Source organism: Aedes albopictus, chromosome 3 (assembly GCF_035046485.1).
Source record: "Aedes albopictus strain Foshan chromosome 3, AalbF5, whole genome shotgun sequence".
Taxonomy (NCBI): Eukaryota; Metazoa; Arthropoda; class Insecta; order Diptera; family Culicidae; genus Aedes; species Aedes albopictus.
This window is the reverse complement of record NC_085138.1, coordinates 250826525-250898613: the sequence shown is the minus strand read 5'-3', so window position 1 is coordinate 250898613 and position 72089 is coordinate 250826525. Positions and strand designations below refer to the sequence as shown.

At 41.7% G+C, this 72089-nt stretch overlaps 1 protein-coding gene across 1 annotated transcript; it reads right to left on the bottom strand.

The window, feature by feature from the left end:
• Positions 1-48080: 48080 nt before the first annotated feature.
• Positions 48081-49729, bottom strand: LOC134290697 (uncharacterized protein K02A2.6-like). Its single transcript, XM_062857874.1, has 2 exons — positions 49628-49729; positions 48081-49571 (listed from the first exon to the last, which is right to left on the bottom strand). Exons 1-2 carry the CDS (start codon positions 49727-49729, stop codon positions 48081-48083), a joined length of 1593 nt encoding a protein of 530 aa, XP_062713858.1.
• Positions 49730-72089: the final 22360 nt, after the last annotated feature.

Here is a 72089-nt window from a genome sequence, read left to right as displayed (position 1 = left end):
CTACGAGATCTTGCTCTTCCTGCTAGCGCTTCTTCCTCCGAAAGACTAAGTTCTGCCTCTTCCACGCCTGTCTATAACGTGCCTCATTCGCCCTCGTACGGTGTTGCAACATTCTCGCTCATGCTGCATTCTTCTCGTTTTTTCAACTGTTCACATCCGCCAACGATATTCGCCGAGGTAGGTACTATCTATGGCGGGTCGGATGTCTTTCCAGCCATCTTCAAGTGTAGCTGTGCCAAGCTGCTCTTAGTAGGACCACTGCTAACTGCTGCGCGTATTCTTGAACCACTTCTACGTTACGCAGTCGCTCGACGTTGAGCCGCGGCGTTCGACTTCAATGCGTGGTATTGTGCATTTGGAAGAAAACCGAAGAATGAGCATTCACTGCTTTACTAGCGAACTTAAGGTGAGATGATGCGGACTCACTATGGTACACTGAAACCTCCATTTAAGTCGATGCATGGCTGATCGAAAATAATTTTTACCTTTCAAGCAATGACAAAACTAAAGACTTTTATATTTTTTAACACTTCGCATGACAAAGGAGATTTGCCAAAAAATATAAAACTGTATAGTTTAGTCATTGCTTGCACGGTAAAAATTATTTTCGATCAGCCATGCATCGACTTAAATGGAGGTTTCAGTGTACTCAGAAACATTTTTCCGTTGTGAAAACAAAAGTCATTTTCACATAAAATTCCGAATTTGCTATCTTATTGTAACCGTGCGCTTACTGTTTCTAGCACAAAAACACTTTCCAGTTTGCGTTTTCGCAAAAAAAAAACAATCGAAATTAGAGTGATTCCAAGCAACAGCATCAAAATTAAAGATTTTTTTTAATTCATGATTTTCTATTGAACTGAAACTATGCATAGTTTTTCAGTTCCATCAAAATCGCCATTTTTTCGATATCATATTTTTATTTTGAATCATGACTAACTTTTCAAAAGGGTGCACGTGAAAATGGTTCAAAAATATTCAAAAATCTGCACAGCAAAAATGGTTCGTTCGATTGCTATGATTTTTTCAGCAAAGTTAGATAGCTAAGTGGTGATTCCTAAGAAAATATATACTGCGAAAAAAAAATCTTTTTTAACATGAAAAAATATAACTTTTGTCACAAAAACTCAAATAACTCAAAACCCTATCTTTTTACCAACGTAATTTTTTTTAGAGAAGACGATCCATTGTATTAGCAATCTACCATAAAAATTTGGTGATGGTAAACTAATAAACAAAAAAGTTATAACATTTCAAACATTTCACAATTTTCACTAAATTTTTAATTTTTTTTAGTGTAAATTATTTTCACCGGAAATCGCAATTTGATGCTGATTTTATTGTTAATGGCCTTGCGTGAATTGAACAATTTGTTTTTATTTTGAATTATGTATTACAGGGGATACTCAAAATAACTGGGACAGGTAAGATTTTCACTTTTCAAAAAATTCTAGATTCTAGAAAAGGGTATAATTATTCGATAGCCAACTTTGAGCTGTTATATCTTCGGATTCAATGAATGTAATGTAATTAAATTTTGATCATTTATGATCAATATAATGAACTTTGGAAAACAGTTGACTTTATTTGAAATTATTGATAAGAAAAAAAAAGTTATGACGATTTCATTTATTCCATGTTTTTTCAGTGAATTTATCTATTTTTCATATGCATCCCATTACTTTTTCAATTTAATGAAGGCTATTTGGTTACTTTCCTTTGGAACATAAAAATATTCAATTCAATTAGAGGGAATTTAAATGAACTATGATTACTATCTCGGTGTTATATTAGAAAAATAATCTAATCGAAATACTTTTCTTTAGTGTGAAGAATTTTAAGTTTAGTCAAATGTTTTGAATAGCTCATTATATAAGTCATAAATGATCAAAATTTCATTGCATTCGGATCATTGAATCCGGAGATATAACAGCTCAAAATTGGCTATCGGATAATTATACATTTTTCTAGAACCTTTATAACTTTGGGTAGAATGGCCCGATCATTTCCAAATTTTGACCTTGGCATGACTCTCTGTACTTGGCACTTCTGGCAATTTCTCAGTTGTTGACGAACTTCCTGCGCCCTGCTTTACCGATGATATACAGATTGCTCGTTTGTCAAAGTTTAGACGGCAGGACGTGCAAATGCGTAATTTTGTATTCAATGTGGACATTTGGGCATAACCAGTCTCTTTCAGTTTATCTATGGTGCTTTCGGTGAGATTTCGTAACTCTTTTGAACATTTTTTTCCATCAAACGGCCTATAAGAGAGCGTTGAGTTGTAGACCGTTGAGAAAGCGTCTTCTCATGTTGCTCGTTAGATTATAATAAACAAAATCACTTATAAGTTTTAACTGACTAGTTTGGTGTCGTTTACTTGGCTGAAGAAAAAAATTAAAGCATTGTCCAGTTAGAATCCGGATGCAGATAATAACTTATATCTCAGAGGTGGAATAACAAACAGAAAAGGTGAAGCCCTCAAAACAAAGATAATTTACTGTAGTTTCATGGAAAAATATCATTAAAATTATTTAATTTTATTTTTAATACATTTTCTTATTTTTTCCGTGATTACTTCCTTAAAAATCTGCACAATGGTAGTAAATTTTAACATCAACCCCTTCGGCGGATTTGTTTAACAATCAGGTCATCTCTGTAGTGTCCTGAAACCCTCTACCAATCTGATTAGGATTCCAAAGAAACTTTGCCAAATATTTCTCTTCTTGCGAAATTAAGGGCTATTCAGTGAATTCCAAAGAAGCGAAATTTGAGTGTTTTTTCGTTAATAAACACTATCCAACAGTGATGACACCACTACACATCTCAGGCTGTCGTGATAGCTCACCAAATCAGCTCAAACCTCTACAGATCCCTTGTGTGCATTTTTGAAAAGCAGCACGCGATTCTTGAGGTTATCATCTTTGTACACATTTGGTGTCAAAATTGTGATGTGAGAAAACGATGTCCAGAGCTCGAACTTCCTGGCAAATCTTGGAATTCCAAGCAGATTTATCCATGAACATAAACTTCAATCTTCCTTGGGCACTTCCTCATGGCATGGTTAACAACATCTGTGCACATCACACATAATGGTTATGGAGACATTAACATTTTTCGCGACACTAGCACCTTCTGTTGATGATACTGCACAACGCAGTGTTTCGTGAAACATTTACACCAGGTGGTGGTAGTGTGAACTGGACGATGGATTTTCACGAAAACTGTTCTAGGTGTTTCGTCTGTTTGTGTGTGGTATGTACCTCTCATGCATTTGTTGTTGAAGTTACTCGCTTTCTTCTGATCATAAAGTCTGTTCTCTAAGAGGTAATTTTTGCAGTTAAACTAGACGTATACGCGCATTTAAAACTATCATTTTACAGCTTTTGTCTTAAAAATAAGGCTTCTTCCATGATTCTTATTACCAACAGGTTTTAATAGTGTTGCCGTTATGTGGCCGGCAAACTTTTTGCTTTTTTCTACACCGTGTATTTTAAATGGGTGCTGGGTACCCTGCTGGCCACATAAGGGTTAAGAGATTTTACACCAGCCACGTGCAATAAAAAGTATGACACCATCAATATTTTTGATCACAACACTGGATCGTGTCTAACTATAGTAATTATGAATAACACTAGTTTACAAAATAAAACGAAAGTCGTGAACTTCTGTCAACGACCAAAATTTTTGAAGCACAATTTAGTACTGATTTCGAAACCGTGCTTCAAAAATTTTTTAGTAGAGCACTTTTTGAGTTTTAGCTCAATATCGAGTTTTACAACTTTTAAAAATATGGAATTTAATAAAATTCAAATATCTTGCGTTTTGTTCAACCAATTTCAAATCTTTTTCCATAAATTAAAAGCTGAATACAATACCATTCGATCATCTGAATGCAGGTCAGATTGAAGAAATTCAAGATATTGGCGAGTTTTAGGGACGATCTCCTTAAATTTTAGCCAAATTTCCAAAAATATATGAAGAAATGTATTTTTTTTCAATAAGAAAAAAAAACAATCTAAAAATTCTTTCTCAACGTTTATTTGACATATCATATGTAGGCGAGTTACAGTAAAAAAATTCAGCTCTATCGTAGCATTGATTACGGAGAATGAGATGTGTGAAGTGAGCGACGTTGCTTAAAAATAGAACAAAAATCGATTTCAAATCGTCAACCTTGTATGGAAAGTCGAAAAAATTTCCGCTCTACTGTAATTTTTTTCCTTCATGTTTTCGAACTCAGGGCATGATTCTACACCAAAAATGATCATCAGCTTACCGAGTTCAAAAATGCTGTAAACTAGTGTAATCAAATAAAAATATCATGAAAACAACTTGGTAAATTCAGGCGGTAGCCTTTACAATAAAATCAGCATCAAACTATAAATCTCGAAATAATTTACACAGAAAATAATTCTTTTTGTTACTAAATGTAAAAATTGTGAAATGTTTGAAATGTCATAAATGTTTTGTTTATTAGTTTATTTATTTATTTATTTATTTTTAACAAAAAAATTGGAAGAGGGAAAAACCCCTTTGAGCGATTTCCATTTGACATACTTCTCAAAAAGGCACAAAACCTCTTCATCTTTTCAAAAACATTATAATAATAATATTAAAATCTAAAGGCTCGAACGGCAAAAAACCATAGCAGAGCCAGCGTCTTGATGCTTCATCGATTGGATCTAGGGTCCATTTGCTCAAGAGTCATCAAGGGTCATCAATGGATCATATCTGAAAAAAAAAACAAAAAAAAATACAGAAGAAACAAAAGATTTCAAACAGCATATAAAATTTCTTGTTTATTAGTTTACCATCACCAAATTTTTATGGTAGATAGCCAATATAATGGACTGTTTCTCCTAAAAAAATAGGTTGGTAAAAGATAGGGTTTTGAGATATTCTTGTTTTTGTGAATAAATAATATTTTTTTAAAGTAAAAAAAATATTTTTTTACAGTGTATATTTACTTGGGAACCACCATTTAGTTATCTAACTTTGCTGAAAAATTCATAACAATCGAACAATCTGTTTTTTCTGTCCAGCTTTTAGACTACTTTTGAACCATTTTCGCATACACCCTTTTGAAAAGTTAGTCGTGACTGAATATGAGGATTTGATATCGAAAAATGGCGATTTAGATAGTATTGAAAAATTGTGCAGTTTCAGATATTTTTGAAATGGTCGCTCAGGATCGACTAACATGACTCCATGGAATTCCTCATTACCGAAAAAAAATTGTCCTATTAACAGCGGCTACCGTACGGTTTCACCTTAACCACCAACACCACATGCTCACTCACACAAAATTTGGCGAGCTCGCACTGCCCCAGGTGGAATAAAGTCGTGATTGTCGACACGGCGTCGGGCTGAAAACGAAAACATCAGGGATGCATGTCGGGTCGGATGAGGAATGACAGAAAGTTCGCTGAAAACTTCGCTTCGCTAGTCCAACTGGCGAACTCCGATTTGGTGCTGCGAGGTCAATAATAACCGTTGAGAGTTTTGAGAACTATATAGTGATCCGAATGTATTCGCACTGTGGTAAGTGCGACATTAATTGTATCCGAGAAGAATTTATCGTCGATTAGAACGTGGTCGATTTGGGTTTTTGTTTGATAATCGGGTGATCTCCAGGTGGATTTATGGATTTCTTTGGGGGAGTATAAAGTGCTACGGACTTCCAAGCCAGGGAAGGCTACAAAGTTTACGCATAGCTGGCCGTTACCATTCACCCGATTAGCGGTCATTTCCTCGCTTTCTATACAAATACAAAATGCATAAATAATAGTAATTCCGTGTATACTTTTATTTCTGAGTGTACCTAAGCGTTTATGTCGCCGACAACGATTTTCACGTCACATGGCGAGCAACCATCGTATGTTTGCTCTAACTGCGCGTAGAACGCTTCTTTCTCGTCATCAGGTCTCCCTTCGTGTAGGCAGTGCTGTAGTTGAAGAAACGGCCCTTAACTCTCAACATGCACATCCTTGCGTTGATCGACTGCCACCCGATCACAGGTTTCCTCATCTTGCCCAACACTATAAATCTTGTTCCCAGTTCATTGGTGGTGCCACAGCTTTGGTAGAAGGTAGCCGCTCGATGCCCGCTTTTCCACACTTTCTGTCCAGTCCAACAAAATTCCTGCAACACCACGATGTCGAAGTTACGGGGATGTAGTTCGTCGTAGATTATCCTGTCACATCCTGCGAAACCTAGTGACTTGCAATTCCATCTTCCAAGTTTCCAATCGCAGTTCTTATTTCGTCGCGTGGGTCTTTGCCGATTGTATCGTGTCGTATTTTCTCCTATGTTATTCACAATGGGGATTTTACGGGTGACTTATTGGGCCTACGCCAACACTCCTGTCTCGCCGGAGGGCCATCGTGCCAGTTCTGTTTAACGTCCCAACCAACACTGGGACGACCACGCTGATGGGGCTACCACCTTGGATTTAGCTGGGCGTGGTGCAGCGTTTCATACTCAGCCGCTGGATGCCAGAACAGACGCTGTTTGAGCCGCACCTCCTTGGTGAACCAACGCTCGAATCGTACCTCCTCAATCAAGCTGAAGTCAGAAGGACAACAGTGCCCAGGCTGCACTACCAGCTAAGCACACAACTCTTAGCTGACGCTCTCCTTATCGACTCACCGTTTTGCAGCCCAACTCATGGAATATTTTACCTCCCTTAATCAACAATCCTAATACCAACAACTATTCTATACTGCGTAATTGGTGGGTTTGGTAATTATATATTCCTACACAAATCTTGAATCTGACAATGATTGGTTTTTGCTCCATGTGTGCAGAAAAAACTGGCATTATTTACGAATTCAGATCAATAGTTCATCTAAAAATATGAAAACAGCAAATTTTATATTTTTCCTACAAACTACTATAGATAAGCTTCAATTGCTTCTAACAACACTTTTTTCCAAGTGACACCGTTTTTTGAGCGGCAGCCGGTTGAAAGTGTACCGATTCTAAAGTGCGCAGGCTTTACCAACAGACTAAGTATCTTAGATATTTCTCTTAAAATTCAAGTAATTTCTTTGAAATTCTCCCATATTGTGTACAAATATAAAACCTGGCCTAGGTGTTTCCAGTTTGCGGTACACATATGGTAAGCTTCAGTCATGGCACGCGCAGCCCACTTTTCCCATATTTGTATGAGCGTCGACGACGAGTATGGTCCCGGGAGTGATCGCATCGAAAGAGACAAAAACTCCAAAACAAACTCAGTCCTCCTCTCGACGACGGGCGGAAGGGAAATCAACAACCAACCGGTAACAATCACATCATTTGTAGAGCAACGACAGGCGACATAGATGGAAAACAAGAGCAAACCTCGGCAAAACAGCACAAACGGAACGACAAGAATGACACAACAACAACAACGGCGACATCTTGCAGACCGCGATCCGTCCCCGTGATGCTCTTCTACAGGGCTATTATTGTACGGGGGGAATCGGTATCAAATGTACCGTTTGAAGTAAATCTTAACCGTAATTCCTGAAAGGGTTCCAATCCCTGAAAAGACTCCCTAGTGAGCCTCCAGGTGGAGTCTCTGAAGAAACTCCGGGAATAATGCTTGGAAGTACTGCAGGCAGAATCCCTAGAGAGTTCAGGAGAAACTCCTGTATAGACTACAGATGAATTCGCTTGTAGGGCTTCTGGAGGAGTTCCAGGAGAAGACTCCAGGAGGAGTCCCCGTAATGGAATCCCTGTAGGAGGAATCGCTTAAGGAATTCGTGGAGGAACTCCAGGTGGAGTCTATGGAGATTGGCTTCGATTGTTGCCATTAACAGTCCATGTGGCAAAGTTTGAAATTATGTACTTATATTTTTTGATGATCCCGAATTGATAATGAAAGGGATCTCTGATATTTAGTCATAATTCATTAGATACAATGTAACCCGGCTTAGTTGAACAACATGTAAACTATTTATTCGAGCCATTCCTTTCAAAGCGCATTTTATCCCTATCTCTGCTAGCTCTCCTTCCATACGACAATCAGTGATGCAGGGATGTGGTATAGATGAGGACCACCAACGAAGTTGCTTGAAATTGAAATTAAATTTGTCATGTTTGGAACGGTTAGATATTAATATTATTGCTTTAGCAGAGGCTTATAGGCTTTCGAGCGGAGAGCTTTACGAATACTTCTTCGAATAGAGACCGGCCGGCGGCCAGGAAGCGACACGGGATGCGGACTGGCTGCGATCGCGATCGATGGCGTAGTATGAGGGAAGCGATCGGCATGGGGTGGCAAGCCGGTTGAGGTGCGGTGTATAGTAAATCCAAGAACGACCTCCGCGAAGGAAATGATGAATGAAAAGAGAGACAAATCAGACGAAACGAAATCAGGCGTGTACACGGGAACCTTCGTTTGAGGCTGCGACGACGACGGCGGCGGTCACCGGTTCGCTGATGATGGGCGGAGGGAGTCACCACGAGTGGAACCCCGATACTGGGGTGGTGGGGGAATCAAAGTGGAGGGTCCCGCTTCGGAGATAAGCAAGAGTGTGCTGCGCTGCTACGAAGAGAAAGAAAACTATACACATAATAATAATTTCTTCTTTTATACCACAATAATGTGTTCAAGGAATGAATAAAAGTTGAAGCGTGGTTGGAATAAACAACGGTCTCCTTTTGAGAAGTTTGGGGGGGCTGGTGGAGCCTTTTCGAGTGAGAGGATCGGTGCATGTGCACTCAAACAAGAAGTGATCGCTTGGGACCCTTTTTTCCAAGGGGAAATAAGTCTATTGTTTAAGGTCAAATATAGCGTGAGCTTGATTGATCGCCAGTAGATGCTACTACAGTATCGCCAGACCAGCTACATTCCCACAAGGAACCAATAAGATATCTGCTGGGGACTATAAGCAGGCATCTTCAGTGTGTGAGTGTTGGTGATCTTCTATTATTAGGCAACAATGGCGCCTGCCACGTCAGGTTGCAGATCAATGCGGGGAAGGAAAAGGAAGTATCGTTTGCAATCGTTTGTATCCACAGCAGACCGAATATCCCTCTGCGTCTGCACAAATTAATACGGATGTCGGAGTGTTGGAGGGATATGGATGGCAATGGGTTCACACATTTGGTGCGTGGATGTCAGGTGCAAGGATAGATTAGGCCGGAACATATCTAATTTTCATCTTTTGTCACAGTGATCGTTGACTCGTCAAGGGCCGTTCGTAAACCACGTAGACTTTTTGAGGGGACGGGGGGGGGGGGGGGGGGGGGTTTGGCCAAAGTCTACGCTCCACACAAATTTCAAAATTTTTGTATGGACAAAAGTCTACGAGGGGGGAGGAGGTTTCTGAGATGACCAAATTTTGGTCTACGTGGTTTAGCCCCCAAGGTGGGGGGGATAATAAATAATAAACGTATTTGACGAAAAACTACCCCCCCCCATATCGTTAATCTCATTGGATTTGTTAAGAAATTTTCTGGGTGGCTCTAATTTCACCAACAGTTTTGACCAAACTTGGGACATTTTCCCATAGTTTTTATAGGGTGGCGCTAGAACAAATTGTTTTATCGCTCTATCTTTTTTGCTACAAATTTGTCATGAAAGTCGTCAAAGAACCACTTATAGAGCTTTTAAAAACGCACATTTTCGTTTGCGGAAAGTGTTGCTTGGTCATTCCGTTCAAAAGATATTGACGATTTCTTTAATAATAAGGCATTTTTTAACTATTTTTTTCTTGAATTACAGAAATAAAACCTCGCTAATTTTTTGATATGTTTCATAGCAGTATTTCTTCTTTCGAAAGCGGGAAAAAGATAGTTGTTATCTTTGCCCCAAACCGCAATATCGTCTGTTGTATAAAGTATGATTTTGGAAGAAAAACACTCATGACTTTTGATCCAAAAGAGATAACGATTGTCTCCGTGCACGAAACGACGCGTTTTCAAATGCTCTATAAATGATTCGACTTTGATGAGAAACTGAAACTGATAAAGTCACAGCCAATAAACCGTTTTTTCTTGAACCATCTTAAGCTAATTCAGAAAAATATGTCTACATCGGTCAATTTTAAAGCTACATAAAGTTTTTATGTCTTCACTAAACTTGCTCAAAATTGATTGATTTACAACTCTACCGAAGAACGTGTACAGAGTGTACACAGTGGTCCACGAACCAGATTTACGAGGAAAGATGCATTCAAAGCCTTCAAATGAGTTTTTAGGCAAATATGGTCTTCTACAAAGTTTTTCCTAAAAATAAGGCCCTCTTTCCAATATATACGAAAATTAGGGTGGTCCATATTTTCAAAGAAATTAGTAACCAAACTTTTTTATTTGCAAAAATAACTATATACATTCTTCGGGATAGTTGTAGATCTATCAATTTTGAGCAAGTTTGCTGAAGACACTTTTTATCTAGCTTTACAATTGACCGATCTAGAGGTATTTTTCTGAATAAGCTTAGGGTGGTTCAAGAAAAACCGGTTTTCTGGCGTTAACTTTTTCAGTTTCAATTTTTAATCAAAGTCGCCCAAGAAACACTTGTAGAGCAGCGTCGTTTCGTGTACTGAGATGGTCGTTATCTCTTTTGGTTCAAAAGTTACATGCATTTTTCTTCAAAAATCATAGTTTTTTAAAAAGGTATTATGACGGGTTGGGGCAAACATAAAAAATATCTTTCGCCCACATTCAAAACCAGAAATGCTGTTAAAAACATATAAAAAAATTAGAGGAGTGTTATTTTTGTAACTCAAGTGAAAAATACTTGAAAAGTGCATATTTTTTCTAGAAAATCATCAATATCTTTTGAACGAAATGACGTAGCAACATTCTCAGCGCACGAAAATGTGCGCTTTTTAAAGCTCTAAAAATGGTCCTTAGACAACTTTGATGAGAAATTTGAAACAAAAAAGATAAAGCGTTTAAACTGTTTTAACCAAATTTGGACCATTTTCCCATAGTTTTCATAGGGTTCCAGTTCCAGTCGAAAAATCCCACATCAATTTATTGCTTTATCTTTTTTGTTTCAAATTTCTCGTCAAAGTCGCCTAAGAACCACTTTTAGAGATTCCAAAAACGCACATTTTCGTGCGCTGAGAATGTTGCTACGTCATTCCGTTCAAAATATATTGATGATTTTCTAGAAAAAATAGGCACTTTTCAAGTATTTTTCACTTGAGTTGCAAAAACAACACCCCTCTAATTTTTTGATATGTTTTATAACAGCATTTCTTCTTTAGAATGCGGGCGAAAGATATTTTTTATGTTTGCCCCAACCCGTCATAACACCTTTTTAAAAAACTATAATTTTTGAAGAAAAATGCATGTAACTTTTGAACCAAAAGAGATAACGACCATCTCAGCGCACGAAACGACGCGTCTTCAAATGCTCTACAAGTGTTTCTTGGGCGACTTTGATGAAAAATTGAAACTGAAAAAGTTAACGCCAAAAAACCGGTTTTTCTTGAAACACCCTAAGCTTATTCATAAAAATACCTCTAGATCGGTCAATTTTAAAGCTACATAAAAAGTGTCTTCAGCAAACTTGCTCAAAATTGATAGATCTACAACTATCCCGAAGAATGTATATAGTTATTCTTGCAAATAAAAAAGTTTGGTTACCAATTTCTTTGAAAATATGGACCACCCTAATTTTCGTATATATTGGAAAGAGGGCCTTATTTTTAGGAACAACTTTGTAGAAGACCATATTAATCTAGAAAATCATTTGAAGGCGCTGAATGTATCTTTCCTCGTAAATCTGTTTCGTGGACCATTGCATTGTGCGGTAGCGTGGTTCAAAAAATCGTTTTTGCTCCACACCGCTTATTTGATTCGTGACCAGATTCTGTGCCTTCTCCTAAAATTTGAGCTCATTTGGTTGAAAATTGAGACTGCACAAACTCTTCAAAGTTTGTATGGGAATTGCTATGGGAAACGCATACGGCGGGAAAAATAGATGTTCACGTTTGTGGGCTTCGTGGCCGTGCGGTTAGCGGCGTCAGTCGTCTAGGCGTTTCGTAAGCCTCGGAGTGCGGGTTCGATTCCCGCTCCAGTCGGGGAAAACTTTTCGTTAAACGGAAAATTCTCCATTGGGCCACTGGATGTTATGTGTGTTGTCCGTTGTCTCGTGTATGTGTAATGTTCAGTCTGTGCAGCCTCTGGCTGAAGACGGTGTAGTGCACGGAAAAAAATCCATTCCCAAGACCATGAATATGACTCATAGTTTCCCGATATTTTTATGATTTTATGTTATAAATATACACCATGATTAAATTTTATGATCTTATGATTGATTTCACCATAACGCTATACACCCGTTATTGCTTTGGCTTTCGATGACCAAAAATGGAAAATATAATCATGAAGCTATGATTAAATAAGCTGGGATCATGAGTAGCATTCATGAAGCCAAGAATAATTTTCATAAACCTGGATGCAGATCCTGATGCTTTACCACCAGATTCATAAAATTATGGGTTGGTGAGGTAGAACCATGCATAGAATTCATGGAATCAAAAAATACTTTTATGATTCCGTCGTCGTCGGACCTCAATGTTTCTCAGTCAAATTCATAAAATCATGGTTAAGGGAGATGGAACCATGCATAGAATTCATGGAATTAAGAATTACTTTTATGATTCCGTCGTCGTCGGACCTCAATGTTTCTCAGTCAAATTCATAAAATCATGGTTGAGGGAAATGGAACCATGCATAGAATTCATGGAATTAAGAATTACTTTTATGATTCCGTCGTCGTCGGACCTATATGCTTCTCAGTCAAATTCATAAAATCATGGTTGAGGGAAACGGAACCATGCATAGAATTCATGGAATTAAGAATTACTTTTATGATTCCGTCGTCGTCGGACCTATATGCTTCTCAGTCAAATTCATAAAATCATGGTTGAGGGAAACGGAACCATGCATAGAATTCATGGAATTAAGAATTACTTTTATGATTCCGTCGTCGTCGGTCCCAAATGCTTTTAATTAGATTAATAAAACGATGCAAGCTAAAATCATAAGAAAATAAAATACGTGATATCAGAGCCCATTTCTATGATTTTGGGACCTATCCATCATCCTTTTTTCTATGAGCAAGCAGCACTTTTTAGTTGGCCTCTTGTTAGTGAAGATATGTAATGTTCAAATATAAAAGAGAACAACAATGATCGAACTCACCGGATAATCATATTTAGCTGGTTTATTATTTTTGTCTTTGGCACCTACATCCAACAGGCTAAGGATGCCCTCCAAACCACATCAATTGTTCACTAGTTCACATCACTTGCTGAGTCTCCGAACTCGTCGAACGATGGATAAACCGGAAAAATAGAGAGAATTACCAAAAATTAACGCGCGATTCTCACTTTGCTTCACCCTCCGTACATAAACTCGGAACTACGACGGATGGCACAACGAAAACGCGAACTGGGCACTGTATACTTTTTGCTTGTTTACTTTTTAGTCAATCAACTCCCAACAACCTGCCGAATCTTACGGGCACACTGTTTCGATGTTCCATTTCCTCATATATGCACATTTATTACTCTAACCAAATAAAAACTTTGCAAAAATAGCAGGTTCAACTTTTTCCACATGTCTGTGCTGGACGACCGCGCGATTTATATAATTGCATATGGCAGATAAGTGTAACGCTAGGAAGCGACCATGAATATAATTTATGAAAATGCTTGTTTCTATTCATATTTCTGGTCAACTCATTCATGATATTATGAATTTTAATTATGATATTATGAGTTGGCAGACATCATAAGAACATGATTTTTTATTCATGATTAGGGGAATGGATTTTTTTCCGTGTGTCTTTTAATGCTTCCAGTGCGCTATTTGCTCTATGAAGGCAGCACGACACTAGACATCGGACTAGCATGCAACGCCCAGTGGCACAGCCGAATACTTTTCCTGAAAGCTGCGGCGGGAATCGAACCCGCGCTCCACAGCACGATGCGGCTAAATGCTTGACGACACTAGCCGCACAACCACGAAGCCACTCCAACAACAACGTCAGTTGTTCCATAGAAAAACCTACGGTAAAAAAAGATTTACCCCCGCACCAAATGTACCAAATGGTGGTCCTTTATGGACACGAGACTTGGACTATGCTCAAGAGGAACCTGGAGTTTTCCATTGACGCATGCTGAGGACGAACTTCGTCTAGGAGAACAGTGTGTGGCAACAAGCTCGCAGCAATCTACCGCGAACCCAACATCCAGAGGGTAGTCAAAGCCGGAAAGTTACGCTGAGTAAGACATGTTGCAAGAATGCCGGAAAACAGCCCTGCAAAATTGGTGTTCACTACTGATCCGGTTGGGACGAGCAGGAGTGCGTGGAACATTGGGAGCACGATTGGTGGACCAGTGATCTGGCAAACATACACTGAACGGCGGCTTGCGGTGAAAATTATTATTCTGAGGGTCAATTTAAATAGGGGAACTGTTGGTAAGACGCCCACGTTAAGGAAGAGTCCAATTTTAACCACGAAACACTTCATAATACACACTTTTATGGCACTAACATGAAGCTCCAACATGTTTCCTTTCAAATAGAAGAAACCATAAACCAGTTTTATGTTTTACTACTGAAAAATTCGAATTTGAAAAAAAGTTTGATTTTCAGATTTTTAGTTTCAATGCGGGGTAAAACGCGCCACTAGCCACAGCTAACGCCAGGATGCCAAATTGTGTACATATACTTGCGCGCCTGGTTTATTGTCAACTGTTATTGTTCGTGAATGGTATACAGTCATTGCATAATTATGGATCACCTGTAATTATGGGTCAATTCCATTTAAACGTCATATTGAGCTGTTTTATCAATAATTACTACAAAATGACACCTGGATGTGTGATTAGTGAACGTATTCATAGTAAAAATGTGTTGTTGCTTGGTTCCAACTTGTGTTCTACATAATTTATGCCAGAATTTGGATTTAAATGGCTATTTTAATGTAAATAACTAATTCATTTTACCCCACACAAGCCACAGAAGTTTGGACCCTTGTAAAAAGTTATAAGGGCCAAATTCGATATTTTTTCCGCTTGGTACACAAACAATAGGAGTGTGCAAAACAGTTTATGGGGATAGCGAGAAAAAAATTCTTTTAAATGATGTAAAAAAGTGCAACACTTTGACAGGCTAAAATTACATCAAAAGTAACCAACATCTTTTTTTGAAGTTTTTGTACATTTTTTTTAGTAAAAATATGTAAACTCAAATGTAAAGAAGCATTTTTATTCTTATTATAACGATTGCAGTTGAAAAAAGTGTTGAAAATAACGTGGTTTGCCTAAAACAAGGGTGGCCCAACTTGTCCCCTATGGGCGTTATGGCCGCAGTTCCCCTACACAACGCCACTACTGCAGACTGAGTTTCGTTTCAATTCAACAGAATTATGTTTTCAATTTTACAATGGACTCAATTTTCAATTAAAAAAAGTTTCTGTTGGCAACCGGATTCGAACCAAGAACCATGGTATCACCAGGCTCGCACGCTACCACTCGGCTATCGAACCGGTTGATGTGAGAAGAAACAAAACGCACACAAGAAGCGTTGGTGGGTCGATGATCATGTTTTTTTACTTATTCGTTTATTTGGAAGGCTCGGGCGCCACATGGGCATAACGAAGCCGAAATCTTTTGTTTCTACAAGGGTTATACATTTTACAATTTATTACTGCCTTAAAACTATGTTAGTTGGGGAAGCAGAAGTACTCGCGGCTGTTTCGAGGTTAAGGATTGAAAAAAAAAATAAAATAAAATTGGGAAGGAGGGATTTATGGGCTTAAAACTAAATTATTTGCTAACTTATACTTAAACATTGATGGGACAATTGTACATATCTGTAATGGAAACAAAAAAAATGACTTTAGACAACGACAAGAAGAGGACAAACGGAAGGGGCGGCGACAGACAGCGGCGAACAACAAAACCAAAAGGCGGACAACGAAAACAAGGAACGTACTACATCAAACTCTGACATCAACGCGTTTCAAAAACTGGTAAATCAGGTTCATGTATTCCAAATCAAGTCCTGCCAACACTTCTCTAACGGGTTTCTGTTGTTTTCCTCGGACCAGGAGAATTTCATGCAGCTCAAATCTGACCTCACGATACTCATTGCATCCCCACTAGTATGGGACACGCTTGTATGGAAAAAATAAATCCTCGCTCCAGTCGACTTTTTAGATGCCATTTAGGTCCCATATGAACTGTGCAAAATTTCAGCTCAATCGGTGAAACTATAATTTAGCGCGAGCGGTTCAAAGTTTGCATAGGATTTACTATGGGAAAAGTTACACTTTCAAACAAAAATTCCCAGAGGTCGCCCTTTGTCTCCTTAATTCAAATCGACCAACGCATCTTGTAGGAACATCATTTATGAAACTTTCCTTCGAAGACCGCAACACGATTGGATGCTTGTGGAAAAAATTATTAAATTATTACCGATTAGTGATCCAACGAACGGCTTTTTGTTTTGTTTTATCAGCAGCACTGCTGCTGCCGTTGTTGCATGGGGTGGCGGGAGGCATCACCACCCCCAGAAACAGCAGCAGCCAACCCGAGCAGGAGAAAATAGCTGAGGAATACCAAACTCAGGTATGGAAAACCGAATACCTACAACCTGAATGAGGTATTAAGAAGCCCTGCATAAGAGGTAAAATACCTAAAATAATAACTGGTTTATATTCTGCGCATAACAAGTGAATAATAACATCAGGTATGGTAATACCTGAATAATAATCGTCGATTTTCCTATACAAATAGCAATTTTTCCATAATTGAATAATACCTCAAGCAGTCCTGAAAACCAAACCAATAACTCGTTGAGGTATTATATCAATACCTACAAGATACCAAAATAAGTTATTTTCAATACCTGGATAACCGACCAATACCTAGCCTTGGTATGATACCTAAATTTAGTATGCTTCAGTTATGTGTCAGTTATTCATTCCTGCTCGGGAAGGCAGCAGCTACAGTGCTGCTAATAAAACAAAACAAAAAGCCGTTCGTTGGAGCACTAATCGGTAATAAATCAATAACTTTTTCAACAAGCATCCAATTGTTTTGCGGTCTTCGAAGGAAAGTTTCATAAATGATTTTTCTACAAGAAATGCTGATCGATTTAAATTAAGGAGATTTCTTCTGGAGGCCGTAGTAGGCCCGACTTCCGCTAATGATGCGCCTCCGAATTTCACGGCTCACGTTGTTGTCAGCTGTCAGTAAGGATCCGAGGTAGACTAATTCCTCCACCACCTCGAAAGTATCCCCGTCTATCGTAACATTACTACCCAGACGGATCCGGTCGTGTTCGGTTCCGCCTACCAGCATGTACTTTGTTTTTGAGGCATTCACCACCAGTCCGACCTTTGCTGCTTCGCGTTTCAGGCGGGTGTACAGTTCTGCCACCGTTCCAAATGTTCTAGCGATAATGTCCATGTCGTCCGCAAAGCACACAAATTGATCGGATTTTGTGAAAATCGTTCCCCGGCTATTGAGCCCGGCTCGTTGCATCACACCTTCCAGAGCGATGTTGAAGAGTAGGCATGCGAGTCCATCACCTTGTCGCAGCCCCCGTCGAGATTCGAATGAACTGGATAGTTCACCCGAAACCCTTACGCAGTTTTGCACACCGTCCATCGTTGCTTTAATCAGTCTAGTCAGCTTGCCAGGAAAGCCGTTTTCGTCCATGAGTCTCCATAGCTCTGCGCGGTCGATGCCGCTTTGAAGTCGATGAACAGGTGATGCGTTGGGACCTGGTATTCATGGCATTTCTGGAGGATTTGCCGTACGGTAAAGATCTGGTCCGTTGTCGACCGGTCGTCGTCGATACCATCCTTACCAGTTGCTTTGTTGGTTTCGAGCTGGTGAATGGCATTCTTAACTTCCCTCAGCGTGGGAGTTGGTTCATTTCTGTCTTCCGCTGCACTGGCGTCGTCGTTTCCTCCGTCGCCGTGGGCTCCCGTGCCTACGTTCTCCACGCCGTTCATGTGCAGATCGAAGTGCTGCTTCTACTTTTCGATCACCTCACGTCCGTCCGTCAAGAGGCCTCCGTCTTTATCCCTGCATATTTCGGCTCGTGGCACGAAGCCGTTGCGGGATGCGTTAAGCTTCTGATAGAACTTCCGTGTTTCTTGGGAACGGCACAGCAGTTCCATTTCTTCACACTCCGCTTTTTCCAGGCGGCGCTTTTTCTACCGAAAGAGGCGGGTCTGCTGTTGCCGCTTCTGTTTGTAACGCTCCACGTTCTGTCGGGTCCCTTGCTGCAGCATTACCGCCCTCGTTGCGTTCTTCTCCGTCAAAACCGTTCTGCACTCTTCGTCGAACCATTCGTTCCGTCTATTGCGTTCCACGTATCCGATGGTGCTCTCGGCTGCGTCGTTGATGGCTGCTTTCACTGTACTCCAGCAGTCCTCTAGAGGGACCTCATCGAGCTCGCCCTCGTCTGGCAACGCGGCTACGAGATTCTGCGCGTATGCTGAGGCGACATCCGGGTTTTTCAGTCGCTCTAGATTGTACCGTGGCAGTCGCCAGTACCGTACATTGTTGATGACGGAGAGTTTTGGGCGCAGTTTGACCTTCACCAGATAGTGGTCGGAGTCGATGTTGGCGCCACGATAGGTCCTGACGTCGATAATGTCGGAGAAGTCCCGTCCGTCAATCAGAACGCGGTCGATTTGAGATTCCGTCTGCTATGGTGATCTCCAGGTGTGACGATAAGGGAGGCTGTGATGGAAAAAGGTTCTACGTATGGCCATATTTTTGGAGGCGGCGAAATGAATGAGTCGTAGGCCGTTTTCGTTCGTCTGCTGGTGGGTGCTGAACTTACCAATCGTCGGTCTGAATTCCTCCTCCTGGCCTACCTGAGCGTTCAAATCTCCTATGATGATCTTGACGTCGTGGGTTGGGCAGCGATCGTACTCGTGTTCGAGCTGCGAGTAAAATGCGTCCTTGTCATCATCAGTGCTTCCGGAGTGTGGGCTGTGCACGTTTAGTATGCTGAAGTTGAAGAATCGGCCCCTGATCCTCAACCTGCACATTCTTTCGTCGATCGGCCACCAATTAATCACGCGCCTCTGCATCACGATGAAAGCTGTTCCCAGCTCGCGTGTGTTGCCGCAGCTATGGTAGATGGTATGATTACCTGGGTAACTCTCGCTGAGACCGGCCCACTATTTACACCTTGTCTTAAATAAATGTATAAGGTGCCGATTTTCTTGAAGTCCTCGCTAAAAAGTAAGGAAAATGCATTTGGTTACTCAAATTGATGGATCCCCCGTTAGTTAGAGCCACAACAATTTTTGCAGACCCCTCGATTTTGGTCAAATGGTGGCTCATTTAAACCGACATAATTTGAAAATTTCTCCGAAAATCACCTCAAAACGAATTGTTCTTGAAACGAGAAAAGAAAGAGCTACTATTTAAAACAAAAAAAGTTGGGTAGGCCATTTTGATTATGGCCGCCATCTTGGATTTTCATACCAAAACATTTTTTTAACCATGATGGCAATCACCGATTTTCAAAATTTTTACATAAATTGAAAGCTGAGACATTTATACATAACATATAAAAAAATTAGAGATGTCTTTTTTTCCTATCAAAATTTATATGCACTATCAAAATTTATCTGCACTACACTAGAGCGGGTCATCGTTTATATGGAAGAATGAAAAATTCAATGGTATCCCATCAGATCAAAGCTTTTTTGATCCCATTTCAGGACTCAAATAAGTGTGCAAAATTTGGGCTCGATCGGTTTTGTCTACGTTTTGCGCATCGCGTTTGAAGTTTGTATGGGATTTTACATGGGAAAACACACTTTTTTTTGCATTTCTCTCATGACAAGCTCGATTTTTTCTAAAACCATGTAACTGTTAAAGTGAAAACATAGCCTAGGGTGTCCTGAAAAACTTTGTCGAAGACCGCGAAGAGATCTGATGCTTATGGAAAAAGTTATAGCGTTGGCATTGCTTGGCGAAACAACATGATTTTGTTGCTATTGTTATTCCTTTACATCACGGATTCCCAACCGGTGGTCCGCGACCCCCTGGGGGCCGTGAAGCCAGTCCAAAGGGGCCGCGATGTTACAAAAAAAAAAAGGTAAATTTTAATTCTATTTTGTGCAAATTAATCCAATTTTTAATTTTGTATACCGCCACCCCCAAATGCCACAATTCGAGGAACAAAGTTTCAGTGTAAAACGCCTTCAGGAGAAAAATTTTTCGGCTGTGCCGCTTGTTTTCAACTATGACTCAAATTGGATGCACATGACGTCATTGTTTTTTTTTCCTAAAAATTTACATTGGGCCCCAGATGTTTTGACAATTCTTAAAGGGGGTCGCCACCTCAAAAAGGTTGGGAACCCCTGCTTTACATGTTAAAACATAAACACATGGATGCGGTTCGTTGATTACAACTATTTTCACAAGCATCGGATCGCTTTGCGGTCTTCAACAAAGTTTTTTAGAACATCCTAGGCTATCATTTTACAGTATCGTTTAAAAAGTTTCAGGCAAACTTTGTCAACTTATGACAAAAATGCAAAAAAGTATGTTTTCCCATACAAAATCCGATACAAATTTCAAATGCAATGCGCAAAGTGTAGACGCAACCGATCGTGCTCAAATTTTGCACAGATACTCAGGACTCGAAACGGAACCAAAAAAGCATTGATCTGAGAAAACGGTTCCGATGACCCACGCTAGTATACACAAAGGCACCTGCCACAAAATTTGGGCAAATCGGAGGTTCGTTTCCGTTTTTGGCTGTTTCTCAATGACGCGGGCATTGCTTTTAAAACTTGTTTAGTGTTTTAAAAAGCTTAAACCTTCAGCTTTCCATTAGTGGGTTCAGATTTTAAATTCGTGTTCGTTAACCCTGTGAAATATCGCTGCATTTGTGTAAACGGCCGGCACCGGGCCCAGTGCGCAAAAGTGGCATGGTTTACAAAACGGCAGATAACTTTTGAAAGAAGAAAAAGACATCTCTAATTTTTTGATTTGTTATGTAAAGATGTCTCAGCTTCTAATTGATGCAAAAATTTTGAAAATCGGTAGTTGCCCTCATGGTGAAAAACAAAATCAATATGGCCGACCTGACTTTTTATTATTGTAAATAGTAGGTGAGGTGTTTTTTGGAGAAACTTTCGAGCTATAACGGTTTAAATGAGCCACCATTTGATCGAGGGGCCTGCAAAAATTGTTGTGGCTCTAACTAACGGGGGGTCCATCAATTTGAGTAACCAAATGCATTTTCCTTACTTTTTTAGCGAGGACTTTCTGGAAATCACCACCTTAAACATTTTTGAAGACAAGGTGTAAATAGTGGGCCGGTCTCAGCGAGAATTACCCACCTCTAAACTTTCGCACCATGGATCCTGTCCAACACACCTCCTGCAGCGCTACGATACCGAACCCGCGGTCCTTCAGTAGATCGGCGAGTATGCGGATGCTCCCAATGAAGTTGAGAGATCGGCAGTTCCACGTACCGAGTTTCCAATCGCAAGTCCTTTTTGTTCGCTGGGGTCGTTGCCGTTGGTCTCGGTTCGTATTATTCTGTTGCTGATTTTCCGTTACAATGGTTTTTTTTACGGCTGGCTCGTAGGGCCTGACACTAAAGTGCCCCACACAATGTATGCGTTTGCGTGTGCGTGACAGTAGTTTGACACATTTCCCATGGGAAAACTGTCAAAAAAACGCAAACCTCGACGGAACGGACGCTATGTGTTCCAGGCTTAACCCCCTACTTTCCGGAGAACCATAGTGCACAGTTGAGCTTAGAGTCCTTTCCTGGCACTTGGACGTAGTTCAGCCGCCCCTAACATGGAGATCAAACGGTGTTGTGCGCCGGTCCTCCTGGAGAACAGACGCTCAGGTTTGCAGAAGCAAACCCCCCCCCCCCTTTCCTGTCAGCCTACGACCATCCCACCTGGGTTGGTTACCCGATCTTCCCTAAGGTTGCTCATAGTTTCCGGCCGATACCGCGAGGAGCTAGGGATAGGAGTTGCTGGGCAGAGGCTAGTGGATCACAATGGGATCTGAATTGCGCAGCATACCTAGCCTTTACCGTGCCAAAATCGATAATCATACAAGAAAGTATTTGTTTTTGGCGAACGACTGGAACTATGATAATCGGAGGAATTTGGCACTCTCAGTCTTACAAAATCAAACGATTTATTTTAATCTGCCCGACGTTTCGGCCATGGGATGTGGCCTTTTTCAAGGGAAAACTATATTTGAAAAAGAGGGCTTTGGTTAGTAACAATTACACTTCTGGGGATCTTAAATTAGTCTTACTTGGTCTATAGATTTCGTCCTAAATTGTCTGTTTTTGTGGTTGTCGGTTGGTCATGATCTGGGCTTCTAAGGGTTAAATTAAATTAGTGGTCAACATAATTAAACTTTTATGGTTTAAGCCTACTTTTGTGGTGATTTTATGGTAACTTTTTCATCAACTTTTCACAGTACTACTTGATCTAACCAACGACTGTTTCAAAATGGTGAAATTGATTGAGCTTTAGCCTAGTTCTTAACCCTGTGTGTTGCTACTTTCATTGTTTCGTCTAGATCACTCCACACCATTAGAAATTTTAAGAGTAGACTTAGTAGTAGTGAACAAAAAATATCGACATTTCGCATCTAGAAGAGTGTACGAGCTGTTTTTGTGAATGTGTAGTTGTTACACATTTTTGGTGTAGTCTGGAAATTGTGCACTAATGAGTAGGGCTTACACATTTTAGGAGCTGAGCAGTATTAGCGTGTGGTAGCAGAGGCTAATGATGTCGGCGTCGGTGGTGTAGTGGTAAGCGTGGTTGCCTCTCACCTCAGTCGGTCGGGGTTCAATTCCCGTCAACGCCGATGGGATTTTCTGAGACATAAAATCCGTGATCACGCCTTCCCTCAGATAGGAAGTAAAGTCATAGGTCCCGGCCCGGGGTGTTGATGGTGTTGATGGGTTCGATATGTTGGGTCCTCAGGTGTGGTGGCTGTCTCCCTGGGGCGTCGGAATTTAAGGCTTAGTTCCTAAACCCAGCCGACGTAAAACACAACTGGCGCCGAACGGTGCTAGTTGGCCAGAAACAAGAAGAAGAAGAAGAAGATGGAGAAGGAGGAGAAGAAGAAGAAGAAGAAGAAGAAGAAGAAGAAGAAGAAGAAGAAGAAGAAGAAGAAGAGGCTAATGATCTCAATGGGATCTAAATAACGTAAAATATCCAGCCTTTACCGTGTCAGTGTATTGAATAAAGCCTGCGCACTTTAGAATCGGTACACTTTCAACCGGCTGCCGCTCAAAAACGGTCTCACTTGGAAAAAACTAGGAGTGTGTAATGTCTGAGACATAACCGCAATGTTGACGTAGGACTAATTTTTAACGCATAATAAAGAATTTGGGGCTCACAGATAAAGTAAACGTGTATCTATTCAGCAAAAATAACGGCCAGAGTAAAATCACTATATGCTAAAGACTCGAAATCTGGCGATTGTTGCTGGTAATGATGATTCAGAGCGTTCATGATTAACAAATATTTTAATCATGATTAATCATTGGTGATTAAAATTCAAATTTCGGTGATTATTGATTATGATTAATAATTAATTTGATTTTTGGGATGATTAATGATTATGATTAATGATTAAAATTGATTTTATCTGTGATTATTGATTATGATTACACTGAAACCTCCATTTAAGTCGATGCATGGCTGATCGAAAATAATTTTTACCGTACAAGCAATGGCAAAACTAAAGACTTTTATATTTTTTAACACTTCGCATGACAAAGGAGATTTGTCAAAAAATATAAAACTGTATAGTTTGATCATTGCTTTCACGGTAAAAATTATTTTCGATCAGCCATGCATCGACTTAAATGGAGGTTTCAGTGTAATGATTAAAAATGGCTCATTGATTAAAAATCATGATTAATCATGATTAATCAATCACAAAAAACAGGAAATGATTAAAATATAATTATTGTTTAAAATATTTTTGAAGTTCCAAAAGTAAAAGGTAACTCTGTCTGGGAGATTATTGAAAAAATAATCAAGAAGAACAGCATTTGAACCAATTCAAATTGGATCATATATTTTATATGGTGAAAAATTTTTGGTGATGAATGATTAATGATTGATCAATTTTTTTTCTTATGATTATGATTACTGATTAATGATTAAATTGCGAAATCAGTGTGATTAAGATTAATGATTAATGATTAAATGAGAAATTTTGGTGATTATGATTACTGATTTTTGATTAATCTTAATCATTAATCATTAATCATGATTAAATTTATGATTAATCATTAACGCTCTGTGATGATTCCCGTATCATGACGATGATGCTGCCGAGCAATGCCTTTAAAGTTGAAGGATTCGTCATTGAAATAATCGTCATCATTGAAAATTCGAAAGCAGTTTTCTCGTACAAAGCTGAAATTTCCGCAGTGAAAATGTATTCACTGTATTGCGGCTGAAGATTGGAGTACAGTGAACTTATTTTCACTGCAGAAATTTCAGTTTAGAATGAGAAAACTGCTTTCGAACTTTCAATGATGACGATTATGTCAATGACGAATCCTTCAACCTTAAAGCGCATTTGACAGGTATCCTACTCGATTGGAATGACATTGACAGTAAATTTGGAATTTCAAATACCAAATATACAGCGGTGTATATTTAGTATAAAAATTAAACTTTATCGATAAACTAAACTATTAAAATTAGAATTAGTTGAATTTTTAGAAATAATTGAATAATGCTCCAAATTACTCTTTCGGGAGCTTTGGGGCCCTTAAAAGAACCATTTTGGTATAATTCATTGCCACCCATGCCGCCACCACCGATTGATCCGAAAAGAATCGAGGCTTCATTGGACAGAGGGCGGTGCCACCCGCTTGCTCATCCGTTGAAGCGGATCTTTTTTGGGATCTTGCTGCTGCTGCCGCCGACAATCCATGAAAGAATCGGGGCCCCGTCAAACAAAAAGTGACGCCAATCGAATTTTCGTTTGCCGAGGCGGATTTTTCTTTGGATGTTGCTTCCGCTGCTGCCTCCACTGCCGATGGATCCGAAAAGAATCGAGGCTTCATTGGACAGAGGGCGGTGCCACCCGCTTGCTCATCCGTTGAAGCGGATCTTTTTTGGGATCTCGCTGCTGCTGCCGCCGGCAATCCATGAAAGAATCGGGGCCCCGGCAAACGAAAAGTGACGCCAATCGAATTTTCGTTTGCCGAGGCGGATTTTTCTTTGGATGTTGCTTCCGCTGCTGCCTCCACTGCCGATGGATCCGAAAAGAATCGAGGCTTCATTGGACAGAGGGCGGTGCCACCCGCTTGCTCATCCGTTGAAGCGGATCTTTTTTGGGATCTTGCTGCTGCTGCCACCGACAATCCATGAAAGAATCGAGGCCCCGGCAAACAAAAAGTGACGCCAATCGAATTTTCGTTTGCCGAGGCGGATTTTTCTTTGGATGTTGCTTCCGCTACTGCCTCCACTGCCGATGGATCCGAAAAGAATCGAGGCTTCATTGGACAGAGGGCGGTGCCACCCGCTTGCTCATCCGTTGAAGCGGATCTTTTTTGGGATCTTGCTGCCGCTCGGTGCTGTCCGTCCGCTGCTGTGTGTGCCGATGAAATGATCGAAATGAGTGTGTGCACCACTTATATAAGTTTCGTCGTGTCGCCTCACAGAACTATGCTTGATTGTGATTGGTTGGGTAAGACTGATCTCGAGCTTTTACTAATGTTCAGCTCCAGCCTCAGTCAAGGCACATCATTCAATTGAGCCCCAGCTAGGAAGCATAAATTTGTGGTGTTGTAGGTTTAAAGCTTTTACCATAGTTGATGACGTCAAACCCGACATCAACCTATCATTCACCTATTTTGATTTTAGCCACCAAACCTAACATAGACCCAATAGTTGATCGATGTTGGTCCAACAGTGGCCCAACATTCGATAAAAATTGACCCGACTTTAACCCGACATTCGACATTTTTTCAGTCTGGCGGAATCCAGAAAGAAATCAGAGGGAACAGCTTTTATACCCCTAGATTAGCAGATGCAGCTCCTCCCATTCGGCTGGCTTTCCAGAATATTTCATTTGCATGGCCCGCCCCGCCTGCTTCAGACGCTTCAAACGATTAATCAACCCAGAAATGGAAAAAAAAATCATTAAGCGTTAAAGTAAACAAAATATTGGATGATTTAGATCATTTTAATTCGAAAATTGTTAGAGTTAAACAATGTTTTACGGAAAATAGTTCTGATAGGGTAATGCGTTGCTGAATTCTGGGTGGAACCATTAGTGGCCGGAATTCAATCATTCATTTTTCGGGTGAACCACACTTTTCTCGATTGATGGAGTAAAATTATCTGATTTACAACTCTTGAAGAATCATTTTTTGGTGATCCTGATAAGGACCGTTTGATAAAGTAACGATTTCAGGAAGAAAATGGCATGAAACCGCCTTGCCACGCAATGCGTGTTGGTTTTCTCCGTGCTAATCCTGCAGGATGCCACCGAAAATTGGTAGGCCGCTTTCTGCCGTGGATAAGATTCATGACGCTATCAGCACGATAGCCGAGAGTCGCCGATGGGTAGTGCTCAGGTGTGGAGGTGACATCCACCCTGCTTGACTGATCCAACGAAAATGACGAAAGAAATCAGAGGGAGCAGCTTTTATGCCCTAGATTAGCAGATGAAGCTCCTCCCATTCGGCTGGCTTTTCAGTATATTTTATTTGCATGACCCGCCCCGCATGCACCAGACGCTTGAAACGGTTAATCAACCGAGAAATGAGAAAATTTCCATTTAACGAATAAAGTAATCAAAATATTGTAAGGTTAAGATCATTTTAACTCGAACAACGTTATAATTTATCGATGTTTCACGAAAAATGGTTCGGATAGGGTTGATAAATTCCGGATGGAACCATTAGTGGCCGGCATCATCATTCTTGCGGGGCCACCAAGCATTCAATCTTTCACTTTTCGGTTGCACCACACTTTTACCGATCCATGATGGAATGAAATAATTATCTGATTCACAACTCTTGATGAATAATTTTGGTCCTGAAAAGAACCGATTGAATATTGAAAGATTTTAGACAAAAAATGACATGAATTTATCATGCCACGCAATGCGTGTTGGATTCCTCCGTGCTGAATGCTGAACGCCGTCGAAAATTGGCCCGCCGCTTGTTGCCCTGGATGTTCCTGATGCTATCATCAATGCGCCACCGCCAATCAATCGGCGAAAGGACCGAGCCCCGAGGACAGCGACGCAACTCGCAAATTCGTATGTCGCTGATCTTTCTGTGGATTTTGCTGCCTCTGCCACCACCGCCGAGCAATCGATGAAACGTATTCTTTCCTTCGTCTGCCGCGTTAGACGGTTAGAAGGCGAATGTGCAACAGCACCCTTGCCGACAACCACCGACGCCGAGCCAACACGGCCGTCAAAGAATAATGAGCGAAAACGCAAACGAAGAAAGTGGGCAGCTCTCGTTCGATGCGTTCACCTCGAGACGACAAAGGCAAATGAGGGAAGATGCGAAGAAGCAGTAGCTTTTATATTCGACGGGAGCATCCAAAATGTGCTCCAAAATGTGCTCGATCGTGATTGGCTGGAATAAACATGGGTTCACTTTTCCCAATTTTTCAATAGTTTGTTATTGAAAAACAGCAAATATTATTATTGGACATAATTGGTGTAAAGATTTGCAATCGATTGGTGCCAAAATTTTGAAAATTCAACAAGAAATGACTGAGCTATTACCGCTCAAAATCTCCACTTTAAACGTAACGCGGCTGATTTCTGAAAATTTAGAATGACACCCGGTATAGAAAAGAGAGACGTAGTCCTACGTCAAAAAAGTGTTGTTAGAAGCAGTTGAAGCTTATCTATTGTAGTTTGTAGGAAAAATACAAAATTTGCTGTTTTTATATTTTTAGATGAACTATTGATCCGAATTCGTAAATAGTGCCAGTTTTTTCTGCACACGTTGAGCAAAAACCAATCATTGTCAGATTCAAGATTTGTGTAGGGGAGACTGAGGAGACTTGATCCCTTGGGAGACTTGTTCCCCCCATATTTGCATGGAATCAAAAACATTTTTCTTCTAGCATAATTTTTCCAAAACTACTCCTGGACAAACGACTATGTTTTGGCTACAAGTGATTTCGATTGTACATTGCATTATTTTTTAACGGCTGATGGTTTGTTTTCAGTCCTTCAGAAATCTTTTTGGCGATTCCGTAAAATCTCAATAACTTTGTGAAAATTGAACCAAATCGTGTCAAAATTTCACAGCACATAGTATAAATAAAATACTATCAAACGTATTTATCCAAATAAGGTTGTTATATAAATATTTCAATTAATGTAGCTTAGTGTATACAACAGTGACATGGGGAGACTTGATCCCTCGAGGATTACACACACATTATACATGTGAAAAATAAAATTCTATTCGGAAGCCTCTATTTACTCGGAATTCTAGTCTTTTCAGCGATAAAATGTGTCAGATAATTATAACTTTAGTACAAACCAAAAAAAGGGGGATCAAGTCTCCCCATTTTGAAAATACGGCAAATCCTTAAAAATTTAAGGAAATCTTACAATTTCAAACACTCCATATTCATCGAAAATACAAGAAAACTCGAAAAGAAAATGAATAGGAAGACTCTGGAATTATTTTCCTTTTAAATAAACCATGTGCTGAAAGGGGGATCAAGTGTCACCCATTTTTGAAAAATACATCATAAGACATGCCTCCATAAAAACACAGTTTTGAAAACTTTAACAATAATTTAAAGGCCTTCTGCTGTGTATTAACTTACAATAGATGTTTACCTGTCATTTTGTACGGAAATGGGATCTAGTTTTGTGTTTTTTCTTAAAGTTCTAGGTAAATTAAGAAAAAGGGATCAAGTCTCCCCAGTCTCCCCTATTAATATATAATTACCAAACCCACCAATTACGCAGTATAGAATAGTTGTTGGTATTATGATTGTTGATTAAGGGAGGTAAAATATTTCATAGCGGTTTTAAAATTTCCAATAAAGCTATGGTAAGCCTTTGAAGGGTTTTATGGAAAATCAAAAGCTTGCATAGATATTTAAGGTCGGAAAAGTTGTTTTCGCATAAACTTTAGTTCGGCAAATACGCATACGGGAAGGATACTATACGGGATAGTATTGGTATACAAGAAACCAATGATTTAATGCAGAACAATATAAATAATCGTGGCTCGAAAGCTGTATGGACTATTGCTGACGAAATTCATTGGATGTGTTTTGAAGGCGTGAAATATCTAACGATTTTTTAAATAAAACTGAATCTACTCAAAAGTTTTTTATGTGTGATCATAGAATCACATCTGTAATTCCATAGTCTATATGGTTTTCAGTGTTTTATCCATGAAAACTATCTTATTTTAGGCTTATTATGAGGAGTTAGCCTTATGACTGTTAATTTCCTACTACTGTGAGGGAAAACTGCTAATAATTCCAAAAATAATCCAGGTTTCGATATGAATTAAGTTGGGCCACTTCACTTTTCATGAAAAAATACTTTGAGTAAAATTTTGTTTTGAATATAGCGTGAATGGACAATAAGGCTTTATGTTTATTATGGTCTTGTGAACCATATTTGTCGAGAGTTTAATGTCGTAATTTGTTTTGAGCATATCTTTGATGAATATAATTTTGTTTCTTGTGGAAATATCAGCCAGTAAGCTGTGAAATTTGCAAATGTTGACGATCATTGGTTTGTTCAGAATAAAATGGCATGAATTTCACAATCAGGTCAAAATTTTATCATGAAAAAATTAAAAACTGATTTTTTTTATATTTTTCCTACAAAATACGATAAATAAGCTTCATTTGCTTCTCACAACATTTTTCTCTAGGTTAAACCGTTTTTGATCTGCAGCCGGTTGAAAGTGTACGTATCTAAAGTGCGCAGGCTTTAGAATGGGTATGAATATCAAAAAATGCACAAATTTCTATCTTGGGTGTTCCGTAGCACAACGACGAGTGCAGAGATGCAGAAATAAACCATCGAATGAAAATGAGGTAAACAAGAAAAATGAAAAGCATGGTTTTGGGGGAAACAAAATGACATGAGCAGAACAGTAGCCATGTAGCCCATAAATTGATGTTTTTGGGCCAGGTTGACTCATAATAGCGTCTAATGAGTTTTCGGATATAGACGAGATAAATTCCCTTCGGATCAGGGAGATAGGCCAGCCGGCCGGACGGCCTATCTGACCAAAGTGGACATGCCCACAGAGAATAATACTTCCTCCATCAAAAGTCGGTCGTTATCGGTTAATGCTCAGAGCTGGGCGCGGACACGAAACCAAACCCATTTCGACTATTTCTCATCTGGCTCACCCAGAGCCGCGCTTTGCCATAGGTTGTAGGATTGTCGTTTGAAGACATAAAGATTTCGTTTTCTCTATGTTTTGTGAAACGGGAAGAACGCCAATAAGAAGCGCCCGAGAAAAAGACACAACAGAGGCCACCAGCGCCGTGATCGCCCCACAACGACCGATCAACCGTCAGACAGCGACTTTTAAGGAAAATTTGCCTCCGATCGATATTTCGAATTGCTCTATTAATATTTCAGCATCCACGAATGGGACCACCCAGCGCGTTTCGTTTTAAAATTAAACCGTATTCAGCCAACCGACCGACGCCATAATTTAGCCAGCGAGCTCAGCAGCACGGTGTTTCCCCTCTTTCTCGCTCGTCCTGTCGTCGCGCGGCTTGGCTTGTGTCTGGTCTGGTCTGGTGCGCCTTGATTCACTCGATCTCCTCCAAGGAAGTTGGCGAACTTGGCTGGGACCAACCTATTCGTCGCGTGCTACGAAATTATTAGCCTTTTGTTCTTCTGCGCTGCTGCCGTAGCTGCCGTGGTGCCACCGCACCGTCGCCGTCGTCGTCCGTCGTAGTCGACCGAGTCAGGGAGCAGCATTTTGGTGCATTAGGGTGGTGCATAAGACGTAGAATTGCGTCATTTGGTTTGGTAAATGAAGTTTCGGGTAGAACAATCAATACAGCGGTTACCGTGACAAATTAAATCTCGATAAGGTGCGACAACTGAATGTGAGCCTCACATTGCATTGTGAGGTTGAATAGTGGATGCAGCATTTCGACTAACATCCATATTTGTAGAGGATTTGAACCACTGCTTCCAATATTTTAGAAAGTTGTGGCATGGCCCATGTCTTCTTTTGTGCTCATCAACTATCCTGTTACAATTGAGAGGTGATGACCATTGGTTGATATAACACGTGATCCCAACTAGGCTCAACTAGTTTCAACTCAAATTGAATAATAAAGAATGTGTTCAGAAGTTCCGTAATATCTGCTCGGGCAGTGTCCAGTCATCAGACCGTTTATTACCATAAGATCGATTTTTTAATTCTTCAACACTTAACCTAATTTACAGCTCTTTTGTCCACTAGGGCACTGCGTGAGCGATTCCAATTGGCGGCTGCACTTACACTTTGTACAGCGCCTACATGTATTCTATTCTAATTGTACTATATCGAACTGGTTGCCGTTGCGCTGCTGTCACTTTTCTACCCTGTCCATGATAGAATAATAAGCACGAGGATGTTGATGTGTGGCTCATGTTCCTTCTCCAGTCCAACTGGGGGTCCATCAGAGTTGTGATGTTTCAGGATGGTTAATGTCGAACGACACTCGCTTTAACCATCATTTCATACGACAAATGCAGTCCATCAAAACATAATCGATTCACGCAAAAGCCAATGCAGTGTCAACCACATCCAACAGCAGCGATCGCCTCTTATTTTCGAACCACACGATGAAACACCGAAGCGAGTTTTTGTTCTACGCCTTGCATACATATTCATAGGGCATGCTATGTTTGTGTTTGTTGCGCCATGCAATACTACTTAACAAATTGACCTTCATCCTGGCCGTTTCAGATGATGCGTTTGTCTCGAATGTATTCGTTAGCAACATAGAGACGATCGGCTGTAGCGTTGATGGAGGAAGAAGGACAATGTTGATGTTGCGGCTTTTTTGTGTTATGATGGTGATAATGCACAAGACTGGGGTCCATTATGAGTTGCCGTTAGCCGATATCCAAGTTTCCAGGTCCGTTAGAGCATATGCTCAGAAGAGGGTCAGGTGTCAGTCGCTCTCGGGGGGAAGAGCAACTGACGAAAAATTGCAAGTGCCGGAGCTGAAATCGAACTCATGACCATCCACTTATGAAGTGAACGTGTAGCCACTACGCTACGGGCCCCGGCTAAGAGATCTCTTTTGTTCAGATTTAATATAGCCTCGACTTCTACCACACTCTACCATAGACATTTCCGATCTGTACAACCGGTCGTTTTCCGGTCCAGGAAATAGTTTCCACGTCGCACGAGGGCTTCGCAATAGCGAAGATCAACGTGGACGATTGACCAGTTCTCGTCTATACTGGAATCGTTAACAAGCGCAATGGTGGGATTGAGTCCCGTGGTCATCGGTGGAGACTTCAACGCCTGGGCGATTGAGTGGGGTAGCCGCTTGACTAACGCGAGAGTTTGGGCCTTACTCGAAGCTATGGCTAGACTAAACGTGGATGTCGCGAACGTAGGCGACAAAAAAAACTACAGTAGGAATGGTGCAGAGTCCATCATTGATGCGAACTTCTGGAGCCCGGGTCTAAACCCTAGCTCGGACTGGAGGGTCGACGATGGATACACGCATAGTGACCATCTGGCGATTCGATACAGAGTGGAACACGGAGGAAGACGGCCACAGCCGAAGGTCATCGACCGTCATCGGGGATGGCTGACTTCGCGATTCGATAAGCCGGCATTTGTGGAGCGATTGTTTATGGAGAGTAACACCGACGATCTATCCAGCGATGGTCTAATCGGAACCCTAAGCCGTGCATGTGACGCCACTATGCCAAGACGATCCCTACCCAGAAATGGACGCAAACCGGTGTACTGGTGGTGTCCAGAAATCGCAGAACTCCGCGCATCCTGTTTAAGAGCTAGGAGGAGGATGCAAAGGACTCGTACCGATGAGGATAGAATTGAACGAAGCGAAGCCTACAGAGTGGCACTGAATAAAGAGATTAAGACTCGTAAGCGGGCGTGCTTCGAAAATCTCTGCCAGGCAGCCAACACGACCCCATGCACAGTGGTACCGCCATAGGCCAAAAATCGAAAAATTTGTTGTCTAATTTATGAGTTTGTATAATTTTTATAAATCAATAATGTTCCCAAGAATGCAGAAAATCCATTTTTATGTAAGTTTCTGTTGCATATTTTGCGTTAGAGCGTGGCTATTGTTATGCAATTTCACAATTTTTAAATTTGTCGAAAAATCACATGACTTTTGAGTTGTACTCCGTGTCTTCGTATAACAAAAGCAAGTCGATTTTCAATTGGTTTTCAACGCAGAGAGTCAGAATAGATGTTTATCTTCCAATTCGAAGCTCTAAAAACCGGATCTGGGTGTTTTTGGACCAATGGGGATGTGAATAATAGGCACATAATTTTACCAATAGAATAATTACATAATAAAAAATCATGTAACATTTCAAACATGTTCTTAACCACATATAATCAATCGTCCGCCAGCAAATGATCAGATTTGAGTAGGAGAATCAATCTGTGAAGGTTGTAGCTGCAAATATCTGCATACAAGGTTGCAGGATGTATTGGAAGTTACCCGTTATTTTTATAAAAAATGTGTATTAAAATAACTACAAAATAATATATATACTAGTTTTTCTGTAATTGTCTGGAATGCGTACCAAAATGACTGAAATTTTTACAGGAGATATTTCAAAGCTTTTTACAATAATTGAGGGATATTTTATTTGAAAACAATCTCTGAATTTTTTTTTAATTATGAACACAAATACACTTCTGGAGGTGTTCAGGTATTCATACCTCAATAGTTGCATAACAACCATTCTTATGTGGCCTCGTCAAAACTTACCTCTGTAATTGTCGAATTTGATAAGAAGTTTTGCATTTACTGCCAACATTTAAAAAATTTCCTCAAAATCCATTCAATACCTAATACTGTAGTGCTGGAAGAAGAAGGAGTAAATACGCTCTTTTAGTAATATTTACTAAAAGAGCGTATTTACTCCTTATATTCCCTTCCCAAATCGGAATATTTGATAAATCCATTAACGTTAAATCTTGAAGCACAAATTGATTTCTTTTGAAATAGCAGGCACTGATTAAATTGCAATGACGAGGGGTATTTGTATATATTTTTTATTGGGTTAGAGCTATACATGATTAAAATTCTATGTACTATATTACTGGATAGCAGTTACAATGCAATTGTAAGAAACAAATACGACTGGACAGATACTTGAATCATTTTTATTGTGCAAAACGCAGGCCCATGAATTATATGACATATAACTGTGTAAAGCAATATTTGTATGGTTGAAAAAAATTCTTTTACGTACGTTTTGTGCATTAATCCTGAATATTTGTTTGAAATAATTTTAGAAGTAATTGATTCTTTAATTGCACTATTGTTACTATTGTTACACAATTATCGCTTTTGGGCATAAGGTACTGTAGTTATACATACTAATTTGATATGTGGTGATTTTTCTGTGTTTCGACAATGCAAACTACCTTATTTCTGAAAAAAATATCCAGTTTCATATATTTATTTTATTGCAGTAGAAATAGAACCTACTAATAAAATCACAATTATAATGCTAATACTGATTCTATTCACAAGAATCTATTATGATACAGTCGTGCTATACCGTCCTACCCCGTTGGTTCGACACGTTTTAATTCGACACTTTTTAATTCGTACCCCGCTTATTCGACACATGTCGAATTAAAAAGTGTTGAAATGTCACAGCGATGTACACTGTAAATGTAAAACAGTTTGATTTGCGCTTATACTCGCACCCGCAGCAGCTCCTCTTGCAGCCGCTAATTCCGGAAGTTCTGTTTTGGTGCTACTTGGCGCCCAAACCGCCTGGAAACCAACCGGAATGAACTGAGGATGGCAGCAATCGTAGAAAGACCGAGCTTTTCATTCGCACCACCGCAATATTTGTTGAAATTATGTTTCATAACAAATCCGGAAATCAAAACAAAAACAAAAATAGAGTTGCCAAATTTCAATGAGCAAAGTGGTGTAGAGTGACCAGTTTGTCGAATTAAAAGTTTACCCCGGTTATTCGACAACAGTCGGTGTCGTATTAGCGGGGTAATACGGTACATGTTTTAACGTGCAATACTTAGCAGAAATTCCTCAGAATTCGACCCACTCTTCATAATAATTAAAAATATTTGATTACTGATTTCTGTGCAAAATAAAGGTTTTTTTAATGATATTTTCATTTATCATAAATAAAAATGTTCAAAGTTCATATTTTTCAAGTGATGATCATGAAAATGAACTGGAGTATCCTTTTTCAGTCATAACATGCTATTTCTGATCACTTATAATGATTCTGCCCTTCAAAAAATGAAGAAAATGATTTATGACCGCTTCCCTGAACAAATGGAACCACTGTGCCATGGGGTGAAGCCTACAGAGTAGTCATGGCCAAAACGAAGGGCGCGTCAGCGCCTCCAGAACGCTCCCCAGAGATGCTGCAGAAGATCGTGGAAACGCTGTTCCCGCGCCACGATACAAGACCATGGGCCCCCGTTCCCTATAGCCAAACCGGCCATAGCGAGGTAGCCCCGGTGACGAACGACGAACTCATTGCAATAGCGAAGTCGCTTAAGTTGGACAAGGCTCCGGGTCCGGACGGTATCCCGACATTAGCCATCAAGACGGCCATCGAGGCTAAGCCTGACATGTTCAGAATGGCTATGCAGATGTGCCTTGACAGAGGCGAATTTCCGGCGAGGTGGAAAAGGCAAAGATTGGTTCTACTGCCCAAACCCGGGAAGCCACCTGGCGACCCGTCGGCATACAGACCTGCTGGACACCGCCTGAAAACCGTTGGAACGGATCATTCTGTCGAGGCTGATGGTCTATACCGAGAAACCCGATGACTCTGGTCTCTCGGATAACCAGTTCGGCTTCCGGAAGGGTCGATCGACGGTGGACGCTATTAGGGCTGTAACCAAAACGGCCGAGATAGCGCTCCAAAAGAAGCGAACAGGAATCCGCTATTGCGCGGTCGTCACGCTGGACGTTAAGAATGGGTTCAACAGCGTCAGCTGGGCCGCCATTGAGTGCGCAATACACCACCTAGGAGTCCCGGCTAGCCTATGCCAGATATTGGAGAGCTACTTCCAGAATAGGGTGCTAATCTATGACACCGAGGAAGGCGAGAGGAGCTACAACATCACCGCAGGGGTACCGCAGGGGTCTATCTTGGGCCCGGTACTATGGAACGCGGCATATGATGGCGTATTGAGGCTCAAACTTCCACCGGGCGTAAAGCTGGTCGGCTTCGCCGATGATATTACCCTCGTGGTATACGGCGAGTCGATAGAGGAAGTGGAACTGACAGCAACTCACGCAATTGGCATAGTGGAGGACTGGATGAGGTCGAGACATATGGCCCTCACGCACCACAAAACGGAGGTGGTGGTGGTAAACAACCGCAAGTCTGAACAGCAGGCAGTGGTCACCGCAGGTGGATGCACGATCAACTCTAAGCGCTCACTGAAGCAATTGGGGGTCATGATCGACGATAAGCTGAAATTCGGAAGCCACGTAGAATATGCCTGCAAAAAAGCAAGCATGGCGATAATGGCATTATCAAAAATAATGTCAAATAGATCGGCAATAGTCTCGATTAAGCGTAAGCTGCTCGCGGCAGTAGCGGTCTCCATACTACGGTATGGCGCCGCTGCATGGTCGAAGACGCTAGTGGTTAATCGAAACGTGAAGCGACTTGAGAGCAGAGATGGCATTTCACCGTAGCGATTCACTGCGGCGTCAGTTTATCGACCACACTGGGGATAGGAACATTTTTCACCACACTAAGAAGCCAGTTTCTCTTGTTTTGGGTGGTAGGTAGACCAAGCGCTAGTGCGTGCTCTTGGTCGTCCGCCTTGGATAGAGTGTGGCTCACTCTTTCGCGCGCATCGCTCTCCGGCGCTCTCCCGTGTTTTCACCCAGCAGTCACCGAATTATCACCATGGTGTCGCCGGGGCGAGAGCTCTCCGGTGTTTCACCGCAGCGCGCACTCTGGCGCAAAAACCTCACTGGAGCGCGCGCCCGGGTGATTTTTTACACTTTCACCGAAGAGAATTTAAAATCGCTCTCGCCGCACTGTTGTGTGGCCTAGTGCTCAGGGAGCTAAGAGATTTATTTCTATCCACCAAGCTTGCGCGCATCCGAATCGCAGTGGTGGATCCACATATAAGAGAAGGGCTCCTGTTCAGATGCACAGCGTGAGTGGTGTATTTTCTATTTCTCTTTCCCACACTGAGGATATGGACATCTCTGCTTGAGAGTACCCACAGGCTGATGTGGTGGTGGGCGCATACCGCACGGTCTCAAAGGACGCGGTATGTGTGCTAGTGGGCATGATGCCCATAGCTTTAGTGGTGGCAGAGGATGAAGAATGTTTCGAGCGACGCGGCATAAGAGGCGCGAGGCGTATCGCCAGAACCTCATCTATGCTGAAGTGGCAGAGGGAATGGGATTCCTCCAGCAAGGGTAGATGGATACATAGGCTCATACCGAGCGTGTCCATGTGGATGAGCAGGCCCCATGGCGAGGTGAATTTTCACTTGACTCAATTTCTGTCAGGCCATGGGTGCTTTGGGTGGTATCTGCACAGATTCGGACATGCAGGCTCCCCCGCATGTTCGGAGTGTGCAAACTGCGACGAGACCGCGGAGCATGTGCTCTTCGAATGTCATCGTTTCGTGGAGCAAAGGTCGAGTATGCAGGAGGTATGCGGTAGAGATATTACGCCTGACAACATTGTTGAAAGGATGTGTATGGGGGCGGACAAGTGGGACTCCGTTACTTCCACGGTTTCTCGAATCGTACTTGAACTACAGAGTAAATGGCGAGCCGAACAACAGCTAGTTGAGTTGGCCCCCCTTCCCCATCCAGGAGCTTGAGCTCAACGGGTAGTCTAAGTACTAGCCAGGACCCGAGCCTCCAGGGGAGAGTGAACAACTTAAGGCGGTAGCTGGTGGAACGCTTACTATTAGAGTGTACTCATGTACGGTCCCCCCTTCTCGAAGTCATCCCTAACGGGCGTACCGCGAAGGTAAGTGTAGTAGTCTACAAATGATATGTTGCTATCGAAGTAGACTAAGGATAATAGAGAGTAATCCTGTCACTTCTATCTTACCACCGAAGCAAGAAGACGTGCATCATTTAGCACTCCTACAGTAAGGAAGAGAGAGAATGAGTTTTTAGTGGGTCGATCCCCACATCATCCGAGGAACCACCTCTTGGGTATCTGTTGCAGATTTTCTCATTCTATAAAAAAAAAAACGTAGACATTTCCCAGGTTTAAAGTGTACACTGTCTTGCTAAATTGTCGTCTTTTTCATTTCCTTGAATTCCACAGTCAACAATGACTATACGCTGTTCCAGGGCTCCATAAGACGTTTATCGATGTAGAGTTCCCAGGGCTTTCAATGGCTGCGGAAGTTGACACAATTTTAATTTTTCAACATGAGTATAATGTTAGGGCCTATCCATAAACTACGTAGACTCTTAAAGGACAACACGACTATATTCATAACCCTTTAAGTTTTTGGGCAGCAGGGATTACACTCCCGGGGCCTGACGAAACCCCCCCTTACGAGTCAGCCACGTAGTCACCAGCTAAGAATAGAACTACTAATCCAGCCTGTCGGGGGAGATAGTGGACAGAGCGTTGTAGATAACTACCATCATCTAAAATTGAGACGGGCTGTCTGCAATGGAGGTGGCTGAGCAGCAGCTTGGCAAGATCATCGACTTTGCTTCCTTGAAGTCCAACGGTGCGACTTCGGAAGTCGATGGATGATGCCAAGTAAGATCACAAGAGACTTGTGAAAACTGCTCCAGTGGCAGAACTGGCGAAAATAAAGGTTACGAAGTCTACCCAGACGGAGGCTTTCGCTTTTGCAGGAAGCCCAAAAGGTTTGGCGGATGCGACTGCTTTTGATAAGCACTCGCTGAAGCGGGTGAGGAAACTATCTTGCGGTGCCCGCAAGACTAAGTGGTTACAAACCCCGAAGGTCGGCAGTAATACCGGTAAGTCAGACCCCAGTCAGGCGTCTTGGAAAGCTGGGAAGGGTGGGCCTGAAAACGCTGACTCGTTCCGGGTGGAAGGGAACAGGGGTTTGCGACCGTTGTTGGGCCCTCATCAGGACCGAACAGTCTAGGTACTCGCATGCCTTGAAGGCGATGCAAAGCGACGCCAAGCTCGTAGATCTGGGAGCTGACGTGCGCAGTATTAGGCGTACTCGTACGGGTGAAATGAACAAGAAGCGCAAGGGCACCGCCTACCAAAGTCTGGCGGAAGAAATCCTTGGTGAAGAGGTTAAGGTGAGGACTCTTACAGTGGAGGTGACTCTGAAGGTAAAGAACCTAGATGAGATCACCGAAGTGGAAGAGATCGTCACGGCACTGTGGGCTGGTCAGTATGTCAACTGACCTTGCATGAGTCACCGGAGGTCCCAAGGTCACCAAGGTGCCCGGCCTTCAAGAAAGCCGTAGTGAACAAGTCACAGTGCAGGTAACGCAGCTGAACCTGAACCACTGTCACGCAGCCCAGCAACTGCTTTGTCAGGCGGTTTCTGAGCGGGGGACGGATATAGCAATCATAGCGGACCCATACTGAGTACCCGTCGGCAACGGCAATTGGGTCCCGGATGGGTCGAGAAAAATGACGACGATATGAACGACGGGTAAATACCCCGTCCAGGAGTTGGTGTCTGCTACCTATGAGGGTTTCATAGTCGCCAAAGTAAACGAGGTCTTCTTCTGTAGCTGTTATGCGCCTCCGCGGTGCTCGATCGAGCAGTTCACGCAGATGCTGGACTGTATGACGACCGTGATGACAGGGCGAAGGCCAGTGGTAATAGCGGGTGACTTTAATGTCTGGGCCGTGGAATAGGACAGCCGTTTTACGAAGCAGTGGGGTAAGATCCTGCTAGAGACACTAGTCACTAGATGTCGACCTGGCTAATGTCGGAACCAAGAGTACCTTTAGTCGGAAAGGTGCGGAGTCGATTATTGATGTTATGTTTTGTAGTCCTGGACAAACTAGTAGTTTGAACTAGATACGATAGCTATACCAAGCAGCGGGTAAAAGAAGAGGCGGTTAGGCCAAAGCTAAGCCCTCGAAGGTGGAACACATCATACTTCGATGAAGGGGTTTTTTAGGGCGGCGCTCCACCGTGAGCAAAACCTACTTGGTTTAGACGGCGACAAGCTGGTAGCGGTGCTCTCGCGTGCGTACGATACGACCAAGCCTAGGCGAGTCCGCCCTAGAAATGGGAGACCACCGGCTTACTGCTGGACTCAAGCAATTGCGGGCCTGCGCCCGCGAAGGTAAGGAAGAGAGAGAATGAGTTTTAGTGGGTCGATCCCCATATCACCCGAGGAACCACCTCTTGGGTCTCTTGCAGATTTTCTCAATCTATAAAAAAAAACCATAGACATTTACCAGGTTTAAAGTGTACCCTGTCTTGCTAAATTGTCGTCTTTTTCATTTCCTTGAATTCCACAGTCAACAATGACTATACGCTGTTCCAGGGCTCCATAAGACGTTTATCGATGTATAGCTCCTAGGGCTTTCAATGGCTGCGGAAGTTGATTTTAATTTTTCAACATGAGTATAATGTTAGGGCCTATCCATAAACTACGTAGACTCTTAGAGGACAACAAGACTATATTCACAACCCTTTCAGTTTTTGGGCAGCAGGGATTACACACCCGGGGCCTGACGAAACCCCCCCCCCCCCTTACGAGTCAGCCACGTAGTCACCAGCTAAGAATAGAACTACTAATCCAGCCTGTCGGGGGAGATAGTGGACAGCGCGTTGTAGATAAGTACCATCATCCAAAATCGAGACGGGCTGTCTGCAATGGAGGTGGCTGAGCACCAGCTTGGCAAGATCATCGACTTTGCTTCCTTGAAGTCCAACGGTGCGCAATTGCGGGCCTGCGCCGCGCGGATGCAGCGAGCATGATCTGCAGAACAGCGAATCGAACGACGGGTGGTGTTCGTCACTGCTAAGGCCGCGCTGAAGGCTGAGATAAGTGCAAGCAAAAAAGCCTGCTTGGAGGGACTATGTCAGAGTGCCAATGCAAATCTGTGGGGTGATGCCTACAGGATCGTGATGGCCAAGACGAAACGTGTAATGGCTCCTACAGAGCAATCTTCAGAGATGTTGGAGGGGATCATCGAGGGACTTTTTCCGCGTCATGATCTAAATCCTTGGCCTCCTTTTGTAGCTGGGAACTGGGGCTGGCGATGAGGAGATAGTCACCGATGTGGAACTAGCGGGGATAGCAAGTCCCTTAGCGTAGGTAAGGAGCCAGGTCCGGACGAAGTTCCGAACCTGGCCTTAAAAGTAGGGAGTTTTCGAACAAGGGAGTTTTCCCAGAAATTTGGAGGTGACATGGCCTGGTTCTATTACCAAAGGCAGGGACCCCACTCGGAGATCCGTTGACATATACACCAATATGCTTGAACGACACGGCAGGGAAAGTACTAGAAAAGATCTCCCTAAATAGACTGTTAAGGCTGAGGGTCTAAATGGCCTCTCGAGCTTTTGGAAAGGGAGGTCGACCGTAGATCCTGTCGGTTACAAAAACCGCTGAGATAGCGCTTCAGCGTAAGGAGGGGAATTTGCTACTGTGCAGTAGTGACTCCGGATGTAAGAAACGCGTTCAAAAGTGCCAGTTAACCGGCTATTGCCGATGCGCCCCTGCGTCTGGGCATACCCGGGCACCTGTACAAGATTCTCGGAAGTTACTTCCAGAACCGAGTACTAGTTTACGACGTAGAGGTGGGTCGGAAGTGCTCTCACATAACTTCAGGAGTTTCGCAAGGTTCCATCCTGGCTCCGATGTTATGGAATGTCATGTACGACAAGGTGTTGAGGTTAGAGTTTCCGGTGGGGGTGGTGATCGTCGGCTTCGTTGACGACATCACGCTGGAAGTCTACGGTGAATCGATCGATGGGGAATTGACTGCAGCCCGTCTGTGGTGTCTCAGGTACTGTAGGTGTTTTACTTTCATTTGTAGAAATAGCGCTGACGGTCTGAGGTTTCACCTCTCCATATTTTCGCTCGCTCAATAGCGGCTTTAACGTGATTATTTTGCTTCTTCATCTTTCTCCTGTTGTCATCTGTGACCATTCTGAGGGTACGCAGATTGAATTCGCTGGGGACGATGAAGATGCTCAGACCTTCAGACATCGGTTCACTACCCAAAGGACCCATTCAAACACCACATTTTGGTTTAGCTTTGACCCACCCTAGTCTGAGCGCAAGACGAAGGGGTCTTACCCTTAATCATATGCTAAATCCATCATCAGCATGGCAGTAGGGAGGATCACCGCCGCCCTGTGTGGCTTGGATCTGGTCCAGATGAGCCATGAGCCAGCAGTAGTGAGAGAACCACAACCGACAAAAGCTAGTTGGTTGTAAGTACACAATGTCTCACCATCGACCCACACCGACTGAGCTAAGCGGTTCAGATGAAGAGAGTCCGCGAAATGATAACAAATTACAATTATTACGTTCACTTGAAGGGAAAATTACGGTTACATTGTTTTGCTCGGCAGGCGGCCCGAGGGCGGATTTGTCAGCTTAGCATGATGGCATTTGTTGGCGTTTGCCGCCAGGCGAGTGGTGCGATGGATATACCAAATTATTGATTTGAGTGCAAAAGAAAAAAAAACAAATGAAATAAAAAAATAATAATAAAAAAAAATAGTATAAAGTGAACTTTTTATAGTATAAGCAACCAGTAATAAGCAAGCAGTCAGTTGTTAGTCTTGATTATTTTTCGACCTATACCTATTGCAAATTCAAAGAACTAAATAGCACTTTCAACATATTTCCCAGAATAATGTTCCATGCATGGGTAAGCTATTCTCACAAGCTCTTCCTAATACCGATAGAAAAAGAAATTAGGATATCTCAGAAGTAACAAGCAAACACAGTATTTTCAAAATTATATAATTTTTCACGCATTAAATATTAAGTCATTACGGTCGGACCCTTCTTCCAATTGTATACGATTGACTCCTCTCGGATCCCTCAATTCAGGGTCAACGCTTTTTGTGCTCGTTCGAAAATAACAAAAGATCTTCACGGTTGTTGCCTTTTCGGTGAGATCGTAAATTCCGCTCCAAATCAAGACACCACAACTGAATGCGTGTGGGAAAACGAGAGCTCGTCACCCGTCGTCCTCCGTCGTCGTCGTGGGACGGACGGAGAAGAAGCAAATCCAGGGGACACAGAAATAATGCGAATTCTGGAATCGGCTCTTCCGGGGATAGCACATTATTAGGTCTGCGTGAAGATCAGTAGAAAAATGCCGCCTGTAATTATTACGTGAAGTATCGTACCCTACCCTAGCTAATGCCACCGTAGTAGGTCTATCACATACCTACACTGACTGGCACTGGAGGGGCACTGATATATGGATCGTCCGTTGGTCGTCATCAAATGGAATGAAGATGTTCCTGTCGGTTGATGCCGGGCGATGATGGCAGCGAAGAAAGGCAATCCCCATGTTTTGATAGGTTTACTTTTACCTGTGGTGTCATTTTTTTCTGCAACGCTCTCACCACGGGATAGAGATATTTCAATTCGACCGCCTTTGATGTTGAACCGACCGACAGGCTTTCCAACAGAGCATAGATAAAGAAATTAATTTCCCTTAAATGTGCGTGGTACATTGACTGACTGGACTAGACTGGAGGATTGAGTACCTTTTACGATAGATTTAGAACAGAAAGTGTCAGAGTTTTGGCTTGGAACGCTGAACTGGTCAACTTCGTACTTGGTGTATAGAAGTCATTAGACGCTACAATAGATCCGAGCCCTTTTGAAATTGGAAATATTGCTGACTTCTTTTGGCAGAGAGTATCATCGTGACTTCAGAACACTGCTGTCAAGACCTGTCCTGTCTCACTCAGTTTCACCTACCAGTATGTACGTAAAATTGTTAAATTTTATACAGGATCCCGCGTATCCCCAGATGCACATTGTAGTAGCTAGACGCGTTCGGTAAATGGGACAAACCCTCTGGTAGGGTTCTCATACATGCTCTGAGAGAGAGTAGCATGGGCTTCAGATATTACCGAATACGATAATAAAGTTTAGTTTTATTTCGACTACCAACTGACTATAACGTCTTTTAAGTAGCATCTGGAAATCCCTCTAATATACCTGAAAGTCCGCAATTAACAGTGTCGACGAGGTAGAATTTTGTTTTCAACTCCCGTGCATTTCACGTCCGCCGGTGTACAATTGTGTCACGGGGGTGAATCTTCATCACGAAAAGCATTGCTCGTTTGAAAGCTCAACACTAGCGAACCTGGTGGTGGAAGTCAAGCTTTTTCCTACAGCGAGCATAGGGAGACGACGTAGCACGCTTTCTATTCTATTCTATTCTAGTGCTTGCACAGCCAGTATTGAAAAGCATCCTGGAAATATCAGAATATCTTCTAATATTTTCTTGTCAATATTAATATTTGCAGCATATCATCGATGATGTGATACAAATATTAAAACGGCCAGGCCCACTGTGCAGACTATTAGGTTTGAAGATAGTTCAAAAACTTGCGGCAATTAGATTATCCACTTATGAATAACATAATTAACGCATTTTTTTGAATATGATTAAAGAAGAAACGGGGACAACCGTACCAACCGTTTCATTTTCAGGGGGATTGGGTTTGCACGTATAATCGTTGGGAGTGACTTTGCTAAGAAAGTTAGTGACACTCCATCGATGCTCTCCTGGGATGGGGCAAAGGAATTTACTCCTTATGTCCTGGCTCGTAAGCCTAGGCTTAAGCGCCATTACTCGCTCTCTGAAACGAGAAAGAAATGATGACCCCTCCCCCTTATTATAATTTTAAATGAAATATTTTTTTTTCCTGTTCTTCAAAATGAAAAAAAAAAAAAGTTTCCATCCTATAATTGCTAGTTTTGAATTAATCCATGTGAAAATATAGATAGGAACGATCTCACCATGTTTCTGAAGACTCTATTCGACGGAGGACAGTAGAACTGAACATCAGATAGCTGGTACCGCTTCCACTTGCACTTTTTTCTGGCACCAATCACACATCTGCTTACAATTATACAATGTTTAGCCCAAATCGCATGCACTATTGTTTTTCCCAATCAATAGACTGCTATTTTACTGGATTTTTTTAATTCCGGTATGTACAAACACACTTAAAATCATATGTACAAATCTTCTACATTCCAGCATTTTTCCCCATGAGCATGAGCATAGATTGACATCACCATCGCGAATTAGGTACACTGAACTGTACCATCTACACAAACGGAAACGGCGGGCGGCGCGGTTGAACCGACGACAACTACGCTGCCGAACCGAACCGAAAAAACGAGCGGTTTATCGACAGGAATCGCACTGAACTGCTGTGGTTGCACTTGGGAACGACAACGCGACGAAATTGCTCCGAAAACCGAGCGGTTTCTTGCCATTGACAAGTGTAGGGATCAGGGGCACGGGAGTTCCGAGGGATTTCCAAGGGATCGGAATTAGGGGGCGAATCCGGATATAGTAATACACTTACACTGAGTTTATTGACAACCGTTCACCAGTACTGTCAGAGCAAAAGTGTCCTGTTTATTGTCGGTTGCTAAGTTCTCTCTTTAATCATAGCTTACTCTAATGTTAGTCTCTACAATCTCCCCTTGTTTTTATTGAAATATTGTTACCTCTAATATTCCTTATATTTAAACATCATAGTATTAATTTCTAACATTAATATGGTACATAATCCTTAAAATGTTGTGGTTCTCTTCGTGATCTTTTGCTTGAATTATTTTCAACATCTTCAGAATCAGATTGCAATTCCAATTCATCTCCGTCCTCAATAACAGTCACTATTTTCTTTAGGTGAGCAACATTACGCCTATACTCTCTTCCGGTTTCACAAGATTTCACTGTACAGTCTGCTTCATTTTTACGCGTCACTGTGAATTCCTCGTTGATATAGTCAGCATCCAGCTTGTTGTTCTTCTTCATCCTTTTCATCAGAACTTTGTCGCCAACTTCAATCTGACTTTGATTCGCTCTACGCTTCCTATCGCTATATTCTTTTCCTTTTTCCTTTTGTAATCGATCCATATCTCTCACCTCTTCATCATTCAATTGATATAATGGTACCTGCGGCAGCTTACTTCGAATACGTCTTCCAAACATCAATTCAGATGGTGATTTACCAGTCGTGGGATGATTCGTTGCATGATAAACAAGCAAATATTGACTTAATTCCTGCTTCCAGTTCTTTCCTAGTTCTTGAGCAATCCGAAGCCTTTTGAGAATTGTTCTGTTTTGCCGTTCTACTTCTCCATTTTGTTGAGGCCAATATGGTATTGTATTAACCAATTGAATCCCGTTTTCCAAGCAAAAACTTTTCAATTCGTTACAGTTTTCACTCAGCTGGGGCCCATTATCAGCTCTCAACGAAACTGGAAGCCCGTACCGACCGAAAATAACGCTCAGTTCTTCAATTACAGCTTGAACATTTATCGTTGTCATCTTCTTAACTTCCACGTACCGACTGTAGTAATCCACTACTACAAGTAAGTATTGCCCGTCAGGTAGCGGGCCAAGGAAATCAACTGCAACATCTTGCCAAGGTGCTGAAGGCAACTCCTTTCTTATCATTGGTTCCGGAGTATCAGGTGCAGATACCAAACAGCAACCCCGACATTCTTTTACAAATTTATCAACATCTTGATCAAGTTTCGGCCACCACACATTTGTTCGAAGATGAGTTTTCATCATTCTGCTCCCTGGATGGCCTTCATGCGCCAATGCTAGAACCCTACTTCGAAGCTTCTGTGGAATGATCAGCCGGTCCGTTCTGAGCAAAACATCTCCAACTTGGCACAGTTCTTTAGCGATAACTCTGTATGCAATTGGAAGTTCCGCCTCCCGATTCACTTTGATCAAGTCTTGTATATTTCTAATTTCTTCATCCTCCATCGACGCCTGTTTGATTTCATCCCAGCTTAACGCAATCGAGTTGGCTGCAGATGTTACAATTTCTCGGATCAGCAATTCCTCACTGCTATCGAAAGGTTTTGGATCCAGAACTGCCAGTCTGGACAACGCATCAGCTGCATTAGTTTCTCCAGAAATATGCACCACATTGTACTCGAAAGCTTGTAAACGAAGCACCCACCTCTCAATTCTAGCACATGCTTTGGATCTAGGAGTAAACAGGAATTGCAATGTTTTACAGTCTGTTACTAAATCGAACTGTCTTCCCAACAGATACACTTGAAATCTTTCAACTGCCCAAACAAGTGCTAGTGCTTCCTTCTCTGTCTGGCAATATCTTGATTCAGTATCAGTTAACGATTTTGAGGCATAACTAACAATACGGACTTGTCCTTGGGTATCATATTGAGCAAGGATAGCTCCTAGACCTACGGGGCTTGCATCGGCCATTACAGCCGTGCGATCTTTCACGTCATAATACCCAAGTTGCCCAACCTGACTCATGATCTTTTTGATTTCCTCAAACGCCTTGGCGTGTTCCGATCTCCACTCAAAAGGTACTCCTTTTTGCGTTAATTTTCGAAGAGGCTCATCAATAGTCGCCAAATTAGGAATGAACTTGTTCATGTAATTAGCGAGACCCAGGAAACTACGTACTTCAGCTTCATTCTTCGGCTCACGGAAAGAAAGAACAGCGTCAGTCTTAACTTTTGAAGGAAAAATACCATCAGCGGAGACGGTGTGACCTAGGAATTCTAGCTCTTTGACCTTGAACATGCACTTATCCCAATTCAGTTCCACATTTCGTTCCTTTAATCGATTTAGAACCTAAACACAGCAAATTGTTCAATGTAATGATAATTCATTATTCAAAATATCAACAAAAATTAGATCAATAAATTAAACTACCTTATCTACACGACGATCATGCTCTTCCTCGGTAGATCCTTCGATAATGACGTCATCTAGATACCAATGCGTTCCCTCGCAGCCAGTGAGAATCTCGTCCATTGTCCGCTGAAACGCTTCCGGAGCAGTCACTAAACCAAACGGTAATCGCTTGAATCTGAACAACCCGAGGCTTGTTATGAAGGTGGTGACATCTCTCGACTCCGGGTCCAACTCTACTTGCAAGAATGCTTCACGGATGTCTAACTTGCTTCGAATCATATCTTTTCCCAAACGAGCCAAATATTCGTCCACTACCGGCATTGGATGGCGTTCTCTCAAAACCGCTTCATTAACTCGACGTAAATCCAAACACAGTCTTACATCACCATTCGCTTTTCCGACAACCACCAGCGGCGATACCCAACTCGTTGGTCCAGTCTTGACTTCAATTATATCTCTTGCAAGTAGCTGTTCCAGCTTAGACTTGACAGCAGATTCTAGCGGAATAGGAACTCTTCTCAGAGGTTGGAAAACAGGTTTGATTTCAGGATCCGTGTGAATTTTGACTTGCACACCAGAGATTTTGGAAAATGGCTTGACTTCCTCCGTTACCTTATTGACATCCAATCCAACCTTGAGTATTCCCAACAGCTTCGAAGTTTCGTCACCCAACAAGCATTGTTGGCCACCAGTCACAACGAAAAATTCAGCCTTTACGCATTTTTGGCCTACACGAATATCAGCAACAAATGATCCGGACACATTAAGCAAATTCTCACTTCCGTATGCCTTGAGCTTTCGATCACATCCTTTCGTTGACGAGTATACCTTAATGCCAGCTTCCTTGAACTTGTTCCATGCTTCCGGTGTAACCAAATTACAATCTGCTCCCGAATCCACCAGCATATCACAACTCACACCACCGATGCAACACGCAATCATATTCGCTTTGTTTCCAGAGTAAAACGCGTAGTATGTTTTTTCCGCTGCCTGCATTTCCGAATTCGTCTCAGTGGATTCCACTAGCCGTATTTTCTTTGACTCCTTCTGTCCGCTTTGATTGAATGCACCTCGTTTCTTTCCTTTCCGACAAACCGTTTCGAAATGGCCACGCATCTTGCAGTTTCTACATTCTTGATTTCGTGCTGGACAGTGAGGTGAGTTGGAAAAATGACCGTGTCTTCCACAGCTGAAACATGCCACACGATCTCGCACATTTGGATTATGATTACCCGTTGAACTTCTCACAATGTGGTTTATCTTGCCGCCGGAAGTCTGCACATTTGATCCATCAGCCTTGCGTTCTTCAATACGGTAAATCTTCTCTTCGGATGTTGAAAAACTGGAGAGGCCTCTCACTTGTTCTTCTACACTTTCGATCATAGCTCCCAAAGCTTCTATCTGCGGAAGCGTTTGATCCTCCTTCAAAATCCGGCTTCGCAACTCATTAGACGTACAACCTTGAGCGATTACGTCTATCAGTGTGATTTCAGTTAAAACCTTCAACATTTAATAAATTAAAATTCACATATGCTTAAATAAATAGAATATGGTACCTTCGCGATATCTGATGAATACTTCTCAAACCCGCATTCAGCTACCTGTTGGCGTAGACGAAACACGAACTGCGCAAATCGTTCATCCTTCTTTTGCCTCATTTCGCGTAAACGATGTCTTTCAAGAGTATCTTGTCGAACAGGTTTAAAAAAATCATCCAATCTTGCTACCGCAACATCATACCACTGCTTCTCAATCGATACCAAAGGAAACTTCTCCGTGTCTGGTAAATTGGCAAAAACCCGTTGCAATTGCGGGCCGCAAAGATACAGCATTTTAGCTCTCATAATCTTCTGTTCTTGAATATTATGAGCTTCAAAATAACACTCAAGTGTGCCCTTCCATGATTTCCATTCTCTAGCCAACCGAGAGCGCTCGATTTGCTCACAACAAAACGGCGGTATAGCTCGAATATCTGTTTCCATCTGTAACGTGTAAACACATCATTTTACTATCATCCTTTTGTGATGATTTTGCTTCATCAAATGAATTCAAATAGTTCGTTTGCCGTTACCATAGTAACCTTCAAAACATTTTTTTTCTGCTTTTACAAATTCCGCTTTCGTTTATAAATAAATTTCTACTTTCCACAAATCAATCAAAAACATAATACTACCAAATGTATTCAAAAATCGATAAATCTGATCACCACCATTGAAATCAAAACTCCATTCGATGGATTGAAAATCCGAACGCTACCCAAGTAACCACGAAGCCGTATATAAGTGCATCAATTTTGCTATATATTGATAAATAAAATTATGAATATAATGCTGCATTACTTTAAACACATCATTGAAGCAATATTAAAGTCGAAAAGGGCCCCACAAAAATCAAATTAGTGCCACATATTGCAGCACGCTGACAGCCATTGCTAAAGTAATATAAATGCATGTGCTGTACATTTGCATTTCACATGCTTGATACGTGGAACACGAAAAACCAAAACAAAAATCTATTTATAGCACCGTTTCGTTATCGACAGTACTGATGCCCCCACCACACATGAATGTTTTAACCATTATTTTTTGTCGTCGGATCGGGAGTCGAACCAGAAGTGTTGACCGCTAGATGAGTTCCATACGCGCTGGCGCCTTGGACCGTTTCTGCTGCAGTGATAACAACAGATATTTCATCAACTTAAAGGAAACTGTTCTTCTGTCTCAATCATTGTAGTAGAGGGTAAAACGACTATGTCATATGTAATAGAATACAGTAAACTATCACATTCCGATAAATTACTGATAAATACATAATGCATTTTAAAAGATATTTAATCAACATAAGAAAATAAAAACCTCGATTAAAACACCCTTCGCACACTGCTCATATGCTAATTGTGATTTCCATCGTTATTGGCATGTGATAGCAGCCTACAGAAAAGAGAAAAGTTCATCTCTAAATAGGTTTTGCTGTCGTCGATCGGTGGCTCAAACGGGGAATCAGTTGGTCGGTAGTCGAACCAGAAATGTTGAAGACCGCTAGAGTTGACCGTAAAGTTGTTCAATCTTATTTATTTCATTTGTTTACCATTAGGGTCAAGCTTTTATAATTGTATTGTTAGAGCAAACTTTGCTAGTTTGTACATTGCATTTATTAAGTTTTTGCAGTGTTGAATTATTGAATTATCTTATATCACCTTTTAATAAACCCGAATGTAAAGAAAAATGCAATGCATCATCACACTGATAATGCCAATCTAAAGGATTATTGCATGACAAGTGTGGAATTACTGCATTTCGCATTGCAAAGGTTGATATTCAGTCTAATTCGTGCAATGTTATAATGCTTGTGGTTACTTGGGTACTGACTCAGTAGAAACTCCATTTTCTGGATCCAAGATCCCGCCGCTACCAAAATGGTAGATACTCCTTTTATGGATCCAAGATCCTATCGCTACCAAAAATGGTAGTATCTCCAAGCTGTGGATCACTCCAATCGCTATCAAATGATAGAAACTCCATATTAGATGCGAGATCAAAACGCTACCCAAAATGGTAGAAACTCCATTTTTCACCAACGAAATTTTGAATTCATTCAATACTAAAATGATCATAAAATATAATAAAATTACCTTCGGCTTTCACCTCGTCGCCAGATTGTAGGGATCAGGGGCACGGGAGTTCCGAGGGATTTCCAAGGGATCGGAATTAGGGGGCGAATCCGGATATAGTAATACACTTACACTGAGTTTATTGACAACCGTTCACCAGTACTGTCAGAGCAAAAGTGTCCTGTTTATTGTCGGTTGCTAAGTTCTCTCTTTAATCATAGCTTACTCTAATGTTAGTCTCTACAACAAGCACCGCCATCGCGAATTGCACTGAACTCCAAATTCCATAAGAATTATTCTCCTTAAAAAGCTATTTGTCTCCTGCATACACTTCAGAAGTAAAATTTTACAAATTCACTTTCTGGACGCTTCATTAAAACTCGCTGGATGGCGTAGCACCATCAGCCAATTCACACCGGCCGATTTCAAAACTCGCGGAGACGAAAAAACGCGTGACAGAAAATACGAAAGCAGCCACCTTCGCGCACGGCTTGCTGCGATCTCAGGGAGACGACGTAGCACGCTTTGATGATTTTTTATTTTCCCATGGAAATTCATTCCAATCTAGTTTTCTAAGTGACAATTTCACGACTTCCATAGAGATGGTCGGGTTTCGGTTTTTCAAACCCGAAACCCAACCCGAACCCGAACCCGACGGGTACGGGTCGGGTTCGGGCTTGGAAATTTGAAAAAAAGCTCGGGTTCGGGTCGGGTCCGGGTTTAAACAATTTCAAAATACTCGGGTACGGGTCGGGTCGGGTTTGAATAACGTCGGGTTCAAGTCGGGTTTGGTACCAGTGTAGATAAATCAGTATTTAGAAAAATGCTTTATTTGTTATATCCGATACATTCAACGATTATTTTTTAACTCGGGTTTCGGTCGGGTTTATTGACAAATATTTTTTCGGGTTCGGGTCGGGTTCGGGTTTGAGCGACAAAAATTTCTCGGGTTCGGGTCGGGTCCGGGTTTGAGGGAAAAAAAATTCTCGGGTACGGGTCGGGTCCGGGTTTTAACATTGAAAATTGTTCGGGTACGGGTCGGGTTCGGGTCTGTTAAATCTGAAACCCGACCATCTCTAACTTCCACCTCGAAACTTCAAATTTGTTCGAAGATACACATCTGTTCTGTGATTGTGTGCTTTTGGCGTGAATTTTTCGGTGACGCAGAGCGCGGCGCTGCATCACTGTTCTATTGAAATCAACTGTGGCGCCAGGCGGTAAAACGGACACAGACCGAACGCAACTCACATCTTTTGCTGCGACTAGGGCTGACGATTCGAGTGTGACAGAAAGCAACCTCCGTGAAGAGCATCGATTGCTAATCTGCGAAAGTGCATTTTTTGTGGTGGTGTGTGCTGCTGGCTTGTATCTGGAAACAAGGGGTTGCGACCGCTGGTGGGCTTTCAACAGCCACAGAGCAGGGCGATCCAAGGGGAGGACCCCCCTTGGACGAAGGTAGAGCGGAAGAGGAAGAAGAAGGCGAATCCGCAGGTAGTAGCGCAGGACGCCAAGCCAAGGCGTAGGAGGGCAGGTGCCAAGCGCGAGAAAGGCGACGCTATCGTCATCAAGACGGAACAGTCCAAGTACTCGGACGTCTTGAAGATGATGCGAAGCGACGCCAAGCTTGAGGGTCTTGGAGCCGACGTACGCAGTATTAGACGTACTCGTACGGGCGAGATGATCCTGGAGCTGAAGCGCCAGAAGGAGCACAAGGGCGCCGCCTATAAAAGGCTGGCAGAAGAGGTTCTTGGTGAGGGTGTGCAGGTGAGGGCTCTGACACATGAGGCGACTCTGAAGGTCAAGGACATTGATGAGATCACCGAAGTGGAAGAGCTCGTCACGGCACTGCGGCAACAGTGCAATGTACAGGTGGCCGCCGCAGCCGTTAAGCTACGGAAAGGGCCAGCAGGGACACAGATAGCTTTGGTTCAGCTACCTGTGGCGGACGTCAAAAAGCCCGTTAAAGTAGGGAGCATAAAGGTGGGTTGGTGTGTATGTCACCTGACATTCCACGAGTCACCAGAGGTTTGCTTCAGGTGTCTGGAACCAGGATACAAGTCGTGGGACTGCAAAGGCCCCGACAGGTGCAAACTGTGCAGGCGATGCGGCGCTGAAGGTCATAAGGCCCAAAGCTGCACGAGTCCGCCCATCTGCATGATCTGTACCGGGAAATCCTCGAACAACAGACATCCGATGGGTGGTCCAAGGTGTCCGGCCTTCAAGAAAGTCGCAGTGAACAACAAATCACAGTGCAGGTAACGCAGCTGAACCTGAACCACTGTGATGCGGCTCAGCAACTGCTTTGTCAGGCGGTTTCTGAGTGGGAGACGGATATCGCCATCATATCGGACCCATACCGAGTACCCGCCGGCAACGGCAACTGGGTCGCGGATGGGACCAGAAAAATGGCGGCGATATGGACGACGGGTAAATACCCCGTTCAGGAGTTGGTGTCTACTACCTATGAGGGCTTTGTGGTCGCCAAAGTAAACGGGGTCTTCTTCTGTAGCTGTTATGCGCTTCCGCGGTGGCCGATCGAGCAGTTCACGCAAATGCTGGACCACTTAACGACCGTGCTAACAGGGCGAAGGCCGGTGGTAATAGCGGGTGACTTTAATGCCTCTGAGGCCGTTTCACGAACCAGCGGGGTCAGATCCTGCTAGAAACACTGGCCATCTTAGATGTTGACTTGGCTAATGTCGGTACCAAGAGTACCTTTAGTCGAAACGAAGCGGAGTCAATTATTGACGTGACCTTTTGTAGTCCTGGCCTAACAAGTAGTTCGAACTGGAGAGTAGATGATGGCTACACTCACAGCGACCACCTGGCGGTTCGCTACAGTAACGACTACAACAACAGCAGGCAGCGGATAGAAGAAGAGGCGGCTGGGCCAAGGCCAAGCCCTCGCAGGTGGAAGACATCATACTTCGACAAAGGAGTATTTAGGAAAGCGCTCCGCCGTGAGCGAAACTTATTCGGCTTAGACGGCGACGAGCTGGTAGCGGTGCTCTCACGTGCGTGTGATGCGACCATGCCTAGGCGAATCCACCCTAGAAATGGGAGGCCACCGGCTTACTGGTGGACCGACGCGATTGCGGACCTGCGCCGCGCCTGCCTACGGGCTAGACGGCGGATGCAGCGAGCACGATCAGAGGAAGAGCGAAAAGAACGGTGGGTGGGGTTCGCCGCTGCAAAAGCCGCGCTTAAGACCGAGATAAGAGCAAGCAAAAAAGCATGCTTTAAGGGTCTCTGTCAGAGTGCCAATACGAATCCGTGGGGTGACGCCTACAGGATCGTTATGGCCAAGACGAGAGATGTGATGGCTCCTACAGAGCAATCTCCAGAGATGTTGGAGGGGATCATTGGAGGACTTTTTCCGCGTCATGATCCTAGTCCTTGGCCTCCTTTCGTTGGACAGCCGGGGACTGGGGCTGGCGATGAGGAGAGGGTCACCGATGTGGAACTTGCGGGGATAGCTAAGTCCCTTAGCGTAGGTAAGGCCCCAGGTCCGGATGGAGTTCCGAACCTGGTCTTAAAAATAGCTATTGCAGAGGCTCCCGAGATGTTCAGGTCTGCTATGCAGAAATGCCTGGACGAGGGAGTTTTCCCAGAAGCTTGGAAGAGGCAGAGCCTGGTACTATTGCCAAAGGCGGGGAAACCACCCGGAGACTCGTCGGCATATAGACCAATATGCTTGATTGACACGGCGGGGAAGGTGCTCGAAAAGATCATCCTCAATAGAATGTTGAGGTTCACCGAGGGCGAAAATGGTCTTTCGAGCAACCAGTACGGCTTCCGGAAGGGGAGGTCCACCGTAGACGCTATCTTATCGGTTACAAAAACCGCCGAGAAAGCACTCGAACATAAGAGGCGGGGAATTCGCTTTTGCGCGGTAGTGACTCTGGATGTAAGGAATGCATTTAATAGCGCCAGCTGGTCTGCTATTGCCGATGCGCTCTTGCGTCTGGGGATACCGGAGTACCTGCACAAGATTCTCGGAAGTTACTTTCAGAATCGTGTACTAGTCTACGACACGGAGGTTGGTCGGAAGTGCTTTCACATAACCTCAGGAGTCCCGCAAGGTTCCATCCTGGGTCCGGTGTTATGAAATGTCATGTACGACGAGGTGTTGAGGTTAGAGTACCCAGTGGGAGTGGTGATTGTCGGATTTGCCGACGACTTTACGCTCGAAGTATACGGTGAAACGATCGAGGAGGTAAAGTTGACTACCAACCACTCGATCAAGGTTGTGGAGGCGTGGATGCGGTCCAGGAAACTGGAGCTGGCTCACCACAAGACATAGGTGACGGTTGTTAATAACCTGAAGTCGGAGCAGCAGACGGAGATCAGTGTAGGAGAGTGCACTATCCTGTCAAAGCGCTCCGTCAAACACTTGGGCGTGATGATCGACGATAAGCTTACTTTCGGTAGCCACGTCGATTATGCCTGTAAAAGAGCCTCCACAGCTATTGCGGCACTGTCCCGGATGATGTCCAATAGCTCTGCGGTGTACGCCAGTAAGCGCAAGCTTCTGGCTAGTGTTGCTACGTCCATACTTAAATATGGCGGCCCGGCGTGGGGCACCGCGCTAAGTACTAAATGCTACCGACGGAAGCTGGAAAGTACTTACAGGCTTATGTGCCTGAGGGTTGCGAGCGCATACCGTACCGTGTCACACGACGCTCTCTGCGTCATTACTGGTATGGTGCCTATCAGCATTCTTATCAGTGACGACATGGAGTGCTTCGAAATGCGCGGCACAAGAGGCATACGCAGGACTGCCAAGATGGCCTCTATGGTCAAATGGCAGCGCGCGTGGATCAGTTCCACCAAAGGAAGGTGGACCCATAGGTTGATACCGAGGGTAGATAGTTGGATTAATAGGCGCCATGGGGAAGTTGCATTCCACCTGACACAGGTCCTCACAGGTCATGGTTGCTTCCGACAGTATATACACCGTTTCGGGCATGCGGATTCTCCCGAATGCCCAGTGAGCAATGGTTTAGAGGAAACGGCGGAACACGTTTTGTTCGTGTGCCCGCGTTTTCGCACAATGTGTGACCGCATGCGGGAGGACACAAACCCGGACAACTTGGTCCAGAGGATGTGTAGGGATGAGTTTGGCTGGAACGCCGTTTCAACGGCTATCACCCATATCGTCTGGGAGCTACAGAGGAGGTGGCGCGTGGACTCGGAGTATGGCTAGTTCAGATGCAGTACAAGAGGTGGTCCAGGGGTTCGGAGTCGGCTTCGTAGGTCATACCGGTGCCCTGCGGTCGAGATCGACCCTTACAGCGATTAAGTGGCCGCGGAGAGGAAGTCCCGGTAGCGGTGCTGTCGTGGCGTCGGTCTACTGGGTTGGATCCGAGCCCGCGGTTGGGAAGGGGTCCCCGGCAAGGGTCGGGGCAGGTGGAGACCCTGCTGTCAGCAACCTTCTGGTGCAGCTGATAGGGCCTGAAGGGTAGTGATACCCTTGCCTTCAGCAGGTCAGATCGGGTTGCACGTGGGCATCAGTTCTTGATGTCTGCAAAGTAGTTGGACGCGGGCGGGGTTGACCTTGCCCGCCTTCCGAGGACAAAGGGAGTGGCGAGGACCACTCGGGAAACTGGCTAAGCGCCAGCATGCTACCGTGATGGACTCTCCAAAGCGAGTCATCGATGTTCGTTGCTGCAGGCTACGCAGCTAACCTTGTGGGTGCGATGTGCACTAGCCCCTCTCTGAAGCAATACCTTCTTGGTGGTTCCGGAGAGACGTAGGGTTTGGCGACCATAGGAATAGTTTAGTGGGTACGGGGAGAGAGTAGTCCTGGCTTTTTCTTTTGTTGTAGAAGACGGCTTCAGACCTACACTACCCTAACCTTCTGTTAGGGTGTCTGTTGAGCAGATTATGTGGTCCATTTGATTTTCCGTGACGCCATCACGGGAAACCCATGTCACTTTGTGCACTGGTCGATGAGGAAAGAGCGATCCCCCAAAACACCATGTCATTGTTGCCATAAAACTCTACAAACAGCCCACCGTTCTCGTTCATTTCTCCGAGACCATGGCGTCCCATGACGTGCTCATAGTCCGAGTTGTCGAAATCAACCTTCGCGTTAAAACCGCTAATGAGGATCTTAACCCTAAAAGTGATACCTTCATGACCTCAGTTTCGTCACCTCGCTGAGTGTGCTCCATTGGCGTAGCTAGGGGGGGTTCCAGGGGTGCCTTGCACCCTCTAGAATGTATTTGGCACCCACTAGAATTATTAAAACTTCACACGATAATTCCAACATTTATTAATGGCGCATTTGAACAAAACTAAAGTTACAAAACTAAAGTTCCTTACAGGCAGTAGCAATTGTCATCTGCCTAGACAGAATGAAGGATGCAATAAATGATGCAATAATTTAAATTACCTCCCATGGCAAGAAAACATGGAAATTCCTAATTCCCTACACGGGTAGATAAGGTGGGAGGTAACTCTAATAAATGAGAATCTTCACGTGAGCTGCAGTCTCACTTTCCGTTCTTTGGCTGTCAGCTTCCCATGTTGCAATTTCATGAGAAATTTGTTCTGAAATGTCAACGGCAACTCATCTGAATTTCCTTCCACAATTCCTTTTTCAGTTTCTTTGCAAAATTCTTTGGCAATTCTATGGTAATTTCTTCTGTAGTTCTTTATGATTTCATTGTATTTATAATTATTGCTTCCGAAAATTGCTTCGGCAATATATTCGGCAAATTTATTCGAAAATTTCTTAGGGAATTCCTCTGGCTGTATCATCGATGATTTTTTCGGCGATTCCTTTGTGATTTACTTCGGTGTTCAGCACTATCTTTGAACATTTTGGAAAATTTTACAGAAATTCCCTTAAGATCTTCGGCAATTTCATTGGAAGCTTTTCGGCAATTCCTCTTAAATCCCCTAGGCAGTGTCGATTATTTTTGGATTTCCATGGGAATTAATTTTACATTTTGTTTTGTATATTTTTTGGGGATTTTTTCGGCTATTTCTTTGTCAATTTCTTTGGCCATTTTTTTGCAAATTCTCTGACAGTTCCTTTTGAAATTCATAAACTCACAATTTACAACGGAATTGTGATTTCCAAAACAATAGCCGAAAAATTTCAAAAGGGAGTTTGCGAATCAATTTGCAAAGAAATTCTCGAAGAGATTCTCAATAGAAAAAAACGAAGAAATTTCCAGAAATTACATAAGAAGTTTTATAAACTTCTTAATAGGTAATTTTTATGGAAATTTATCCAGCATTTCTTTTGGAAATATCTCAAAAACTCTTAGAAGAACTATTAAAGCCATTCCTGAAGAATTATGGAAGCTTTTCGAAGAAAATGGGATCTGAACCAATGCTAAATTAAATTGCCATATATATTCCTAAGGAATTACCGATGAAATTTCCATGAAAAGTATTAAAAACATTTCTCAGAAAATAGGCCAAAAACAAATTGGAATAAATTTCCAAAGAATTGCTTGAGGAATTTTCTAAGAAATTACTGAACAATTTTCCAAATACCATGCCGGCGAAATTCTTAAAGGAATTGTTGGCAAAATCATCAAAGAAATTTCTGATGGAATTTTAGAATGAGTTCTAAACTGCCCATAACCACATAAGAGTAACATTCGACAAAAGTAGGCATTGGAGAAAATGGAGCCCAAAGATTCAACTTTTAAAAGTATGGAAATGAACCTGAATTTGAAAAATTTCTCATAAAATCGTAATCAATCGTTCAGCAGTGAAATTGTCTACAGCACTTCTGATGTGCTAGACGAATTGTTAAAAAATAAATCGGACCTGATTATGATTGATGACACGCTTTACTGCCAGTTTATTTTTCCAGTGTGACTGTTATGCGGTTACATTGGCCAATGAGACAAAATGACTTGGTATTTTTTCATAAATACTAGAACAAACTTGAAATTTTTATTCAGGTAGTCGAAAGTACTTGTGATTTGATGGTGATCCCCGATATTAACTCAATACCAGTAAAATATGCAAATGTTACAAATATGCGGTTATGGGCAGTAAAGGAAATGCCGAAAAAATTTTCAACCAAATTCTGAAGTGATGTTCGAAATAATTCGAAAGATTCTTTCAAAGCAATTACCGAAGAAGTTCCTAAAGCAATAACAGAGCCATAGTGTGGTTCCGTGGCGCCCTTGGCAAGCGTCCATGTTGGCGCCACATGACAATTAGACATTGTTAATTTGCTTAATTTGTAGTGTTTATTTTTATACAAATTTTCTTCGAACGTTTTATTTTGGTGTTTCAAAGAAACACATTTCCTTGGATTTTGTTTTTGTTTCCTTTTAGTATTTTTCATTTGTGTAATTTATGTGGCAATTTCAATTGAAGTCACCCAAAAATTATCTGAAATCTTTTTCTCTTATTCAAGTACATATAGGTACAAACACATTTTGCATTCCAAGAATCTCACTAAGACCAGCTCAATAATTAGAAATAATAATTCAGATTCATAATATAAATAAATTATGCAACATTTTCTACAAGAAATCTTACAGTATTTTTAAAAATATTTGTTTGTTTTGTACTCAATTCAGTTTCACGGGCTTTCAGAAATCCTTCAACGATCTATTTTACCAATTTTCGGGGATTAGTTAAATTGGTTTTACCAGACTTTTTCCAAAAAAATTAGCAAAGGTTGCTTCTGAAGTTAAATCAAAATATTTCTTAGAAGATCTGTAAGAAAATTTCCAGTTATCATTTGACAAACCATGGACATGGAGGAATAACAGGAGAAATTCCTGAAAGAATCCCCAAAGAGGTTTTTGTTCTCTGGAAATACATATTCCTGAATCATTGGATTAAATTATGCAAGAATCTCTGAAGGAATTTCTGCAATAATATTCAGAGGAATACCGGACAAATATCCTGGAGAAATTTCAGCAAGAATTTCCAATTAAATTCATGGAGTAACTCTTGCAGGAATTCCTGGAGCAGTTTGTGAAAAAATTCCTGAAGGAATATCTGTAAGAATTTGTTAAGAACACAACTGGAACAATTTCTGAAAGAACACATATAGTTGGAAGAATTTTTAAAGGAATCTTTGAAAAAGTTTCTTAAGTATTTTTTAGAGATTTAGAAAAATCTCTAAAAGGTTTAAAAAAACCTGAGGATTTTCCGAAGGAATTCATGAAAGGCTTTTATTAGAAACCATTAGAGACATTTTGGATAGGTAGATTTTCTAACGAAATATCTTGAGAAATTTCTGAATGAATTCTTAATTAACCGAACCAGAAAAGGAGTTCATACGGAAATTCAAGAAAGGTCTGTTAGCGTAATTCTAGCCGAAATATATAGAGAAATCCTTAGTAAGCATGGGACAATTTCGGAATGGATGAGTTTCTAAGCGATGTGATAGATTTCTATAGATGACTTTAAGAAGAAAACTTTAAGCGAATTTCTAATGAAAGCCATAGAAAATTTTCTAAAATAAAATCCCTGGAAGAATTTCTGAAGGAATTCTTTGGATTTCTTACGGAATCTCTGCAGGATTTTTCATTGGAATTTATGGCGGAATTAGTGAGAAAATTTATTGAAGAGTTTCTAAGTACCTAATCCTTAAAGATACTTTTGCAGGAATCTCTAGAAAAAAACTAAAGAAAACTTTGGAATTCTGGAACTTGGATTATTCAATAAAATTAATGGAAAGATCTTGGGACAAATCCTTTGACTAATTTCTGAATAAACTTCTAGATAATAGCCTGAAAGCCTCCATGGAAGAATTTCTGATGAAACTTCGAAAATTTCAAGAAAAATCTGTAGAAGAACTTTTTATTCAATTTTTTTAAGGACCCCTGAATGAGTTTCGGAAAGATTTATTAGAAGAATTCTTAAAACATGTTTCAATGAAATCTGTTGAGAAAATTTCTGAAATATTTATTGAAAGATTTTCTGAAGGAAACTCAGCAAAAAATTCTGAAGAAATAGAATTGGTGAAGTAATTTTTGGAACATAAACATTTATTTGGGGGAATGGCAACAAAAAAAAACTCAATGGTAGTTTTTTTTGGGTGAAAACGATCTACAAAATTCTGCATTTGCACTTTGTCACTATTGCCAAATTTCTATTAAGCGCAAGCAAATATTTACTGGAACAGTTGTATGAACTGAAAGAGCATCATTTGATTTTTCTTTCATTTGAAATACTTTTAAATCATTGAAAAATATTCCATTAAATGCCAAGAAAATCCTCGAACGTAACCTCAAGACCCCACACGTAACCACAACTCTCTGTGTCAAGACCTTTCCCAGTGCGAATGTTTTGGAATTTACAAAAAGAAACTTTCACTAAATTGTCGAAAGCTTATTGATTATGTTATGCTTAATAAAAAAAAACTGACATAGCTTCTCACAACAAAAAGGTATCTGAAATCTGAAAAATACTCGAGCAACTTTAAAAAAAAATCCAAATGATTTGTTGATGGAATCCAGAAAAAATGCCAAACAAACTTCTCAAGAGATTATCGAAGAAATGTTCATAGTAATTACCGATGAAATTGTCAAAGGATGTGCCGAAAGGTATTTTGTAAATGCAATGCAATGCAATTCCCGGGTAGAGGAAAAGAGCTCAATAATAGCATATTTTGATATTGAGATCAAAATGTGATATTGGTTTGATTGATATAAGAGATAAAAAATCTAAAAATAATATCTAAAATTTACTCCTGAAACATCATCAGATCATATTTAGATCTTGTAAGATCTAACCAATAGCAGCAAGCTATTCGTTTGATCTTGAAACATCAAATTTTGATATTATTCAGATGTTCCAGGAACATTTTTCAGATATTATTTTCAGATCTTTAATCTCTTATATCAATCAAACCAATATCACCTTTTGTTCGTCAGTACTTCACCTCTACCCGGGTTGTTTTGCAATGCAATACAATTTCATAATAAATTGCCGGGAATATTAACTGAGAAATTCCCGAAAGAATGTTTTGCAGAAAAAAAAACTAGATTATCAGGTCGAGTTTTGGAACTTCTCAAAACATGTGTCTTACCAACAGGATGCTGTAAGAAGCTGGAATTTTGACACTGGTTACAGAAAAATGCTGCTTCATACAGTATTTCATTAACCAGACATATTTTTGTGAAGCTTAACAACGCGACTCAGGATTGATTTCAATTTGGTGTCTTTTACATAAAGTTTGTAATTTAGCTCAAAAATAATGCGCTGATGTCACCAACACGATTTGACGCAGTCGCGCACATCTATTTTTCAAAAAAGCAAACTGTAAGCTTCTGAAACTGGCACCCCCTAGGCACCCCCTAGGAAAAAATCCTAGATACGCCAATGGTGTGCTCCATCAAAGACTAGCTCTGAAAGGCGCCTGGGGTCCAATGGACCCCAGATATCCTTTTTAGGGTTAATATCACCTTTTGGAATCCTATCCACTACAGCATTCAACTGACTGTAAAAGTTTTCTTTGTTTCGCATTTCGGCAGCATCGGTTGGTGCGCAACGTTTGGACCATGGTAAGGTTTTGGATCCGTGTTTCGAATCTGGCTACAATTATTCTCTCATTAATAGGTTCCCACTTCATGAGCGCAGCGTGGGCATGAGCGCTGACCCTCATTTCCTCTGGTAGATAACATGATTACCTCTAAAACATACGCACCATGGAACTTGTCCTACACATTTCCTGCAGCGCTACGATGCCTAACCCGCGGTCCTTTAGAATATCGGCGAGTATGGGGGTGCTCGGTGCTCCCAATGAAATTGAGAGATCAGTAGTTCCACGTACCGAGTTTCGGCGCGTAGGGCCGGACACTAATCCCCTACAATTCATAGAGCACCGTTGCGCTTAGAGTCCTTCCCTGGCATTCGGACGTTGATCAACTGCCCCTAACGTAGGGATCAGACGCTGTTGTTAGCCGCTCCTCCTGAAGAATAGACGCTTAGGTTTGCCGTTGCACCACTACCCATTTTTTATCCACTATAATTGCTCAGTTGGCTTCCAACTAACGTTGTTAATGTTAAGAAGCAAGATTCTAGAAATTCCCAAAAAATATCTAAATTCAAAAGCAAACGAATTCTTATTAGTGTCGACGCACCAATGTAAAAGGTTCTACCATATTTGAGTTACAATTGTGTTTGAGAAAATTGTAAAGACAATCCAGAATATATAGATCACCAAAGAACGTTGACGAAGAACGCGGAAAACGCGAATGTTACACAAAATAAAACCTTCTCGGTTGAAGAGGAAGGGCACGCGAAATGGGTGACTTGGGAGGTGCAGGTATAGGAAAGAAATAAATGAAGTGGTCAACGGAGAACAATCCAGCCTCGTTCGTCGCCGGTCCGGGTCTGGGACCGACCGCGAGTGGCTGCTGTCCATATCCATCTTGAGACAAAGTAATCAAGCGAACCAGCATGAGGCCCGAGAGCACCGCAACAAGAGCAGCGGACAGCAGCAAGAAGAGATCCGAAGCCCAAGGAAACACAGTAAAGGCCAAACCCCGGGGGAGAGGGCGCAAGAGAAAAGCATATAATTTAAATGTGTGTGTCAATAAAAATGTTACTTATTTAGCAATAAAAAAGGACTGATTTAACTTCTTGTCCGGACCACCCAGCACGATTTTTTCTCCTCTGGATTTTAAAAGGAAAACGAATATGCGCTGAGCTGAGTGGTGGAGGAGAGTGTTATATGTGTAACTACACTCCGGTTCTCTCTCTCTGATTGCTGCTCGTGTCGACGGTTCAGAACGCAACGGTCTTCTCGGGATCTCGGGGCCGAGTGCTAGTAGAGGATTGGGCTTATTTGCATCCAACACAGCATAACGATATTTATTGCTCGATACGATACGATCTTCACCGCATCACCGCAATCAAAGAGATCATTCATCAACAACTTTATGTTCTGATGGTAAACCGATACACTTTCAGTGATTTAGTGCCCTTCTAGGGTTGACTTGAACCTAATGCTATACATATTTTCAAGTAAAAGTGATACGTGTCTTTTTGTCATAATTCTCGCTTCTTTGGAATTCAATTTCCAAACAAGAAAGATATTTTAACTGAATTCGTATTTGTTTATCCAACAGTTTAAAAAATCTCATTTTTATGCTTCAACAAGCTTTTGAATTTATGTTGAAATCATGTAGTGTTCTCTTTGTGAGTAAATATTTCAATGACCCAATGGAACGAAGGAAATCATCGCAAAATATTGTGGATTTTAACATACTGTCCATAACTCTCACTTTATACACTCCCGTACTTTCATATATACTGTGGTGCATAATTGATCAGGCAAATGCTGATTTTCATACAATATGGTCAAGTTTGAGATGCTGTAACTATGGTTTGCTTTAATAGATTGAGCTCAATTTTTGACACGAAACTAAAAATTTGCTGAATTTTACGTATACGTAGTACAAAATGTTTTCGTTTACAGATCTGGGCCTGTATGTTCACTCATATAGAAGGCGATAGAAGGCTCGGAGGGTCAAGTCACATATACCAAACAACTCAGTTCGACAAATTGAGATGATGTATGTGTATGTGTATGTGTACAAAACAGGTCACTCACTTTTAAGGCACTTCCCATCTACCGATTTTTTAAATTACAACTCGAGGTGAACTGGAATTTTACCGCAGTGTTTGCTATAAAACGATCCGGATCGGTTCCGGAGTTATGGCAAGTTCAGTGATCCGGACCAGCAACGGTAGAACTGGCTGTACATATATAAAACTGAACCAAGCCCCATCATGCGACATATCAAACTGCGGCGATTTTTGTAACCTTTAGCATGGTTGACGAATTTTGTGCGGAATATATTCTGAAGTATATCTTGGAAGAATTCCTCGAGGAATCCCTGGAGGAATTGCTTGAGCAATGACTGATGATATTCCTGGAAGAACCCCTGTTGGACTTGCTGGAGGAACCTATGGAAGAATTTCTGGAGAAAATCGTGGAGAAATTTCTGAAGGAATCCCTTGATGAATTCCTAGATGAATTAGCAGTTATTCATCATGAATAATTCATGGAGAAATTCATGGAAGTATTCGTGAAGAAAGTCCTGAAGGAATTTTTGGAGAAATTACCTTGGAAAAATTACCCGGAGAAATTACCTGGAGGTATTCCTGAAGTAATCCCTGGCAGAATTCCTGAAATAATCGCTTGAGGAACTCCTGAAGAAATCCCTGGAATAGTCGTGGAAGGAAATCTTGGATGAATTCCTGAAGAAGCTCTGGAGGAATTCCTGAACGATTTCCTCAATACGCCCTTAGAGGAATTCGCGAAGGAATCCCTGGAGATATTCCTTAAAAAATCCCTGGAAGAATTTCTAGAGAAATCGCTGGAGAAATCCTTGGAGGAATTCATGGAAAAATTCCTGGAGGTATTTCTGGAAAACTAACTCCCAGGGCCGGATCTCAGGGGGAAGAGTCAGGGCCCCAAGCTCCCATTTTACCCCCCCCCCCCCACAAAAACCTATTTGTTTGCTAAACATTAACAAATACAAAGGAAAGCTTATTTGCTCATAGCATTTGAACCTCCGAGGGGCCTCCACATCCGCTCTGGTCCAGGGCTCCCACAACCCTTAATCCGGGCCTCTGAAGGAATTCCAGCATAGTTCCTGAAGAAATTTCCGAGAAACTCATGAAGAATTTCACGGGAAGTCTTTGAGGCATTTCCTAGGAACTGGTAGAGGTTTTCGCGGAGAACATCACGATGAATTTCTGAGGGACTCTTGGAAGAATTTCCGAGGAAAGCCTGACGGAGTTCTTGCGAAATTTACCATTAAGATCATTTGTATGTCAGCGGATGCACAAGCATCACAAAGAAATACTCAAAATATTATGAGATACAACAGAGGTTATCGTAAAAGAATTACATCGATAAAGTAAAGAGATACATGAGTAGAGCTTAGAGCTTGAAGGTCTTATTACAGAATAGTTCGGATGACCTAGATCACCAAGTGAATGATGCTAAGTCATCAGAATTACACTCTGAGAATCTAAGAGTAGCGTAGATTATATTCCGCAAGAATTCGCCACAATAAAAATATCCTAAGATTTGCAGATATTTTCAACACATAAATACTTTAAAATACATTGGGTCCATTTGTATGCCACTGGACACCCCAACACATAGAGATACTCGTAATATAATGAAAAGACACGGACACCGTCTTCAGCCAGTAGCTGTACAGACTGAACAAAACATAACACTAGACAACGGACACGACACACATTACGAGGAAGAAATATTTCTTGCGAAAAGTTCCATCGCTCGGAGCGGAAATCGAACCCTCACCCCATGGCATGGTACGTTTATACGCTTGGTGACGCTAACAGCACGGCCACAAGACTCCACATAATGAGGTGCATCAGACACAATCGTAAAAGAATTATGCCTATAGAGTGAAGAGAAACAAGAGTATAGCCTGTAGAGTGTAGACCTTGAAGGACCTAATTCCAGAATAGTTGGGAAAGCCTGGAATATCCCATGAATGTACCAAAAGCATTTTAGCTGAGCACTAAGGCTCCATCAGCAGTATAGACTACATTCCGCGAATATTGAGGCCATTTGTATTTCACGGGATGTCCAACTATCACAATATCAAGTTGCTCGTAGCATTGCGAGGTCTCATGGACATCAACGTGACTAAATTTCTTGAACAGAGTTAACACAAACGATGGTAGATGTTGTAGATCTTGAGAAAATGAATTCCAGAGTAGTTTGGGATGACCTAGATCACCCAATTTATGTACCATGAATTTTCTAGTGGTGCTTTGAGGCTTTTTGAGTACCGTGAACTATGTTCTGTGATCATTTATCGTGTATATAAATTGGTTGAGAATGTTGGATTTGTGTCACAAACTTCGGGGTACTTTGGAGGCCTTAGAATTGCTCTGGGATCAAAACTTCAACACACTATGATGAAATTTGAGCAAAAACATGTAAAATTTATAAAAAATACAAAAAAAATCCTTCCAGCAAAAGAGGGAGGGTGCAAAGGGGGGAGGTAACATGCAATCCTTACCACAACTATTCCCCTTGACTATACAAAAAATCCACGGTCAAATGTTTTAAAACAAAAAAGATATTGCATTTCAACGAAAAGACACCGTCCGGGGTGTTTTACGGGTTAATGCAGAACGTACTCTAGATTCATGAGGAATCGTATCGGTAGCGTTCGTAGGTATGTTTATTCCTAAAAATCCATATTCAAATCAAATTCAAAGTTCCTACCTTTTACGGTTAGTATCGATTCGAATCACTCGCTTTTGGTTCAAATTCACGATTTGGCAAACGGTTTAGTTATATAGTAATAGGCAAATAATAACTTCCCAAGTAACCAGTAAGCATTTGAAATAGCATCTATTCAGCATTATAGCAGTCCTTACGACAAGGCGTCTAATGCTTATTGATCGTATATGCACCTATAGTGCTACCCAACAGCAGGTTTTGGCAAAATAACGGGCTGTCCCAGTGCTGCACCTTCAGGAACGTCGTACCAAAATGTCAAAGAAGCGTAACGCCTCGTCGAGCAAAACAAAACAAAAATAGTTTTGCGTCTGCTTCTCGCTCTCTCAACATTCCCACTTCCTCGTCTTTACACATACCAGCTGATGTAAGGCGGTATTTTTTGCAAGTTTTAGTACTTTTTGGGGTTTGAACTTACGATCCGAAGACTACTGAATCATGTTTGCTGCTCAGGTTCTGCTGCACGCTCCAGGATGTACTACAGCTGCTCCGATGGCGTGCGTTGATTTTATTTCCAATTTAAAGAATGGTTGGAAGCCAGCTTTAGTTCCAACACTTGAAACTTGTTTTCAAAGAGATATTCCATAGTGTGTAAAGCATTTTCGTTCCCACTTCGATCTGCAGCATATATGTTTCCCTCTTCCGAATAATTTTATAATCCGCCAAAGCATCCATTGGTTCTGCAAATATTTTCCAACGAAATGAGAAATGGTAGTTTTACGATGATCATGTTCCAATTTCCCAATCCAAACCAGCTGCCGCAATGTTTGGTGCTGCGCTTTTGGATGAGTGAGGGAAAAACGAAGAAGCAATTCAGATGTATAAATTTGACGACAGAGACAAAAACCCAGCAAGAGAGAGACAGTATGCGCCGTCAAACACATAACATGTCTCCCATACTCTTTGCTCTTAGCATTTGAAGAGCAGTTAAAAAGCATTCAGAATGCTCCCAAGCGAAAACACCTCAAGCAGTTGAAATGCTAACTAACAGCCAAAAGCTTTTGAGCAGCACAGCTTATGCTAATTCAAGGCAGCCATGCATTCGAACCACCGACAAACCGACGTGCCAGCTCATACAACTTTTCCCATTTTTCTTGGCAAATAAGTTCTCCTTTTAATCACTAGCTCCATCTGTGCGATGATTTACACAGTTTCCTCTCTATGTGTGCGTGCATACAGGAACTTTACATTGTTAAATTATTTTACTCATTTTGAAGTAATAACCTGCATTTAATGTTTTGCGCAATAAGACTACATTTCGTTATGAACGTTGAAATAAAATTTCATCCGGTGAAATTTTTTATATTTGAGATATTTTATTTTGAACGTATTGACTATTTTGCTTCATATCGAAGTATTTCTTTGAATAGCTCCATTGTATGGTTGATTGTATCTTCTATTGGCGAGATAGAAATAAGAGTGCATGTGATGTTTACATTGATCAGCTGGAAATTATCGCGCTGTTTTATGACATCTTCTTCATGCTTTCTTTTGTCAAAAGACGAAAATGACAGAACGAGTTACGATTTACAAACGGTTTGAGGTTCAATTTTCTTGCCAATCTTGGAAACAGAGTGTCACGTCGGTTTGTCGGTGTTCGAACTGCTCATGTAGGGCAGCAAGCAGTTCAAATGCTTAATGCGGGCTGCTGTAAGGCTTATTCAAATGCTTAGTGGTTACCTGGGTTTTCGATAACTTTTAGAAATTCACGACGTCTCATAGAGAGAGAAAAATACTGCAGTCTATAACATTCCTCCGTATTGGTCTTTTGAAACTTTATCTAGTCTGCTGTCACGCTTAACGTACACATCTTAGGCGATATTTGAACTCACGATCCTTATACCCTAGGCAAGTGCTTTACCAACTAAGCTACCGAGCCAATTATTTGGCTTACATTATTGCAACCAAAATGCCGCGTCAATAATTGGCTCGGTAACTTAATTGGTAAAGGAATAAAGCACTTGTCTCACCTAGGCTGTGGATTTTCCTAGTTTAGTACGAAAAATACTCTCCTTGGGTAATAACTGTGGAGACGTCCACAGAACATATAGCTGAGAAACATGCTTTTTCCTATTCATAATGTAACACAAGAAAGCAAAGGCGAAACATAAAACTTAGTAATTAACTTGATGCAATTCCTCGAACTTTTAATAAACCCCATTGCATTGAGTCTCTTTCAATCCGGCCTCAAACAGAATCAAGCTACAAATTATGGTTACCTCCCAAAACATGTGCGTTTCAGATTGATTTGCCATTTTCCAGGAAGTTCAACCGAGCGACTACAAACAAACACAGCAGGAAAATTCAAGCTAACCGTCAATTTCGTAATAACTCATAAAAGTGACTACTTCACCTTCTTTGGGTTCCTTGTTTTCTGATCACCACAGAAGAGATCTCGAAACGAAGACAACATGTAGCAAAATACGACCACGCTGGCCAAAAAGTTTGAATTTCAACGGAAGAAGGCAAACAGTCAGTGGAAGAAAAAACACCCCAAAAAAGAACGATTGTAAATATTGACCCGTCAAATATTCCCCGACTGGATCATGTTTGCTCTGTTGTCTGTGTGATAGTAGGTTCTGACTGGTGCCACAACGCACATGGCGAGATCCGGGAGATATCCTTTTTGCCTGATATTTGCGTTCCCTCTTCAAACTGCAAACAATGAACGCTCGAAATGTCACACCGATGCCTGGCATCGTGAGCCATCAATCATCGAAGATCAACATGAAGGACAACAACATACGGTTCAAAAGGACCTTGGAAAACGAAATAATCAAACAAAAGCGTATACAAACAAGAAGCGTGAAATATGGACTGATGCTTCCCGGAGCTGGGTATACCATGTCCTGCGTTGTCAAGAAACAAGTAAATATTGAGCCAAACAAATATAGAACATAGATTTGTTGATATTCCAATTTGAATCTGTACAAGAGAATAAAAAAATGTGAATGCAGCAGAGTTTTGGTAGAATAAGCCTAAAAAACTGAAAAACTGAACAAGAAAGTAAATGTGTCAAATATCCCAAAAAGAATTTCCAATAAGCTATTTTTAGCTGTACAAGTTACAGAAGACACCGCCAAACCCGTAACTTACATATTCAATTTTTCATATCCTAAACGAACTATGAATATACAATTCATTATACAATCCCAATACCCATAGAGAAGAAAGCCTTGTTGGCGAATGGAAACAATTAATACCCATATATTTTCACAGGCCTGCAACATTTTACAATCTGCCAAATGATTTGAATGGATTAAACTGTAAAAACCTTCCATAAAATAATCGTTAAACGGGAATAAAAATTTAGTTTGCCATATATTTTATGTTTCCTTCGATCGAGATAGGATCACCGACAAACCGACGTGACACTCTGTTTCCAAGATTGGCAAGAAAATTGAACCTCAAACCGTTTGTAAATCGTAACTCGTTCTGTCATTTTCGTCTTTTGACAAAAGAAAGCATGAAGAAGATGTCATAAAACAGCGCGATAATTTCCAGCTGATCAATGTAAACATCACATGCACTCTTATTTCTATCTCGCCAATAGAAGATACAATCAACCATACAATGGAGCTATTCAAAGAAATACTTCGATATGAAGCAAAATAGTCAATACGTTCAAAATAAAATATCTCAAATATAAAAAATTTCACCGGATGAAATTTTATTTCAACGTTCATAACGAAATGTAGTCTTATTGCGCAAAACAATAAATGCAGGTTATTACTTCAAAATGAGTAAAATAATTTAACAATGTAAAGTTCCTGTATGCACGCACACATAGAGAGGAAACTGTGTAAATCATCGCACAGATGGAGCTAGTGATTAAAAGGAGAACTTATTTGCCAAGAAAAATGGGAAAAGTTGTATGAGCTGGCACGTCGGTTTGTCGGTGATAGGATTTCCGTAGCGGACCTACCTGAAATCGATCGCCAAAAAGCGCATACCATTTGATTGACTTCCTTTCTTGCTTGATTGTAAAATTCGAGAGAATTGAGATACGGCCACCAATGTGGATCAATTCCGTTAGAAAGAGTGTGAATAATGAATTCAAGCGCACAGACAAACAAATGGAACAATTTGAATATTCTTTGCCATAAAATATAGTAACAGAGCAATTACTAAACGACTGGGTATAGAGAAACAAATTTCATTAAATAGGGTATCG

Bases quoted from the DNA above. Each gene is read 5' to 3' on its own strand.
- LOC134290697 (XM_062857874.1), bottom strand. From the start codon at position 49,729: ATGAGGCAAAAGAAGGATGAACGATTTGCGCAGTTCGTGTTTCGTCTA. The intron at 49,572-49,627 runs GTACCATATTCT...TAAATGTTGAAG, and splicing joins ATTCATCAGATATCGCGAAG to GTTTTAACTGAAATCACACT.